At 42.3% G+C, this 71,934-nt stretch overlaps 5 protein-coding genes across 5 annotated transcripts; 1 reads left to right on the top strand and 4 right to left on the bottom strand.

The window, feature by feature from the left end:
• Positions 1–12,969: 12,969 nt before the first annotated feature.
• LOC121555078 (gamma-crystallin M3-like) lies at positions 12,970–13,935 on the bottom strand. The gene is made up of 3 exons (XM_041868868.1): positions 13,827–13,935; positions 13,436–13,678; positions 12,970–13,287 (listed from the first exon to the last, which is right to left on the bottom strand). Exons 1-3 carry the CDS (start codon positions 13,854–13,856, stop codon positions 13,012–13,014), a joined length of 549 nt encoding a protein of 182 aa, XP_041724802.1. The 5' UTR covers positions 13,857–13,935; the 3' UTR covers positions 12,970–13,011.
• A 2,309-nt stretch (positions 13,936–16,244) lies between these two features.
• Positions 16,245–17,248, bottom strand: LOC121555077 (gamma-crystallin M3-like). Its single transcript, XM_041868867.1, has 3 exons — positions 17,152–17,248; positions 16,692–16,934; positions 16,245–16,562 (listed from the first exon to the last, which is right to left on the bottom strand). Exons 1-3 carry the CDS (start codon positions 17,179–17,181, stop codon positions 16,287–16,289), a joined length of 549 nt encoding a protein of 182 aa, XP_041724801.1. The 5' UTR covers positions 17,182–17,248; the 3' UTR covers positions 16,245–16,286.
• A 4,408-nt stretch (positions 17,249–21,656) lies between these two features.
• LOC121555034 (gamma-crystallin M3-like) lies at positions 21,657–22,672 on the top strand. The gene is made up of 3 exons (XM_041868808.2): positions 21,657–21,728; positions 21,946–22,188; positions 22,312–22,672. Exons 1-3 carry the CDS (start codon positions 21,699–21,701, stop codon positions 22,615–22,617), a joined length of 579 nt encoding a protein of 192 aa, XP_041724742.1. The 5' UTR covers positions 21,657–21,698; the 3' UTR covers positions 22,618–22,672.
• A 20,683-nt stretch (positions 22,673–43,355) lies between these two features.
• LOC121555103 (gamma-crystallin M3-like) lies at positions 43,356–44,261 on the bottom strand. Its single transcript, XM_041868907.2, has 3 exons — positions 44,204–44,261; positions 43,817–44,059; positions 43,356–43,694 (listed from the first exon to the last, which is right to left on the bottom strand). The coding sequence occupies exons 1-3, from the start codon at positions 44,213–44,215 to the stop codon at positions 43,413–43,415; spliced, it is 537 nt and encodes a 178-aa protein (XP_041724841.1). The 5' UTR covers positions 44,216–44,261; the 3' UTR covers positions 43,356–43,412.
• A 25,493-nt stretch (positions 44,262–69,754) lies between these two features.
• Positions 69,755–70,801, bottom strand: LOC121555102 (gamma-crystallin M3-like). Its single transcript, XM_041868906.1, has 3 exons — positions 70,730–70,801; positions 70,292–70,534; positions 69,755–70,153 (listed from the first exon to the last, which is right to left on the bottom strand). Exons 1-3 carry the CDS (start codon positions 70,739–70,741, stop codon positions 69,848–69,850), a joined length of 561 nt encoding a protein of 186 aa, XP_041724840.1. The 5' UTR covers positions 70,742–70,801; the 3' UTR covers positions 69,755–69,847.
• Between the last annotated feature and the right edge of the window lie 1,133 nt (positions 70,802–71,934).

The raw sequence follows: 71,934 nt of genomic DNA, 5'->3' as shown, positions 1-71,934 counted from the left end.
GGTGTTCTTGGGGTTGTACTCATCCTTCTTCTTCCTCCAAACACGGCGAGTGGAGTTTAGACCAAAAAGCTCTATTTTTGTCTCATCAGACCACATGACCTTCTCCCATTCCTTCTCTGGATCATCCAGATGGTCATTGGCAAACTTCAGACCGGCCTGGACATGCGCTGGCTTGAGCAGGGGGACCTTGCGTGCGCTGCAGGATTTTAATCCATGACGGCGTAGTGTGTTACTAATGGTTTTCTTTGAGACTGTGGTCCCAGCTCTCTTCAGGTCATTGACCAGGTCCTGCCGTGTAGTTCTGGGCTGATCCCTCACCTTCCTCATGATCATTGATGCCACACGAGGTGAGATCTTGCATGGAGCCCCAGCAGTTGTTGCCTTCTCACCAAGCTGCTTGCCTATTGTCCTGTAGCCCATCCCAGCCTTGTGCAGGTCTACAATTTTATCCCTGATGTCCTTACACAGCTCTCTGGTCTTGGCCATTGTGGAGAGGTTGGAGTCTGTTTGATTGAGTGTGTGGACAGGTGTCTTTTATACAGGTAATGAGTTCAAACAGGTGCAGTTAATACAGGTAATGAGTGGAGAACAGGAGGGGTTCTTAAAGAAAAACTAACAGGTCTGTGAGAGCCGGAATTCTTACTGGTTGGTAGGTGATCAAATACTTATGTCATGCCATAAAATGCAAATTAATTACTTAAAAATCATACAATGTGATTTTCTGGATTTTTGTTTTAGATTCCGTCTCTCACAGTTGAAGTGTACCTATGATAAAAATTACAGACCTCTACATGCTTTGTAAGTAGGAAAACCTGCAAAATCGGCAGTGTATCAAATACTTGTTCTCCCCACTGTATATAATGATAAATAGACTTGAAACTTGTATCTCATTATGGTGTATGGTGAAATAAGTATAGCCAGTCATAATTGTAATGGCTTAGCTGATAATAACAAAAGAAGAACAATATTTACATTGCTCAAAGAGAAGGAATATAATATCTATTGTTTACAGGAAACTCATTCAACAATTCTAGATGAAGTTGCGTGGAAAAAGGAATGGGAGGGCGAAATATACTTTTCCCGTGGGCAAAGAAATTCAAAAGGGGTGATGATATTAATTAATAGTAATTTCGATCTAAATGTGCAAATTGTCCAAATAGATACGCAACGTAGATGGATTATTTTAAATATGTTATTGGACAATAAACAGATATGGCTCATTAACATTTATGGACCAAATAATGATGATCCACACTTCTTTGACAATATATATAATAAATTATCAACCCTGCAAGCAATTCAAGACAATATTATTATGGTGGGGGATTATAATACTGTTTTAAATAGCTCAATGGACCGTAAAGGAAATCACACCACAAACAATCACCCACATGCTCTTAAGGATATCGTGAATGTCATGGATACATCAGAACTAGTATATATGGAGGCTTAAATATCCTGATCTAGTGAGATATACATGGCGGAGACTCAATCAAGCTAGTCGTCTTGACCTCTTTCTTATCTCATTCTCGTTGGCACCAAAAGTTTAACAATTGTTGATAGGGGACAGAATGCGGTCGGACCATCATATAATTGGCATATACATTACTCTTACTGAATTTCCATGTGGGCGAGGATATTGGAAATTTAATCAAAGCCTATTGGATGATAATTTATTTTTTACTAGGACAAAGTAATTTATAACTGACTTTTTCTGACATAACATAGGTACAGCAAATCCCCTTATTGTATGGGACACCTTTAAATGTGCATTTAGAGGCCATGCAATTCAGTACTCATCTCGAAAACAAAAGCAATTTAGGTCAAAAGAGTTTATACTGATAGATGGCAATAAAAACTGTAACATAGAGGCTCAGAATAAATTAGAAAATAAAAAAGAAATGGAGAAACTTATTCAAGAAAGATCAAGTGAAATATATTATAAAAATAAAGCAAACTGGATGGAATATGGGGAAAAATGCACTAAATTCTTTTTTAATCTTCAACATAGGAATGCTACCAAAAATAATTTAATGAAACTGGTTACAATTGACGGAGTAACCCATGATTCACCAAATTATATTTTGAAGGAGGAAACAAAGTACTTTAAGCATATGTTTTCATTTCAGTCGCCTCCATCTCCTCTAACTGAAGCTAATTGTACAGATTTTTTTATATTGATCATGTAAAATTAACAGCCATACAGAAAGACTCATGTGAAGGTGAAATTACAGAGGAGGAACTTCTGGATGCAATTAAAGACTTTAAGTCCGGGAAAACTCCAGGGTTGGATGGCATACCAGTCGAGGTATACCAAACCTTTTTTGATATACTAAGAGGACCGTTATTAGCATGTTTTAACCACTCCTATGTAAATGGTAGATTATCTGACACTCAAGAAGAAGGTCTGATCTCATTATTACTGAAACAGGATACAAGTGGAAAATATAAAGATCCAGTCCATTAAAACAATTGGAGGCCCCTTACACTTCAGTGTTGTGATGCAAAAATTCTAGCAAAATATATAGCGCATAGAATTAAAAAGGTAAGCATTGGAAACAATAGAACACTATGGAACATCTGAGAAACCAGGCCTGCTATTCATAGCAGACTTCGAAAAGGCATTTGATAAAGTACGACTGGGGTTTATATATAAATGCCTGGAGCATTTCAATTTTGGAAAATCTCTTTAAAATGGGTCAAAATCATGTATAGTAACCCTAGGTGTAAAATAGTAAATAATGGCTATTTCTCCGAAAGTTTTAAACTGTCAAGAGGAGTGAAACAAGGTTGTCCACTATCGGCATATCTATTTATTGTGGCCATCGAGATGTTAGCTATTAAAATCAGATCCAACAATAATATCAGGGGATTAGAAATCCAGGGCTTAAAAACAAAGGTGTCATTGTACGCTGATGATTCATGTTTTCTTTTAAATCCACAACTAGAATCCCTTAAAAAAAGGTATAATCTTCGTAAATGATATCATCGGTAGGACTGGTGGAGTTATGTCGCACATGCAGCTAACAAAAACATATGGAAATGTCTGCTCTACCCAAAACTACAACCAAATAATTGCAGCCTTACCGCAAAAATGGAAGAGGAAAGTGGAAGGGGGAGAAAGTAAGGAACTTGTCTGTCGGCCTTGCATTAAAGAACATAATTGGTTAAGGAAAACTGTGATAAATAAAAAAGTATATCAGTTTAATTTAAGGACCAAAGGATTGACAGCCGTCCCATATAGATTGCAAAATAGTTGGGAAGAGATTTTTGACGTACCGATCCCATGGCATAGTGTTTATGAACTGATACGCAAAACGACACCGGATTCAAAATTTGAATCTTTCAATTTAAATTATTATATAAAATTATTGCTACCAATAGAATGTTATTTATATGGGGGATACAATCTTCCCAGCTCTGCAGATTTTGCTGCGAAGAGACAGAATCATTAGATCATATGTTTTGGTACTGTCCTTTTGTAGCTTGTTTTTGGACACAGGTCCAGGAATGGCTAAAGGATTGCAATATTTACCTGGAGCTAACCTTGCAGATAGCATTACTGGGTGATCTGTAAAGTCATAGTCAATCGATCAATAACATAATAAAACTTTTAGCAAAAATGTTTATTTTCAATTCACAATCTGTAGAAACAATGAGAATAGAAAGGTTCAGAACTTTTGTAAGACATCACAGTACAGTTGAAATATATATGTCAATGTCACGATCGTTTACGGATGAGACAGACCAAGGCGCAGCGTGATAAGCGTACATATTTATTAACGTACTGAACACGAACAAAACAACAAACAAACGATATGTGAAGTCCAAGGTAGACTAATAACATACCTATACGGAACAAGATCCCACACAGACTGGTGCCAAACGGCTGCCTAAGTATGGTCCCCAATCAGAGACAATGAGCTACAGCTGCCTCTGATTGGGAACCACCCTGGCCAACATAGATCTAAACGATCTAGAACCTAAACATAGAAAAACTTAACATAGAAACTACACACCCTGGCTCAACATTTAAGAGTCCCCAGAGCCAGGGCGTGACAGTACCCCCCCCCAAAGGTGCGGACTCCGACCGTGCCCCATAAACATAACAGGGTAGGGGCCGGGTGGGCATTCCGCCTCGGAGGCGGATCCGGCTCCGGGCGTAACCACCACTTTCTCTCCACCTCCCTGTTGCGCCCCTGGTCTGGTACCGCTGACTGGAGCTGGACCCGACGATGGTGGATCGAACTGAACAGGCTCCGGACTGGAGCCGCTGGCCGGAGCTGGACTGGGCACCGGTGGAGCGGATTGCTCTGGCTCCGGAGTGGATCCGCTGACTGGAGTTGGACCGGAACCCGGTGGAGCGGATTGCTCTGGCTCCGGAGTGGAGCAGCTGACCGGTGCCGGACCAGGCACCGGTGGAACAGGCACGGGCCGTGCCGGACTGGACACACGCACCACTGGCTTGGTGCGGGGAGCAGGAATGGGCCAGACTGGGCTGACGACGCGCACCACTGGCTTGGTGCGGAGAGCAGGAACGGGCCGGACCGGGGTGACGACACGCACCACTGGCTTGGTTCGGGGAGCAGGAACGGGCCGGACCGGGCTGACGATGCGCACCACTGGATTGGTGCGGGGAGCAGGAACGGGCTGGACCGGGCTGACGACGCGCACCACTGTCTTGGTGCGGGGAGCAGGAACGGGCCGGACCGGCTGACGACGCGCACCACTGGCTTGGTGCGAGGAAGAGGAACGGGCCGGACCGGGCTGGCGACGCGCACCACTGGCTTGGTGCGAGGGGCAGGAACGGGCCGGACCGGGCTGGCGACGCGCACCACTGGCTTGGTGCGGGGAGCAGGAACGGAACGGACCGGGCTGACGACGCGCACCACTGGCTTGGTGCGGGGAGCAGGAACGGCAAAGATGGCAAAGATGTTCAGCTTACAGGCAGACACTGGAATACAACTGCCCAGTGACGCGAGCCTACCAGACGAGCTAACTGCTTTCTATGCTCGCTTCGAGGCAAGCAACACTGAAGCATGCATGAGAGCACCAGCTGTTCCGGACGTGTGAACACGCTCTCCGTAGCCGACATGAGTAAGACTTTTAAACAGTTAACATTCAAAAGGCCGCAGGGCCAGACGGATTACCAAGACGCGTACTCAGATCATTCACTGACCAGATGGCAAGTGTCTTCACTAACATTTTCAAGCTCTACCTGACCAGTCTGTAATACCTACAGTACAAGCAGATCACCTTAGTCCCTGTGCCCAAAAATGACAAGTTAACCTGTCTAAATGACTATCACCCCGTAGCACTCACATCTGTAGCCATGAAATGCTTTAAAAGGCTGGTCAAGGCTCATATTAACACCCTCATCCAAGACACTCTGGACCCACTCCAATTCGCATACCGCCCCAACAGATCCACAGATGATGCAATCTCTATTGCACTCCACACTGCCATTTCCCACCTGGACAAAAGGAACACCTACGTGAGAATGCTGTTCATTGACTACAGCTCAGCGTTCAACACCATAGTGCCCTCCAAGCTCATCACCAAGCTAAGGACCCTGGGACTGAACAACTCCCTCTGCAACTGGATGCTGGACTTCCTGACGGGTCGCCCCCCAGGTGGTGGGGGTAGGCAACAACACATCCACCACGCTGACCCTCAACACAGTGGCCCTTCAGGGGTGCTTGCTTAGTCCCGTCCTGTACTCCCTGTTTCCCCACGACTGCGTGGCCAAGCAGGACTCCAACACCATCAATACGTTTGCAGACGACATGACAGTGGTACGCCTGATCACCGATGACGATGAGACAGCCTATAGGGAGGAGGTCAGAGACCTGGCAGTGTGGTGCCAGGACAACAACCTCTCCCTCAACGCCAGGATGACAAAGGAGCTGATTGTGGACTACAGGAAGAGGAGGGCCAAGCACGCCCCCATTCACATCGATGGGCTGTAGTGGAGCGGGTCGAGAGCTTCATGTTCCTCGGTGTCCACATCACTAAGGACCTACAGTGCCTTCAGAAAGTATTCATACCCCTTGACTTAATCCACATTTTGTTGTGTTACAGCCTGAATTCAAAATAGATTAAAAGTTTATTTTTTTCTCACCCATCTACACACAATACCCCATAATGACAAAGTGAAAACCTGTTATTAGAAATGTTTGTAAATGTATTGAATATTAAATACAGATATATAAAATGTACATACACTACCAGTCTAAAGTTTGGACACACCTACTCATTCAAGGTTTTTCTTTATATTTACTATTTTTTACATTGTAGAATAATAGTGAAGACATCAAAACTATGAAATAACACATATGGAATCATGTCGTAAACAAAAAAGTGTTAAACAAATCAAAGTATATTTTATATTTGAGATTCTTCAAATAGCAACCCTTTGCCTTGATGACAGCTTTGCACACTCTTGGCATTCGCTCAACCAGCTTCACCTGGAATGCTTTTCCAACAGTCTTGAAGGAGTTCCCACATATGCTGAGCACTTGTTGGCTGCTTTTCCTTCACTCTGCGGTCCGACTCATCCCAAACCATCTCAATTTGGTTGAGGTCAGGGGATTGTGGAGGCCAGGTCATCTGATGCAGCAGTCCATCACTCTCCTTCTTGGTAAAATAGCCCTTAAACAGCTTGGAGGTGTGCTGGGTCATTGTATTGTTGAAAAACAAATGATAGTCCCACTAAGCCCAAACCAGATGGGATGGCGTATTGCTGTAGAATGCTGTGGTAGCCATGCTGGTTAAGGTGTGCCTTGAATTCTAAATAAATCACAGACAGTGTCACCAGCAAAGCACCCCCACACCATAACACCTCATCCTCCATGCTTTACGGTGGGAAATACACATGCGGAGATCATCCGTTCACCCACACCACGTCTCACAAAGACAAAACGGTTGAAACCCCAAATCAACAAATGTAATGTCTCTTCTTCTTATTGGTGTCCTTTAGTAGTGGTTTCTTTGCAGCAATTCGACCATGAAGGCCTGATTCACACAGTCCCCTCTGAACAGTTGATGTTGAGATGTGTCTGTTACTTGAACTCTGTGAAGAAATTAATTGGGCTGCAATTTCTGAGGCTGGTAACTCTAATGAACTAATCCTCTGCATCAGAGGTAACTCTGGGTCTTCCATTGCTGTGGTGGTCCTCATGAGAGCCAGTTTCATCATAGCGCTTGTTGGTTTTTGCGACTGCACATGAAGAAACTTTCAAAGTTCTTGAAATGTTCCGTACTGACTAACCTTCATGTCTTAAAGTAATGATGGACTGTCGTTTCTCTTTGCTTATTTGAGCTGTTCTTGCCATAATATGAACTTGGTATTTTACCAAATAGGGCTATCTTCTGTATACCCCCCCCTACCTTGTCACAACACAATTGATTGACTCAACGCATTAAGAAGGAAAGAAATTCCACAAATTAACTTTTAAGAAGGCACACCTGGTAATTGAAATGCATTCCAGGTGGCTACCTCATGAAGTTGGTTGAGAGAATGCCAAGAGTGTGCAAAGCTGTCATCAAGGGAAAGGGTGGCTATTTGAAGAATCTCAAATATAAAATATATTTTAATTTGTTTAATACTTTTTTTGTTACGACATGATTCCATATGTGTTATTTCATAGTTTTTATGTTTTCACTATTATTCTACAATGTAGAACATTGTAAAAATAAAGAAAAACCCTGGAATGAGTAGGTGTGTCCAAACATCCATACAGTTCCGGAACAGAACCAAGCATGGTCCCGTGTAGCTCAGTTGGTAGAGCATGGCATTTGCAATGCAAGGGTTGTGGGTTCAATTCCCACGGAGGGCAAGTATGAAAATGTATGCACTCACTAACTGTAAGTCGCTCTGGATAAAAGCGTCTGCTAAAAATGATGTTTTTTTATTTTTTTTATGCAGTGTATCAAATACTTGTTCTCCCCACTGTAGCTGCACCATTGAGAGCATCTTGACTGGCTCCATCACTGCTTGATATGGTAACTGCTCTGACCGTAAGGCGCTACAGAGGGTAGTGCGTATGGCCCAGTACATCACTGGGGCTGAGCTTCCTGCCATCCAGGACCTCTATACCAAGCGGTGTCAGAGGAAGGCCCTAAAAATTGTCAAAGACTCCAGCTACCCAAGTCACAGACTGTTCTCTCTGCTACCGCATGGCAAACAGTACCGGAGCATCAAGTCTGGGACCAACACACACATACACACACACACACACACACACACACACACACACACACACACACACACACACACACACACACACACACACACACACACACACACACACACACACACACACCTACACATACACACATACACACACACACACACACACACACACACACACACACACACACACACACACACACACACACACACTCATACACAACACACACATACATATTGACGCCACACACACTCACACTCACACATAGACACACTTTCACACTCTTTCACACTCTTCACATTCGCTGCTGCTATTCTGTTTATTATCTAACTCTGCATTGTTGGAAAAGGGTTCGTAAGTACGCTGTTGTATTCGGCGCATGTGACATAAAATTAGATTTTTATTTAATATGGCTGTATGTCACGCCCTGGCTCTGGGGACACTGTTATGTTGAGCCAGGGTGTGTAGATCTATGTTCCCTATTTCTATGTTGGCCTGAGTGACTCCCAATCAGAGGCAACGAGTGTCAGCTGTTTGCTGGTTGTCTCTGATTGGGAGCCATGTTTAAACTGTCGGTTTTTCCTTTGTTTTTGTGGGTTCTTGTTTCTAGTCTGTTTATGGTAGACCGTGTACTGTCACGTATCGTTTGTTGTTTTGTTCGTGTTTCCTTCAGTGTTAATAAATATGTTTGCATTCAACGCTGCGCATTGGTCCTCTCTGTTAGACGATCTTGACAGAAGAACCCACCAAAACTGGACCAAGCAGCGTGAAGAGCAGAGAGGTTGGAATTACGAGAAGTGGAGAGAGAATTGGACGAGAACCATGGAGGCCTGGTCCACGGGGGAGAGACAAGCCCAGAAATTTTTTAGGGGGGGGGCTCATGACGTGGACGACGGGGCAGCAGGAGGCCGCGATGGAGCGGTCCAGCGGGTGTGCAGAGGAGGCCGCCAGGTTAAGGGGGCCACTGGTCACAGAGGAGAGGGAAAGTGTGGAGGCACGGCGAGAGGTACTGGGGTGTGTTACCAGTCCGGTCCGGCCCGTTCCTGATCCCTGCGTAGGGCCAGTGGTGTGTGTCCCCAGTATGGTCCGGCCTGTTCCTGTTCCTCGCATCGAGCCTGTGGTGCGTGTCGTCAGCCCGGCCCGGCCTGTTCCTGCTCCCCGCACCAAACCTATGGTGCGCGTCGCCAGCCCGGCCCGGCCTGTTCCTGTTCCCCGCACCAAGCCAATGGTGCGCGTCGCCAGCCCGGCCCGGCCTGTTCCTGCTCCCCGCACCAAACCTGTGGTGCGCGTCGCCAGCCCGGCCCGGCCTGTTCCTGCTCCCCGCACCAAGCCAATGGTGCGCGTCGCCAGCCCGGCCCGGCCTGTTCCTGCTCCCCGCACCAAACCTGTGGTGCGCGTCGCCAGCCCGGTCCGGCCTGTTCCTGCTCCCCGCACCAAGTCTGTGGTGCGTTTCGTCAGCCCTGTCCGGCCCGTTCCTGCTCTCCGCACCAAGTCTGTGGTGCACGTCGCCAGCCCAGTCCGGTCCATTCCTGCTCCACGCACCAAGCCAGGGGTGTGTATCGTCAGCCCGGTCCGGCCAGTTGCTACTCCACGCACCAAGCCAGGGGTGCGCATCGTCAGCCCGGTCCGGTCCGTTCCTGTTCCACGCACCAAGCCAGGGGTGCGTGTCGTCAGTCCGGCTCCGGCCAGCGGGGCCAGACCGGACCAGGGGTACTTTGGGGGGTTGGAGAGGGAATGGGGATCGGGCCCAGAGCCGGATCCGCCGCCAAGGCGGAGTGCCCACCCGGTCCCTCCCCTGTGGTATTTAGTTGGCTCGGTCGGAGTCCGCGCCTTTAGGGGGGGGTACTGTCACGCCCTGGCTCTGGGGACACTGTTATGTTGAGCCAGGGTGTGTAGATCTATGTTCCCTATTTCTATGTTGGCCTGAGTGACTCCCAATCAGAGGCAACGAGTGTCAGCTGTTTGCTGGTTGTCTCTGATTGGGAGCCATATTTAAACTGTCGGTTTTTCCTTTGTTTTTGTGGGTTCTTGTTTCTAGTCTGTTTATGGTAGACCGTGTACTGTCACGTATCGTTTGTTGTTTTGTTCGTGTTTCCTTCAGTGTTAATAAATATGTTTGCATTCAACGCTGCGCATTGGTCCTCTCTGTTAGACGATCTTGACACTGTAGAGGGTAATTTATCAAACTGGTTTTCAATAAAACAAACAAAAAACAGTATTTATTTTGTCTTGATTTGACTGTATTTTTCTCTGCTGATTGGTTTTAATGTCTGTGTAAAAAAGCTGTAGGTTTACCATATACACCTTCTTACTCTGTTTATTGACAATTACCTCTATAATTGTTGGAGCTGTATAATGAGGTAAAGCTTAAGTGAACTGTATTACCGTTTTTTTCAATTGCTTACACACTAAAATTAAAACTTTCCCACAATTAGCAAAACCTTACACTCAAGGAGCAAAACACCGGCCTAGATTTGCTCAACTGTAAGCACATTGTCAGCTTCACACTTTTTGCAAAACATTACACTCAGTGATTTGCAAAACATTAAACACACTTGTATGCATTTGACACATAAATGTATCATGATGTCATTTCCTTGCAATTTCAAAGCAAAGGCTTTCAAATGAACACACCCATGAACCAATTGGTTAAACCCAGCCACCAGGTGTGCACACACACTGGTGCTTAATTGTAGACATACCAATCAGGTTTAAGCACTATAAAAAGGCAACAGGTAAGTTCACCTGTCTTAAAAAAAATGGATGTGTCAGAGGAAGAGGAAGAGGAAGAGGGAGAGGGAGAGGGAGAGGGAGAGGAAGACCTGGAGGAGGGGTAGGACATGCACAAAGAAGAAGAAAACCAAATCTGTGTAACGAAATTCGTGCTACAATTGTGGACCATGTAATAAACCACAGACTAACACTGAGGGAGGCTGGACTGAGAGTACAGCCTAACCTAAGCAGGTACACGGTGGCATCAATAGTTCGGACATTTCGTCAAGAGCACAGGTGAGAAACGTATCTTCTGTCAACAGAAAATCCATAGCTTACTGCATGTACTATATCAACAGTTTTGGTATCTATTCCTGTATCATTTTACAGTAAGCTACATGTATTTTGTTTGGCCAACATAGGATTCAACGTCGAGAACACCAAGGAGGGAGGGGCCCCATATTGAATATGTGGTGGTACGTTTTGTTCACTGACTGTAGTATTGTGTACTGCACACATAACCTTTTTACTGTACATGTAATTTTACTGTATAGCAGACCTACAGTAAATTTATCTACACAATGTGATCTTTTGCTGTATTTCAGAGAGTTTTGCAAATGGATGCGGAGGAAGTCCCGCATGAGTTTATATACATTGATGAGGCTGGATTTAACCTAACAACAGTGAGAAGAAGGGGAAGAAACATCATTGGCCACAGGGCTATTGTCAATGTACCAGGGCAACGTGGGGGTAACATTACCCTTTGTGCTGCCATTACACAGAATGGGGTCCTCCACCGCCATGCCAACTTGGGTCCTTAGAACACTGACCTCATTCTTACATTTTTAGACAGATTACACAATATTATCACAGCAGCAAACCAAAGGGACCAGATGCAATACATTGTCGTCCGGGACAATGTAGCTTTCCATCGTTCTGCTCTGGTCCAAAACTGGTTTCATCAACACCCAAAATGTACAGTTCAATACCTTCCACCATACTCCCCCTTCCTAAACCCCATCGAGGAGTTCTTCTCAGCATGGCGGTGGAAGGTTTATGATCTCCGGCCCTATGTCCAGATGGCCCTCATTCAAGCTATGGTGGAAGCATGTGATCAAATTGAAGCAGCATCCATACAAGGGTGGATTCATCACTCCCAAAGATTCTTCCCACGTTGCCTTGTAAATGAAAATATAGCCTGTGATGTTGACGAGGCCCTGTGGCCAGATCCAGCTAGGCGGAGAGATGGTTAGGTTATTTTTATTTTTTATTCGGTACTGAACTGGATATGTAATTTATGTTACAGTATTACTGTAAGCTTACAGTACAATGGTATGTTCAGTAATACTGTATGAAAACTGGAAAATGTTTTGTTATGAATGTTTTGTTGAATTGTTCAGTATTGACTTACTTGAGTACATGAAAATAAATACATATTTTTATTAGTCTGCACAATTGGTGTCATGTGGTGTTGGTGAATTTATTTTTACACTTTCTCTGTGTAAATGCTAAAAGTATTTTAGGTTGAGCACAGGAGTGTTTAACTGATTCAAACAGAATCAGACCATATGATGGTTGGGTTTATGTTATGACAACAAAATAAGATTTTTATAAGACATTGTATAGTTTTGACAAAAGTGTTCCATTTTGCAAATGATCTGAGGTGTTGTGATACTTTGGTGTAGTGTTGTGCTAATTGTGTGAAGGGGTTTGAAAAACCGGGCCCTGTTTTCAAAATTGTGCTCAAGCAATTGAAAAAAACTGTAATACGTATTACTGTTTACTGGAGAGAGGTTGATGGGATGTGGAGTAGCGCAACGTGTATGATTAGCTAAGTTTGTTCGCTCTACAAGTTGACCAATGCATTAGTGTTAACATCAAAATCCCTCTTTATCATCTAAAGGACATTCATTTAAATGCATTATGGCAGTCAATAAGTCATGCCCATAAAAGCACTTAGTAGGCTTTATGGTGTAAGGTACAATTTAAATGTTACGCATATCTTTCTGGTAAAAATGTAAACACAAACCGTCAAAATATTGAAATGATGTAGCACACTCAATTGTTACGGATTACCAATCACTTTTATTTGATCAATATAAGATATCTAGCACATATCAGTAATACGCCTTATGCTCATGAACCTCATGCCACTCATACCCATATCTCTGAAGCTCCTGTACTCTCCAGGCCTCATGTACATCATCCTGCCTCTGAAATGGGGCTGCTCGTACATCAGCCAGTGGCCGTCCATCACGTTGCAGGACTGGCAGTCTGACATGCGGTAACGATCCATGATGGAGTCACAGTCGTCCATCATCTCGTGCATCTGACCTCCGAAGTTCTCCCTCTCGTAGATCCTCATCTTGTAGTTTCCACGGTGCTGTTAGGAGGAAATAAGAATATGTTTAATTATTTACTGAACGCACCAGACTGTTGAATAGCTCAAATATGATTTGCGTGATTAATTATGGACTTCACACAGGTACTTCTAGTGGGGCTATTACAGCAGCTTGAATATCATATTTTACCATGGGGATCATGCGGCAGGACCTGATTCCATCGCTCATTCCCATCATACTCTGGTAGTCAGAGTACTCTCCCCTCTTCATGAAGTACTGGTTTCCCATGTAGTTGGGGCGCTCATACACCATGAAGCATCCACTCTGAACCCTGCAGGATTGGCACCTGCTCATGTAGGAGGACATGTCAGGGCAGTCGGAGCTGCACTCATAAGAGCGGCCCTGGAAGTTTCTGTCCTCGTAGAAGGTGGCCTGAAAACACAATGTATTTATTCATAATTTCTCAATATGTAATTCAAAAAATGCAACAAATATAAGAAGCTTTTAGTTTTGCATGTAAAGATACAACGATAATATAGAGAAAAATGTATTTTAGGTAAAAAAATAAAATAATGCTTACTCTTCCCATGTTCATGCCGGTGGTGGTCATTGTTGGTCACTGAGTTGCTGCTGCTGCTGCTGCTACTGCTGCACTGATATTCTGTCTGTGGTAACCCTTACTTTTATACCTGACCTAACCCAAAGAATCTGTTGACCCTATTGTGTAAACCCCTGACCCAGCAACACAGTATAGAGGCCTGTAGAGTGCTGAAGTACCATAGTCATATTTCCACGTGACTGGGTCCCTAGAAGACATAAAAGCCTTTTTTCCACTGTGAAACAGGTAACACAAAACCTTTTAGAGGAACAATAGACTCTGGCAGTGACAACCATTGCATACATATATGCTAATGAGTGGGGTGGAGTCTACAAGTCAGTTACACAATTTGAATTCTATTTCAACCTATGATTCATATTCCCTCGTTATCTCTTTCATTCAGTGAAGTCAGTTAAACTTAACTCTTGTGTCAATGATAAAATTGAATCACCTGACTCCATAAATTAATTTTCTGTCAATATTATTTTTTTCTGGATCAGATATGAATCCCATGTCCCCCATGACAATATCAGCATTTATATTAGAAACTCCCTGTTAAATAATGGTTCAGAAAAGTAAAACATTGATTTGAAGAGAATGAAATGAACACAGAATCAAAAAACTTTTTTTGACAACAGTGTTTCAAAATGTTCCTGATTACTACTAACTGGGTTAGAAAACAGCACATTGTGTGGAATGAGGATTTGCTAAGTACATCACAACCACAATTCATGTCCATTCCCTGAGTGTATGGTAGCCCTAATTCTGCATGCTTTTAAAAGTTGAGTCATATTTCACTTATTGAGGAGATACACCATATATTATGCGTTTCCTGATTAGAATGAAGATTACAACACACATAACTAACCAGCTATATCAATTAGACAAATATATTCAAAAAATTTGCAGTCGCGCCAACAAGTCAAATGTAATTTGAAAACTTGGGACTGAGAATGTGCCATGTGGGATGCTGGCGAGTTGGATGTCAAAGACTAGTGTTTTTCTAACATCAAAAACCCTTATTAAAACACTAATTTTAGGATAGGGGTTTGCCATGTCAGTGACATAATCACTAAAGCAGCAGTTGTTAGTGATAGCATCCGCTGGCTGCTTTAGCTAACCAATGTCTTCACTCTAGAACTAGCTAGCTAACATTATAAGGATGGTTTTTACATCCAATTTCTAAGATGTAATTCAAAATACCTAGAGATGAATGTGGAGATTGTGTTATTTACTTAGCAAGAACTAATACAGGGCAAACTGGAATATCATAAATAGGTTCATCAAAAAAATGTATTCTTCATGAAGAAAATGCAACAATAATAGTTATTTGTGGAAACATTTGTACTTATATATTTTCAAACAGCAAATATAATGATTTGTAAAAAAATATATCAATATTTCCATCAAACAATAACAATTAATAATAATAATTTAATGAAAATATTATTCAATATTTTTCCCATTCAACAAAAAACTATGATTTGTAACATTTCAATAAACAATCTATGATTTCATATTTTTTCCATTCAACAATAGTACATATTTGTAAAAATCTTTAGTTTCATTTTATTTTTATTCATCAATAATGATTATTTGTAGCTCAGTGAGCAACTGTGTGGAATGGATTCCAAAGAGGGGCCAACCACGTGGCCTTTCATGTCCCTGGGAAAATCCTGATTTGATGCTAAAATCTTGTATACCAGTATGTATATTTCTGTACAAAACATTGTATGTTATGTATGCTTCATAAATGTGTTATGATGAAGTCCTTATGTAGGTACTCTTCAAAAAAAGTGTTACCCAAAAGTATTTGCAAGTCAATGAAGCTGTTCAGCTAGTCATATTGCTAATGAGCCACTAGATACTGTACTGTTTATTGTATCATGTTAGCATAATTGGTCTCAGCTATATGACAAGGGGTGCAAGTGTGTGAACAAGAAATTAGTAGGTACATTTGTTGTCACACTTAAAAAGGGAAACATTAAAAGGATAGTGTGAGACTTTGGCAATTAAGCCCCTTTCTACTCACCCAGAGTCAAATTAACTAATGGATAAAATGTTAATGTCTATGCTTGCAACTTGAAGGAAGTTGAAGGTAGTTGAACTAGCTTTAGCGCTATGACTGGAAGTCTACTTGAACAGCTAGCATGCTTCATTAGTCAGAGTTCATCTGACTCCGAGTAAGTAGAAAAAGGGCTTAAAATCACTTTAAAAATGTTTGTGAATTATTTTATTCAGTGGTTTATATATAGTAGCAAGCAATATATATAATGGTTTATATATTCAAGCAATATATAGTAGCAGGAGTCAATGACACGCCTCATGCTCATGAACCTCACTCCTGCTTATGCTGTGGCCACATACCAAAATATTGAAATAATGTAGCACACACAATTGTTACGGATGACTAATCACTTTTATTTGATCGATATAAGATATCTAGCACATATCAGTGATACGCCTCATGCTCATGAACCTCATGCCACTCATGCCCATCTCTCTGAAGCTCCTGTACTCTCCAGGCCTCATGTACATCATCCTGCCTCTGAAATGGGGTTGCTCGTACATAAGCCAATGGCCGTCCATCACGTTGCAGGACTGGCAGTCGGACATACGGTAACGCTCCTGGATGGAGTCACAGTCGTCCATCATCTCGTGCATCTGACCTCCGAAGCTCTCCCTCTCGTAGATCCTCATCCTGAAGTTTCCACGGTGCTGTTAGGAGAAAATAACATTATAAGGTTACTTTCTTGATCAGTGAAATTATATACAAACTAATTTTGTATGCGAATACCATCATCAAAATATACTTTATTTTCAAAGATGAATCTATGTTCAACCTACCATGGGGATCATGCGGCAGGACCTGAAACCATCGGTCATTCCCATCATACTCTGGTAGTCAGAGTACTCTCCCCTCTTCATGAAGTACTGGTTTCCCATGTAGTTAGGGCGCTCATACACCATGAAGCATCCACTCTGAACCCTGCAGGATTGGCACCTGCTCATGTAGGAGGAAATGTCGGGGCAGTCGGAGCTGCACTCATAAGAGCGGCCCTGGAAGTTTCTGTCCTCGTAGAAGGTGGCCTGAAAATAAAAATGAATAATTTCTAGGAATTAAACAATTGTTTGAAGCAAACATTTTACATACATTTGCGATTTTATTCAGTCACACTGGTAACCAGGTTATTGGGATAAGTACAACTATCATGTTGTAGGTTATGGTGCTAGAGCATTACAGCCCTTTTGTAGAACAATCTATGAAAATTAAAGCATATATTTAAAAAACCTTCCCAGTGCTTACCCTGCCCATGTTCATGCTGGTGTTGGACATGCTTGTTACTGTGCTGATGGTTGCTGCTCCTGAACTGACTTCCTACCTGGTTTAACCCGTTCTTTTATACCTGACCAAACCTAAAGAATCCCTAGCTCCATTGTTCAAACCCCTGACCCAGCACCATGCTATAGAGGCCTACTGAGGCCACTGAGGTGACGTCCACATTTTCAGGGACTGGATCCCTCAGGTCCTGTTTTAACCATCGACAGCCACTAGATTATCGCCAGTTGATCTCTTGGTAAACCATCAATACGCGCTAAAATCACCTGCACAGCTCATTTCAATTGCAACCATTATTGACCACCAAATTACTGCTCCCTAAAGCTGATGTCAGTATTAACATTTTAGTCCTGCTTGCTGTCAAAATCTTTGAAGACGTTTTTGGCCTCTACTTTATATACACTGAGTGTACAAAATATTAAGAACACCTGCTCTTCCAGGTGAATCCAGGTGAAACTTACGATCCCTTATTGATGTCACTTATTCAATCCACTTCAATCAGTCTAGATGAAGGAGAGGAGATTTTTAAGCCTTGAGACAATTGAGACATGGATTGTGTATGTGTGCCATTCAGAGGGTGAATGGGCAAGACAAAATATGTAATTGCCTTTGAACGGGTTATGGTAGTAGGTGCCAGGCGCACCAGTTTGTGTCAAGAACTGCAATGTTGCTGGGTATTTCATGCTCAACAGTTTCCCTTGTGTATCAAGAATGGTCCACCACTCAAAGATTTAATCTAATCCTGAACTATAAAGCATGTTGCTATGATAGCTAACATTAGATACTGTAGCTATCTGATTGAAAATGTTACCAGACTAGCTAGCTAGAAAACAACTTTGTTTGGCTTGTTATGAAGCACACTGAACACTGGAATATAGCTACAAGGTGTGTATTTTGGTCATCGTTAAATTAGAACATTTGGACAAACTGTTTGCCTCTGTATTTCCTGTGTTAGTTGCTGCCCATGACACTGGATAAACCGTGGGGAGGCAGGTAGCCTAGTGATTAAGAGTGTCGGGCCAGCAACCGAAAGGTACGATGTTCAAATCCTTGCTCTAACTAGGTGAAAAATCTGTTGATGTGCTCTTGAGCAATGCACTTAACCCCAATTGCTCCTGTAAGCTGCTCTGGATAAGAGCGCCTGCTAAATTATGTAAATGTAATACCGTCTAATGCTGTGCATTAGCTCTGGGGACACCTTGTGGCTCAGCTAACAAGTTGGTTCTGGGGCTGCCCACAGCTTCTCATTTCTCGGGGTTGTGATTGTTAACTATTGGGTTGTGCAGTGAGTCCCTCGGCAGTATAGTAAACCAGCAACATTTGTTCAGTGACTTGGCAGGTTGTGTATGCTTGCTTGTCCTTTCTTCCACATTGAAACAGCATAATTAAGTAGCAAACACAAAGTCACCTTAATAACTTCAATGATGCATTGTTGGTAATTCTGAAGATGTCTCGAAGCTCTGATGATTCTAGAAAGGTGAGTTTAAAAAGTCAAAAATACAAGTCTTTAAATAAAAGTTCCCAGGTATTAAATATAAGGTATACTTTTTGCACACTGTGTTGTAAGTTTCTTAAAAGAAAAAAAAGACATACATTTGAATATACAGTGCCTTCGGAAAGTATTCAGACCCCTTGAATTTTTACACATGTTGTAACGTTACAGCCTTATTCTAATGTGTATTTTATTTCTTTATCCACAGCAATCTACACACAATACTCCATAATGTCAAACAAAAACAGGTTTTTAGAAATGTTTGCTAATGTATTAAAAATAAAAACAGAAATACCCTATTTACATAAATATTCAGACCCTTTGCTATGAGGCTCGGAATTGAGTTCAGGTGCATCCCGTTTCCATTGATCATCCTTGAGATGTTTCTACAACTTGATTGGAGTCCACCTGTGGTAAATTCAATTGATTGGACATGATTTGGAAAGGCACACACCTGTCTATCTAAGGTACCACAGTTGACAGTGCATGTCAGAGCAAAAACCAAGCCATGAGGTCGAAGGAATTGTCCGCAGAGCTCCGAGACAGGATTATCTCGAGGCACATATCTGGGGAAGGGTACCAAAAAATGTCTGCAGCATTGAAGGTCCCCAAGATCACAGTGGCCTCCATCATTCTTAAATGGAAGAAGTTTGGAACCACCAAGACTTCCTAGAGCTGGCTGCCCGGCCAAACTGAGTAATCGGGGGAGAAGGGCCTTGGTCAGGGAGGTGACCAAGAACCTGATGGTCACTCTGACAGAGCTCTAGAGTTCCTCTGTGGAGATGGGAGAACCTTCCGGATGGACAACCATCTCTGCAGCACTACACCAATCAGGCCTTTATGGTAGAGTGACCAGACGTAAGCCACTCCTCAGTAAAAGGCACATGACAGCCCGCTTGGAGTTTGCAAAAGGCACCTAAAGACTCAGACCATGAGAAACAAGATTCTCTGGTCTGATGAAACCAAGATTGAACTCTTTGGCCTGAATGCCAAGCGTCACGTCTGGAGGAAACCTGGCACCATCCCTACGGTGAAGCATGCTGGTGGCAGCATCATGCTGTGGGGATGTTTTTCAGTGGCAGGGACTGGGAGACTTGTCAGAATCGAGGGAAAGATGAATGGAGCAAAGTATCCTTGATGAAAACCTCCTCCAGAGCGCTCAGGACCTCAGACTGGGGCAAATGTTCACAACAACCCTAAGCACACATCCAAGACAACGCAGGAGTGGCTTCGGGACAGGTCTCTGAATGTCCTTGAGTGGCCCAGCCAGAGCCCGGACTTGAACCCGATCGGACATCTCTGGGGAGACCTGAAAATAGCTGTGCAGCGACGCTCCCCATCCAACCTGACTAAGCTTGAGAGGATCTGCAGAGAAGAATGGGAGAAACTCCCCAAATACAGGTGTGCCAGGCTTGTAGCGTCATACCCAAGAAGACTCAATGCTGTATTCACTGCCAAAGGTGCTTCAACAAAGTACTGAGTAAAGGGTCTGAATACTTCTGTAAATGTGATATTTCCCCCAAAAATTATTTGTAACATATTTGCAACAATTTCTAGAAACCTGTTTTTGCTTTGGCATTATGAGGTATTATGTGTAGATTGATGAGGAAAAAAAACATTTAAATACATTTTAGAATAAGGCTGTAATGTAACAAAATGTGAAAGAAGTCAATGGGTTTGAATACTTTCCGAATACACTGTACATGTTATGAATTCCAGTTTTTACAATCTGTAACAAATTTGTAAGTGCTTAAAGGGGCAGTGCCAAAATCTTGATATTCCTGTGTTTTATATATTTTTCCAAACTATGAGATTATGATAATGCACTTTTAGTGTAAGAGCTATTGAAAAGATTGCCAGAAACTTCTGCTTGTTTGGCTGGGTGGGGTTTTTGGACCGGTTTTTGGACCGTATAAGTTAGTAGACCAATAACAAAGAGAGTTTTCATATTACACATCCCTTCCATTAGGCTTCTCCAATTAGGTCCCTCTCTCAGACCACTCCCAAAAAATCCTAGCTAAATTCTTGCTTGAGAAATTGCATTTTGCTAAGAAGCTATTTTTGTTTATTTTTGACCATTTTAATTGAAAACAATCACATGAAGTTACTTCATTGTTACCCAGAAATTATTTGATATTGAGATAAAAATGGCTGCATTCAATCTATTTAAGAGGAATTAACAAATGAATACATTATTGATGTATTTGATTTAAAAATACATAATACAATTAAAGGTTTTGTAACAATTTCTTTACTATCGTGGTTATCAACTACAAAGGTTAGTTAAGTAACAACTCAGTGTTGATTATGTATTCACTGGTTACGCAATAGGCACACACTGGTTACGCAATAGGCACACACTGGTTACGCAATAGGCACACACTGGTTACGCAATAGGCACACACTGGTTACGCAATAGGCACACACTGGTTACGCAATAGGCACACACTGGTTACGCAATAGGCACACACTGGTTGAATCAACTTTGTTTCCACGTCATTTAAATGAGTAGGAATGTTGGTCTATGTTAAGCCAGCACACTGTGAACAAAATATATATACCCATTGATTCTTAAAGGATATAACTTATAAATGCTTTCTGACCCATCAGAACCCAAAATATGAGCTTAAACAGTGTACATGTGGACAAACACTCAACTTTTTACCAAATCAGAGGCGGATATGTGTGATTTCTGCTAAATGTCTTAAATCGTGTGCAATCTTTTAAAAAGTATTGCTCAATGTATGGAGAACCTTCAGTTTCAAGGCTGTTACTAGCTACTCTCAAAAGGCTTTATGCTACTTTGTTTGAGAAACAGACTTTCTAAAGACAGTGAGGGATCCAGTCCCTGAAAATGTGGACGTCACCTCAGTGGCCTCAGTAGGCCTCTATAGCATGGTGCTGGGTCAGGGGTTTGAACAATGGAGCTAGGGATTCTTTAGGTTTGGTCAGGTATAAAAGAACGGGTTAAACCAGGTAGGAAGTCAGTTCAGGAGCAGCAACCATCAGCACAGTAACAAGCATGTCCAACACCAGCATGAACATGGGCAGGGTAAGCACTGGGAAGGTTTTTTTAATATATGCTTTAATTTTCATAGATTGTTCTACAAAAGGGCTGTAATGCTCTAGCACCATAACCTACAACATGATAGTTGTACTTATCCCAATAACCTGGTTACCAGTGTGACTGAATAAAATCGCAAATGTATGTAAAATGTTTGCTTCAAACAATTGTTTAATTCCTAGAAATTATTCATTTTTATTTTCAGGCCACCTTCTACGAGGACAGAAACTTCCAGGGCCGCTCTTATGAGTGCAGCTCCGACTGCCCCGACATTTCCTCCTACATGAGCAGGTGCCAATCCTGCAGGGTTCAGAGTGGATGCTTCATGATGTATGAGCGCCCTAACTACATGGGAAACCAGTACTTCATGAAGAGGGGAGAGTACTCTGACTACCAGAGTATGATGGGAATGACCGATGGTTTCAGGTCCTGCCGCATGATCCCCATGGTAGGTTGAAAATATTTCATCTTAAAATAGAATAATCTTGTCATTGAAAATAAAACTCTTATATTACACAAGTTTTATATATAATTTATCTGATCAATGAAACCTGTTCTTTCCTCCTAACAGCACCGTGGAAACTTCAGGATGAGGATCTACGAGAGGGAGAACTTCGGAGGTCAGATGCACGAGATGATGGACGACTGTGACTCCATCCAGGAGCGTTACCGTATGTCCGACTGCCAGTCCTGCAACGTGATGGAAGGCCACTGGCTGATGTACGAGCAGCCCCACTTCAGAGGCAGGCAGATGTACATGAGGCCTGGAGAGTACAGGAACTTCAGAGAGATGGGCATGGGAATGGGAGGCATGGGCAGCATGAGCGGCATGAGGTGCATGAGCATGAGGCGTATCATGGACAACATGTCTATGTAAATGCTCCAAATGTTGTATGAAAATTATTAATTAAATATTCTTTCACATTTTAAAACTGCTTAATTGTCTTCTCTGTGCTGCTTTTAGTCAGAGCACTTCATGTTTAAGCATTTCACTATTTCACTCCCTACATTTCAAAGTTTCTGTGTAGATATGATTGTGTAGATCTAATGTAAAGTAATATCCAGTGATCTCAGATCTTTAATTTAGAAAATATTGCTTGATCCTGCCATGCTATTTTGCAGTACACAATTTTAAGGATTTTCAAATAAACTAACTTTCAAAATCAAGATAACAGAGTTATCTAAAACAATAATTATAGGGTGAGAGGAAGGTGAGCCACAATTAATTAGCATTTGTTTACTAATTTCATATCTATAAAAGTAAGTATAAAAGTTGAAGTATTAAAGTTGTAAGTACTATGTAACAATGTGTACGTAAACGTTTACCTAAATGTGTACTGTACCTAAATGTGTACTTAAATGTGTACTGTACCTAAATACAGTTGAAGTCGGAAGTTTACATACACCTTAGCCAAATACATTTAAACTCAGTTTTTCACAATTCCTGACATTTAATCCTAGTAAAAATTCCCTGTTTTAGGTCAGTTAGGATCACCACTTTATTTTAAGAATGTGAAATGTCAGAATAATAGTAGAGAGAATTATTTATTTCAGCTTTAATTTTTTTCATCACATTCCGAGTGGGTCAGAAGTTTACATACACTCAATTAGTATTCGGTAGCATTGCCTTTAAATTGCTTAACTTGGGTCAAACATTTCGGGTAGCCTTCCACAAGCTTCCCACAATATGTTGGGTGAATTTCGACCCATTCCTCCTGACAGAGCTGGTGTAACTGAGTCAGGTTTGTAGGCCTCCTTGCTCGCACATGCTTTTTCAGTTCTGCCCACAAATGTTCTATAGGATTGAGGTCAGGGCTTTGTGACGGCCACTCCAATACCTTGACTTTGTTGTCCTTAAGCCATTTGCCACAACTTTGGAAGTATGCTTGGGGTCATTGTCCATTTGGAAGACCCATTTGCGACCAAGCTTTAACTTCCTGACTGATGTCTTGAGATGTTGCTTCAATATATCCACATAATCTTCCTTCCTCATGATGCCATCTATTTTGTGAAGTGCACCAGTCCGTCCTGCATCAAAGCACCCCCACAGCATGATGCTGCCACCCCCGTGCTTCACGATTGGGATGGTGTTCTTCGGCTTGCAATTCTCCCCCTTTTCCTCCAAACATAACGATGGTCATTATGGCCAAACAGTTCTATTTTTGTTTCACCAGACCAGAGGACATTTCTCCAAAAAGTACGATCTTTGAACCCATGTGCAGTTGCAAACCGTAGTCTGGCTTTTTTTATGGCGGTTTTGGAGCAGTGGCTTCGTCCATGCTGAGCGGCCTTTCAGTTTATGTCGATATAGGACTTGTTTTACTGTGGATATAGATACTTGTGTACCTGTTTCCTCCAGCATCTTCACAAGGTCCTTTGCTGTTGTTCTGGGATTGATTTGCACTTTTCGCACCAAAGTACGTTCATCTCTAGGAGACAGAACGCGTCTCCTTCCTGAGCGGTATGACAGCTGCGTGGTCCCATGGTGTTTATACTTGCGTGCTAATGTTTGTACAGATGAACGTGGTACCTTCAGTCGTTTGGAAATTGCTCCCAAGGATGAACCAGACTTGTGGAGGTGTACAATCTTTTTTCTGAGGTGTTGGCTGATTTCTTTAGATTTTCCAATGATGTCAAGCAAAGAGGCACTGAATTTGAAGGTAGGCCTTGAAATACATCCACAGGTACTCCTCCAATTGACTGAAATTATGTCAATTAGCCAATCAGAAGCTTATAAAGCCATGACATCATTTTCTGGAACTTTCCAAGCTGTTTAATGACACAGTCAACTTAGTGTATGTAAACTTCTGACCCACTGGAATTGTGATACAGTGAGTTATAAGTGAAATCTGTCTGTAAACAATTGTTGGAAAAATGACTTGTGTCATGCACAAAGAAGATGTCCTAACCGACTTGCCAAAACTATAGTCTGTTAACAAGACATTTGTGGAGTGGTTGAAAAATGAGTTTTACTGACTCCAACCTAAGTGTATGTAAACGTCTGACTTCAACTGTATGTACCTACATGTGTACTCTACCTAACTGTGTACCTAAATGTGTACTGTACCTAAATGTGTACCTACATGTGTACTGTTTATTTAAGTCAGGACTGAGACTGGACCACTCAGGAACACTCAACACTTATTAGAAAGCCATTCTGGTGTGTCTTTGACATAAAAATGTGTGTAATTGTCCCGCTGAAACATTTAACTATCCCAGGGTCAAGTATTCAGAAGACTGAAGTGGGTTTTCCTCCAACTTTTACCTGGTCTTTGGTCCTTTCATATTTCTTTTGATCCTGGCAAACTCCCCAGTCCCGGACGGTGACAAACATACACTTAACATGATGCTGCCACCACAGTGGTTGAAAATACAGAGGGTTTCACTCTGTGTTGTGTTTCATTGGATTTGATCCAAGCCTGTAGTTTTTTATTTATGCCCAAAAGTTATTTTCTTTGCCATGTTGTTTTGCAGTATTACATAATGGCCTTGTTGCAAATAGAATGGATGATTTGGAGTGGATTTTTTAAAACACAGGATTCCTCATTTTACTTTTGTCATAATGTGGAATGAATGCAATGTTGTTGACTTTCTGTATTTCCTACGTTTTGTGGTGGCAGCATCATGTTATGGGTATGGTTGTCACTGGCAGGGACTGGGGAATTTGTCAGGATCAAAATAAATAAATCCCAGATACCCTGCCTTAGTCTTCTGAATACCTAACCCAGGGATATAGTTACACCAATTATAATGCCAAAGACACACCAGAATGTCTTTCCAATAGGTTTTGAGTGTTTACTGAATGTTTCAGTCTCAGTCCTGAATATTGCTTTCCATCAATGATTCCCAAACAAATCTATTGAGCTGGAGCAATTTTGAGAAAAACAATGGATAGATGTTGCCCTTATTCAGAATTATTCACAGCTGTAATGGCTGTCAAAGGTGCTTCCACCAAGTATTAACTCTTGGGTATGAAGAAATGTGCAATCAAGACATCTTAGTTTTTTATTTTGAATTAATTAGGAAAATATTATATAATTTTTGTCTCACTTTGAACATGTGGAGTAGGTTGTGTACATCTGTAAAACAAACATCTAATATAATCAATTTTTAGATTTAATTTTAAGGCATCAACATTTGAAGGGTGTGTAGACTTTCACTAGGCACTGTAGGTACACATTGATACATAGTACTTACAACTTTTATACTTGTTTGCGGTATGTGTAATTACACTGTAGTATCTAAACAGTTTATGACTTTGCTGACATTTGCAAATGGTGTGTTAGAGGAAGTTGACTCAGCTTGCAGAAGCATCTGGAAAGCATTACTATAGGGGCCCCCTAAAACAGAGGAAGTCTGTTATGTGGAGGCCAGGGATTGGTTTATGGGAAAACCACCCATATCATGTTACATATTATAAATACCATGGTTGGAACAAAGGACAGGGAGAATATAACATATTAGAGATTGGGTCAGTTGTTCTCCAGATGTCTGCAGGAGTCTGTAAATTGACGCTGAAATCTTTGATGTAATAAACCATTATAATCAAGGACAGTGTCAGCGGATTTCTTGTCATCACAGCATAATTAGCATCGTTATTTCGATACCACAGAATGGCGACGAGGACCTTTGGGACGTGTTGCGTCTCTCCAGCGTTCCATTCATGAGCTACGAAGTGACTCCCGCTCAAGACGCCGGCACATAAGGTGAGATTTCTCACAATTTTGGGCGCTGGTCAGTTCGTTTGCTTATGTGGGTGTGTACGCTGAGGAGATGTACCGTTTAAAGACTTATGTGTGCACTTTGCTGTTATTTGCTGTGGGATAAGAATCCGTTCTAAATTTCTACATTTGTTTGCGTTGAAAACAACGCAAACAGGGGGAGTGTTTATAGGAATTGATAACACTGGGCACAGGGATATTTGGCTTGAATAAAATTGAAAAATAATAGAATGAAGGAATAAGGCCAGGAACTAAGGAAAAATGTATACTAATTAGGAAGTCGTTGATCTACGGAAGCCCTCAAACGAGGCGATCATTAGGATGGGCCGAAAATCCTGAAAACTCACTAGGTTGATTGTTAAGGTCAGTTCTGGGAACTGGAGTTTGTGGTAGATACATTCATTTGCATGTTACCCCTCGACATATAGTTGACGAGGTATATGTTCGAAGTAACCTCTCATTGAATATCTGCAAACTCGAGGTAGCAGAAATTTAGGAAGGAACTATGAGAAATAAGGAACGATGGTAGCATGCTTTAGAGGACCGTAGGAACGGATGCATTCCTCTTGAATTGTGTGTGTGTGTGCGAAAAAATAAAATAAAATAAAAAATAAAGACGTCTCTGTTGTGTTTCAGCTGTGTGTCGACTCATGTTATGATAAGATTTATGTTAGAGATATATACGTATATATGTTTTGGTTGAGAACAGGGGTTTTAGTTTTTTGTAAGGAAATATGTTAGTTAAGGTTAAAATCTTATGAGTCTCCATTAGCGAGAACGTTAATAATTGTTAAAAAACTATGAGCCCCCTGGGAGGAAGTTAAGGTTAAAATCTTATGAGTCTCTATAAAAAGAGAACGTTTAATAAATGTTAAAAGACTATGAGCCTACAGGGAGGATTTTAAGAGTGTATAGAGATGTTTTGTAATGGATAAGAAAATAACTATAAATCTGCAGATTAGGATAAGTAAAGATAAGAAACTTCTAAGTAGGATTTGTGTTCTATGTTCTGTGTTGGTTTGGGAGTTTTCTTAAGTGTTACTGTTTGTCTATGTTGGAAATAACGGAGGGACAGCTGGTCTGTCTACTTTCTGTTGTTTAGCTTGGAGAGAGTTGCTTGGGAGCTCTTCTCACTCTGAAATCGCACTGGTGAATGAACTGCGCATGTGTGGGATTTTATGAGTTTAGAGTTACGTAGAGCAAATATGCCACTCCCCTGCCTGCACTGAGGTGCTGTGACATGCAGACAGAGAAGGAGGGGGAGACTTACACACAAATAAAGTATTCTGTTTGTTAAATCGGCTGTTGCTTAGCGATGAAACTATTTGATTGAGATCTATTGAATTTATAAATGAGAGATATGTTGACGGATTAAAAATATTAAATAAATAAAATAAAATGTTATTGCGCTATTTATAATATTCCTGAGTTAAGCTGTTTGCTTATTTCTTAGCGCGATGTGAACATAGGTATGTCTAAAAGGGTATTGTATGGTTGAACTAACCCAGCGAGTGCATAAAAGACTAAATTCTTGTCTGTTCCTTTGTTCTTCTGTCATGTGAGAGACGAGAAGGAGGAGACAGAGAGAGAGAGGAGGTGCTGACCAGTGCGTCACGCGACAGTGTGTGCTGCTCCGGATCCAGTCCAATCAAGGCCAGTACTGCTCTGTTCACAAAACGTACTTTCCCATAGAGGATATTGTGTGTGCCTAGCATATTTCATGTTGTGACAATTTGACAGGGACTTGGCAACAGACTGATCAATTGATGTAATTAAGAATTGCACATTGGAGTTTTTTGTGCATGAGTTGGTTTGATTAGAGTTGTGTTGGAAATCCAGCACTGACATTATTCTGTAAAATTAAGGTAATTGGGTGCTTATTAAGCAATTGGTTTGTGAGTGCTGTAGTGTTGCTAGATTACAGGTCTTTCTTTTTTGGATTGCTCTGAAGTTGACTACTTTCATTTACTTTTCCTGATCGGATGTGGTAAGATTGCCACTAATCTATAATTTGGTAAAATATAATAAAATACAAATTAATTAAGAAATTAAGAAATTAAGAAAAGTAAATAGATATATTGATTAATTAATTAATTAATTTGAAGGGAAAAAAGGGAGGGAAACATAAGCTACATAGTCTAAAGTATTTTTTGGTTTACAAATTAATTGGTTTAAAATAATAATAATAATAATAAAATAATTCACAATAAAGGAATATAAAAGAGTTGTTACAATGGGGAAAAAGGACATAAAAACTATGAAAGTAATTACTCCTGTTGATGTAGTAGAAAATAGTAATCCTCTAGTTAATGGTATTGCAAGGTTATCTGGAAAATGGAATAAACGTTGGCCTGACATTGAACAACCATGGCCAGTGGAAGGGACTCTTAACCCTGACGTCATCAACATAATGAAAGTGCTTGTGTCAATTTATAAGGCAGATCAAAAGAAGGGGAAAAAAAGGGAACAACGTAAAGAAAAGAGACAAAGAGAGCTGGGTGTTCTGAAGCTGTTTGAAAATGAAGGACAAAAACTGATAAAAGATCCAAAGATAAAAGAAACAGAGGTATAGAGAAAATGGCAAAAGAGGTGAAGGTGACAGAAAAACTAATGGCAGAAGTCAATACACCTTTCTCACATACGGATTCAGCAAAAAGACCCCCACCTTACGAGAAAGAAGTAGAGTTTAAGGACGTCTATCCTCAGCTTCCAATGATCATTCAGGAGGGTGATTATTGCATCAGAGATGAAGATGAATCCAAACTCCAAAAGTAAGAAGAAAACGAGATGTCTGGAAACTAAGGGTGGAGTGAGGTTCAGGAGGATGGAACTTGAAGATGATGATGATGATGATCAGAGTGATTCAGAAGAGATCATGGGTGGATATGACCCTGTGATCAGACAGGGGTTGGCCAGAGCGGAAAGAAGGGGTGAGGGAAGTTGGAAGAAGAAGGATACAAGAGATCTGATCTCTGATGAAAGTGAAGATGGAGACAGCGATGAAGATTTGGAGATTAAAGGTGCTTCATATTCAAGAGGATTTTATCCTACAATGATTAGCACAGAAGAAATAGAAAGAGATATAGACCGATGCGTATCATGCCTGGATAAGGCCAATGTTTTAGAAGAAGTAAGAGAACTGGAAGAACAACTCAAGAAGCTGAAGATACAGAAGAAAAAACTGCTGAGAAAAGGATCCCAAGAATTGGAGAAGAGGTATACATTGAGGCCAAGAAAAGAGAGCACAAGTAAGAAGATGATGCCAGTGATAATTTGAGGACAGAACCTGGAGTGTAATCCTTTGAAGAATACCGATATGTCAGATATACTTGAGAAGCTGCCTACTCTTCAAGATGGAGCATATCCTTGGATTTCAAAATTGGAAGAAATTACAGTGGGAACACAGTCTGCCTTAGGAGACATTAAGAGACTTTTGGCTAATCTCCTTGGGATTCCAGATATGGAAGACATTTTTCAGAGAGCTGGACTTCATCGATATGTGGGGACTGCGGTGAATGATCCTGAATTGTTGGCTGCAAGTAGAAATCGGCTGCGGAGAGCACTGAAAGATACATTTCCAACAAATGTGCATCCTGACAACATTCTGATTGACCCACTAGGACAACAAGAAAATCCGAGAGCCTATGTGTCAAGAGTTCATCAAGTGTGGAGAAATATTACCGGAAATGATCCAGATGTGAGTCAAATTGATCAGTACATTTTGAGAGCTAAACTGCAGATGGGACTGCCATCACCAGTAAGGAGCAAACTGGCAGAGGTGGTTGGACTTGGAAGCATGACAAAAGGTGTTTATACAGATCATATAGCCCATCAAGTGGATCTGTACCGGAAAAAGGAACACAACCAGAAAGAACAGGACCAAGAAACTCTCAGAAAACTCAATCAAATACAACTGGTGGAGAATAAGAAGGAGAAGAAACAAGCTTTGGTTATGCAGAATCAGTGTGCACCAAATCAACAATCACTGCCACAGCTTCAACCGGACCAGTTCCAACCGCAATTGTACCAGCCACCAATAGCGGTACCAGTTGTTTCATATCATATCATATCATATCATATCATCATATCATATATCCACAGCCAGTTTCTGGACAGACACAGAATTGGAGAGGAAGAGGACGAGAAGGCTTAGGAAGAGGAAGAGGAGGAAGATTCAAGCCATACTTCCAGCAATCTTCAGAAGTGTGTTATAATTGTGGACAGGTTGGTCACTTTGCCCGTGAGTGTAATGGGCCAGGAGGAAACACCAGAGGGAATTTCAGAGGAAGATACAGGGGCCAGTCAAGATCATCTGGAGGACTGGTGAACCCTTATAGGGGCCCGGAGCAAGGATTCTAGGGGTGCCCAGAAGATCCGAAAGGGGGGTGTCAGCTGGTAGCATCAGGACCGGAAAAAGATCCAACAATTGAGGTGAAAGTAAACAACCGACCATTGGAAGTGATGGCGGATAGCGGAGCTTCTTTTACCTGTGTTCAGCCTGAAGATGCTACACATCTCCCTATGTCCAATCAACTAATTAGGACAATCGGATTTGAGGGAGTGAAACAGTTGATTCCTCTTACGGAACCAATTGAGCTCTGCTATGAAAATCAGAAAATTACAATACCCATACTGGTATCAGAACATACACCTATTGCATTGTTGGGAAGAGATGCATTGTGTAGATTGAATTGTACAATAAAATGTACACCAGACGGCTGTCTGGTAGAAGTGCCAAAGGAAAAGGTTTACCAATTGTTGATGATGACAGAGATGGATTCTTCTTCAGTATTCTGGATTGGAAATCTCAGTGAAGATTTTTTGAAGCAGGCTAAGATATGGGAGAAATTCATTGTGGCAAATATGCCAGATGCGAGGCTTCCGGAATATCAATTTCATTGTACGCTCAAGTATTTCAAGAAGGCTGCCCAATCGAACTCAGAGGAATGGTTGAGTCATCAACCAAAGATATTCAACTCAGCTCATGTTGCATAATTTTAGGACCACAAGGAGCAGCTATGAAGATAAACACAGACGATTATCTGGATAAAGAATTTGAGATTGAGAAGAGTGTGCCACATGTGACCTTGTTGGTTTCTGAAGGCTATGAGCAGAAGCAAATAGGAGAAATGATGACAGAAGCAGAGAAAGCTGTTTTTGTACCGATGAAAGAGAATTTGGGGATTTGGAGGAGTGAAGATCAGCGATTTGTCAAAATAATGATTTCGGCTCAAGGACAAGGAGAGCCACAAGCTGTACGGATGACACATCAATCTATTTGCAGTGTGAAGATGGATTCAGACCCTATGAAAGAGGAGATGTTGCAACAAGTTCCAGAATGTTTGTGGTCTCAACACAGTACCGATATTGGACTTGTGAAATCAGCCCAACCGGTGAAAGTTGAACTTCGACCAGGAGCCAGACCTCCTTGGAAGAATCAGTATACATTGAAAGATGAAGCAATCCAAGGGATTGAACCACAAATTGAAGGACTTTTGAAAGCAGGTGTTTTGAAGACAATAAAAAATCCTCAGAGTAACAATCCTTTGTTGTCTTTGGAGAAACCATGAGGGGTTGATAGTAGCGCCTCTAGACCTATTAGGTCTGATGATTCAGGAAGCACATGGGTTAGCTCATGTTGCAAGGGGGGAGGTTAGGAGAAAGATCACAAAGGAGTATGGTTTTTGGGCACCATATTTGCTTGAACAGGTTGACTATGTCATAGGCAGGTGCACAATCTGTCTGAAAAATAATGTTTGCAGGGGTGTGACTGTTATTCTTGGTTACATTCCTACACCAAGAGGTGCATAATATGTCCAACCAAGCGAAAAGATGCTCAATCGGTTGCCAAGTTCTTGTGTAAAGAAGTCATAAGCAGGTGGGGACTACCCGATCGAATATCCTCAGATAATGGGAAGGAATTTGTGGATAAATCAGTGAAATTGATGTTGCAAAAATTGGGAATTAAGCAACGTCTTGGAGCAGTTTATCACCCACAAAGTGAAGGGATTTGTGAAAAAATGAACGGTGTCTTGAAAAATCACATTGTCAAAATTTGTCAGCATACGGGTCTAAACTGGATAGCGGCGCTTCCATTAGCATTAATGGTGTGTCGCTCAAGTGAGTTGCGTGATCTACGTATGACACCCCATGAACTGGTAACAGGAAGAAGGATGCCTACGCCTTGTTTGCGAACAAGCGGAAAGGGTCCAAGTTTGGCTCTTTTGGAAGATGAAATGAGAGCGTACGTTACATATATGGCCAATTTTCATAAAAAGTTGTCCACATATGTTTCTGACAGGCAAAGAAAAGAAGAGGTGCAGGAGAAGCTTGATGAGCAAAAAAGGATTACAGTGCAACCTGGGGAAAAGGTGTTCGTGAAGGTATTTAGAAGGAAGTGGTATAACGAACGTTGTGAAGGACCATTTGAAGTTGTTCGTAGTACTGGAACAGCTGTCCAGGTTAAAGGGTCTCCAACGTGGTATCATTTGTCACATTGTGTTCAAGCGCCTGGAGAAGAGGTGCCACGTGCAGAGAGACAGGATGTTGAAGGCTCAAGAGAGCAGGATGAAGATAGGGGAGAACAGGCAGAAGGAGGGATGCATGACAATATCCAGAGTGAAAACCCAGAAGGAGAGATTGTCCATGTTGTGGACAACGTTGATGATAATGTTTACACTTCTGATGATGCCAGAGATGACTCTGCAATGGATGAAAAGGAGAGGATATTTGGGGACATTGATTTTCAATACGTCCCAGAAACAACAGGGAATATTTCAGTGGAATGTGAAGCAGCGGAGATCACCAAGGGCAACTCTGTTACAGGAGAAGCTGGTGATTCGGTTAGACAAAGTAGGCCCAGACCAGTTAGGGGAAAAGTCAGACCAAAATGTTACGAAAACTAGGGTTGAAGTAACTCTAGGAAAGTCAGCTCAGCTTCCATGTCAGTGCACGAGAGAGAACAGTGGTGAAGGGAAATGTAGAGTTCAGTGGGAAGATAGCTATGGCAGGAGTTTAGATCTGTTAGGAGCAGTTGAATTGAGAAAGTATGCGTTGCTGAATGATAAGAGAAGACTGAAGATTGAGGGTGATTGCAGTCTCTATGTGTACAATTCCCAGCAGGAGGATCAAGGTGATTATAAATGTATTTTTTACAATCCACAGTTTGAAAGTGAGGGATTAGAGTTGGGACTGAGAGTTAATGTAGTGACACTAGTGGTGATAGATGGAAATACAAGTAAAGAGCTCCAAGCTGTAGGGAAAATAGATGAATCAACAACAATGACATCAACACTTCAGCCTAATACAACAACAGTGAGAAACAATAAAACTCTTTCAACATTGACAGATATTAAAGCTATAAATGTATCACATTTGATTACAATGGCGCCTCAGCCAATCGCTCCAACACCAATTTTAGAAGAAAATACTGTCATTAGGGTTAGGATGGGTGGTACAGCTCATCTTCCTTGTAGATGTGAGTGTAACGATCCCGGCAGTCTGAGTCGGGTCCTGTCTGTGTACTAGTCTTTCTGCTCGGGATCTCCAGTTTCCCGAGGGTTCTGGAACGCTCCCTGCCTGGTTGCCGGGCAACGTTGCTAGGCGGGAGCTCTCTTGATTTCCGCACCTGCATCCCATCAGCAATCTGCACACCTGGTCCTGATCATCACCCTTCTTAGGCTCTGGCCTAACATCCATTCCCTGCCGGATCGTTAGCCATGAACAGTATGTTTATCAGCGGATCTAGTCTTAGAGCTTAGAGCATTAGTTTTTGTTGTTTTGCACCTTGTTTGCTTGTTGTATGCTTACCTCCGTTTTGTTCTCCCTGCAGTCACTCGTCCGGAACCTTCACCCCACCTCTGCCTGATGGTCGGCGGCTGCCGAGCCATCATTGGACCAACTACTGCACCCTCAACAACTCATCCACGCCGCCCGCTCTGTTCCCTGGATTATTCAGCTGCACTCGTGGATCAGTTAAATAAACACTCACCTTTGACACCACTTACCTTGTCCTGGTCTGCTTCTGGGTTCTGGCTTAGTAAACCGTGACAGAACGATCCGGCCAGTAATGAACCCAGCGGACCTGGACTCTGTTCGCCATGCCATTACCCATCAGGAGAAGATGTTGGGCCATCATAGCACGGTACTACAGGAGATCGCGTTGTCAGTGCGGAACCTGTCTACCGGTCTGACGGAGGTCCAGAACCAGCGCAAGTTTCCGGTGGAGGATCCACTACCGGTTTCACCCATCTCGCCTGCCGCGTCTGGAGCTGTGCCCTTCCGTGAGCCCAAGGTTCCGGCGCCGGATAAATATGAGGGGGAGCTGGGAAGATGCCGTTCCTTCCTTATGCAGTGTGGATTAGTGTTCGATCTACAGCCCTACTCTTATGCCACAGACAAAGCTAGGATAGCCTTTGTGATTGAGTTGCTGCGTGGTCGAGCGCTGGAGTGGGCTTCAGCCGTTTGGGAACGACAGGATCCCTGCATGGCTTCATACCAGGGGTTCACGGCCGAGATGAGGAAGCTCTTCGACCATTCCGTCCGAGGGAGGGACGCAGCTAGGCGCCTGTTTTCGCTTCGCCAAGGAACTCGCAGCGTGGCCGACTTCGTGATCGAGTTCAAGACGTTGGCTGTGGAGAGTGGGTGGAATGAGGAGTCTCTGCAAGCGGCCTTTTACCAGGGTCTGTCGGAGCAGCTCAAGGATGAGTTGATCTCCTATCCGGAGCCTAGTGACCTGGACAGCTTGGTAGCCTTGTCTATTCGGGTGGATAATCGAGTCCGAGAGCGAAGGAGGGAGAAGCAATGGGTCCCGTCCAACCGATCAGCTTCTCAGGTGCCAGTCGGGTCGGGGATTGGACCAGAATACGTCGATCATCGTCCACCACACAGGATTAGTGGAGAGGTCCTGTCTCCCGATTCTGAACCCATGCAAGTGGGGCGGCACGGGTTAACCAAGGAGGAGCGCCAACACAGACGTAGGACTAACTGTTGCCTCTACTGTGGTGGTTCGGGACATTACCTCGCCACTGGTTCCCGGCGGTCGTCAAACTGCGCGGCTCGCTAAAGTTGGGAGGACTTTTAGCGAGCCAGTTTCGACCTCTCAATACCTCTGTCAGACCCCGTTTCCCGGCTACCCTTATGAACAGGAATCAGAGCTTAGCGATTAACGCTTTATCGATTCCGGTGCCGATGGAAGCTTTCTTGATGCCGAGTTGGTGGAACAGCTGGGGCTTTCCAAGGAGCAATTGCCGGGAAGCCATTGAAGCTACCACTCTGGACGGCAGTAGTCTGGCACGTATCACGATGAGGACTGAACCGGTTAAGATGCTGTTGTCGGGGAATCATTCTGAGATGATTTCATTCTTCATTCTGCCGTCTTCCCATGTTCCTCTGGTCCTTGGATACCCCTGGCTGAAGGAACACAATCCCACGTTCGATTGGGTGACTGGCAAGGTAACGAGTTGGAGCCTTGATTGTCATGCTAACTGTCTCAAGACTGCCTGTCCCCATTCGGTTACCAGTCAGGTGATTGAGGCTAAACCCCCAGATTTGTCCCTGGTTCCCGAGACATATCACGATTTGGGGGAAGTGTTCAGTAAGCAGAAGGCTCTGTCACTCCCTCCCCACCGACCATATGATTGTGCCATCAACCTGTTCCCTGGAGCTGTCTACCCTAAGGGAAGGTTATACAGTATCTCCCGACCTGAACGTGAGGCTTTGGAGACCTACATCAAGGAGTCCCTAGCTGCTGGTCTCGTTCGTCCCTCGTCATCACCCCCTGGGGGCAGGATTCTTCTTTGTGGGTAAGAAGGATGGCTCTCTTCGACCGTGTATTGATTATCGGGGGTTGAATGACATCACGGTCAAGAACAAGTATCCCCTGCCCTTGATGAGTTCTGCCTTCGACTCCTTACAGGGTGCTACGGTGTTCACCAAGCTAGACCTACGCAATGCGTATCACATGGTCCGGATCAGAGAGGGGGACGAGTGGTTGACGGGTTTCAATACACCGATGGGTCACTCGAGTATCAGGTGATGCCGTTTGGACTGACCAATGCTCCAGCGGTATTCCAGAGTATGGTGAACGACGTCCTGAGAGATATGATCGGTCTCTTTGTGTTTGTTTACCTGGATGACATTCTGATCTTCTCGAAGGAACCTTCCGACCACGTCCAGCATGTCCGGCAGGTTCTGCAGCGATTGTTGGAGAATCGCCTGTTCGTGAAGGCCGAGAAGTGCGAGTTTCACGCCCACACGACATCCTTTCTCGGGTACATCATCTCCAGGGGAGAGATTAGGATGGACCAGGAGAAGGTTAGAGCGGTTCTGGAATGGGCCCAGCCCGGTACGAGATTGCAGCTCCAGAGATTTTTGGGGTTTGCGAATTTCTACCGCAGATTCATCCGGGATTACAGCCGTGTGGCCGCTCCGTTAACTGCCTTGACTTCCAGTATCAGGACCTTCAAGTGGAATCCGGAGGCGGATCGAGCGTTTCTGGATTTGAAGAGGCGATTCACCAACGCACCGATTCTCTCTCAACCGGACACGGCCCGTCAGTTCGTCGTTGAAGTGGACGCGTCTGATGTGGGAGTTGGCGCCATCCTGTCGCAGCGATGCTCCACGGACAGTAAACTCCATCCCTGCGCCTACTACTCTCGTCGCCTTTCGCCTGCGGAGAGGAATTACGATGTGGGTAACCGGGAGCTTCTCGCGGTGAAACTTGCCTTGGAGGAGTGGCGCCACTGGTTGGAGGGGGCGGAGCAACCGTTTATTGTCTGGACTGACCACAAGAATCTTGCTTACGTGCAATCGGCTAGACGTCTCAACTCCCGTCAGGCCAGGTGGGCGTTGTTTTTCGGACGATTCAAGTTTTCCCTGACGTTCCGACCTGGATCTAAGAACGGCAAGGCGGACGCCTTGTCCCGGATGTTCTCCAAGACGGAAGAGAGTGGGTCCAAGACCGAGACAATTCTCCCCCGGAACTGCGTCGTGGGAGCAGTTATGTGGAAGATTGAGGAGGAGGTGATGGCGGCCCTTCGGACGCAGCCCGGTCCCGTAACGGTCCACCCGGTCGGTTGTTTGTGCCTGAGTCGGTTCGTCCTGCTGTCCTCAAATGGTCCCACGCCAGCAAGATGGCTTGTCACCCTGGCGTGGCTCGGACGATGGCGTTTCTTCGCAGACGTTTTGGTGGCCTGCCATGGCCGAGGATACTCGGGGTTTTGTTGCTGCCTGTCCAGTGTGTGCGCAGAATAAGAGTACCAATCGGCCCAGCTCTGGACTACTTCACCCCCCTTCCTATTCCCCGGCGACCATGGTCGCATCTGGCCCTGGACTTTGTCACTGGGTTGCCCGCTTCTGAGGGGAACACGGTCGTTCTGACTATCGTGGACAGATTCAGCAAGTTCGCCCACTTTGTGCCTATTGCCAAGCTTCCCTCTGCCTCGGAGACGTCCGAGATCCTGGTTAGGGAGGTTTTCAGGGTCCACGGTTTGCCCAGTGATATCGTTTCCGACCGTGGCCCTCAGTTTACCTCTGCTGTCTGGAAGTCCTTCTGTTTGGCCATTGGAGCTACAGTCAGTCTCACATCTGGGTTTCACCCCCAATCTAATGGTCAGGCGGAGAGAGCCAACCAGAAGATGGAATCCACGCTACGCTGCCTGGTCTCTTCCAACCCCACCTCCTGGGTCTCTCAGTTGCCTTGGGTTGAGTATGCACACAATACTCTCCCTACATCTGCCACTGGGATGTCTCCCTTCCAGTGCCTGTATGGCTACCAACCTCCCTTGTTCCCTTCTCAGGAGAAGGAGCTCTCAGTGCCTTCTGTTCAGGCCCATATTCGTCGTTGCCACCGGACCTGGCATCGGGCCAGAAAGGCACTCCTTAGAGTTTCGGACCGGTATCAGCTCCAGGCGAATCGTCGCCGGATCCCCGCTCCCACCTATACCATCGGAGATAGGGTCTGGTTGGCCACACGGGATCTTCCTTTACGGACTGAGTCTAGGAAGTTGTTACCGAAGTTCATTGGTCCGTTTGTGGTGGAGAAGGTGATCAATCCGGTGGCAGTTCGACTCAAACTACCGAGGACGCTCAGAGTCCATCCCACCTTTCATGTCTCCTGCCTCAAGCCTGTTTTCCTCAGTCCTCTGTTGCCTCCTCCGCCTCCTCCTCCTCCTCCTCGGATGATCGGAGGTGGTCCTGCCTACACGGTGCGACGCATCATGGATTCCAGACGGCGGGGCCGGGGTTTCCAGTATCTCGTGGACTGGGAGGGGTATGGTCCTGAAGAGAGGAGTTGGATTCCGCGGCGACAGATCCTAGATGCTGACCTCATTCGTGACTTCTACCGCCTCCATCCTGGCGCTCCGGGGAGTCCGCCCGGTGGCGTTCGTCGGAGGGGGGGTACTGTAACGATCCCGGCAGTCTGAGTCGGGTCCTGTCTGTGTACTAGTCTTTCTGCTCGGGATCTCCAGTTTCCCGAGGGTTCTGGAACGCTCCCTGCCTGGTTGCCGGGCAACGTTGCTAGGCGGGAGCTCTCTTGATTTCCGCACCTGCATCCCATCAGCAATCTGCACACCTGGTCCTGATCATCACCCTTCTTAGGCTCTGGCCTAACATCCATTCCCTGCCGGATCGTTAGCCATGAACAGTATGTTTATCAGCGGATCTAGTCTTAGAGCTTAGAGCATTAGTTTTTGTTGTTTTGCACCTTGTTTGCTTGTTGTATGCTTACCTCCGTTTTGTTCTCCCTGCAGTCACTCGTCCGGAACCTTCACCCCACCTCTGCCTGATGGTCGGCGGCTGCCGAGCCATCATTGGACCAACTACTGCACCCTCAACAACTCATCCACGCCGCCCGCTCTGTTCCCTGGATTATTCAGCTGCACTCGTGGATCAGTTAAATAAACACTCACCTTTGACACCACTTACCTTGTCCTGGTCTGCTTCTGGGTTCTGGCTTAGTAAACCGTGACAGTGAGAGACGGAGTGGGGGTGGTGACATTCCTCCCACGTGGAGAGATAATTATGGAGAAGAAGTGTTGTTATCAGGACAAGAAGTAGAAGCTGTTTCATCTAGTCAAAGGAAGTATATTTTGTACAACGATATGAAGTGGAAGAGGGTTATGAGTGATTGCTCACTTATTTTGCGTAATGTTACATGGGAAGATCAGGGAGAATATATTTGTACTTATTTAGAGCCAGCGTTAAAATTTGTTCCGGTTAAGAATGATTGGTTAAAAGGCTGTGTAACTCGTAAGGTGATGCTTATGATGGAAGATTTAAAGTCTGTTGAAGTTTCCACAGTCACCAAAGGAGTTCAGGAGTAGTATATTACAGTAGCCACTCCAACAGTAAATAATACACAGAGGACATCTGTCACTTTCCCACTGGAAATAATTAAGAGTGTTAATACATCAACTAAAGCAACTATTTTAACAGTAACTTTGAAAGAGATTAATGTTATGACGGCAATAACACATTTCGGAAATGTGACACAGACACCAACAACAACTTTTCTGAAACTAAAGGATGTAGTAAGAGTGACTCAGAAGTTTATGATACGGATGGAGAGTGCTGTGAATGGTAGTAAGGATGGTGTTGAAATAGGAGAGCAGATGGTAGTAGAGAATGATGTAGATTCATCTGAAATAGTGCAGAATACTATCCTGGAGGTAAAGGATGAGTTCTTTAATTTTGATGGAACACCAGAAGATATATCTGATCAATACCGCTCGTTAGGGAAGAGAGAAATTAAATGGAAGGCATATGGATTTGATTCTTCTGTTTTGCAAATTAAAGATGGATGGGCAGGTAGGAATCTATGGTTCCAGCAGTTAACTCATTCTGTAAGATCAGTGAGGAATCTTGAGGGTCCATGTCTGTTGAGAATTCCAGCACCAGGCACATGGGGTTCAATCTTAGAGACGGTGGCTCAACCTCTATCAAGTACGTGTCAATCTTATGCTTTATCATGGCTGTTGTATCAGCAACAATCATTAACAGATATAATGATGTCATTGTCGAAGCATTTGTTTAGGCCTAGGTTTAAGTGTTCTTGGTTAAATGAATTACCCTATGTGAATTTGTTAGATCGGAAGGAAAATCAGTTAACAGCGATTCCTGAAGCATTGGAGGTGAGTCCTGTGAGGGCTAAAAGCTGTTTTTGTTCAAATAAAACATATGATGGACCGGGTATGTTTATGGGAATATCAGATTGTGATGATTATATGATGACTTTGGGTAAGCATAAACGTAAGGTTAGTAATGAGAAATATAATGTAACTTTTTATGTTCCATTTAGTAAGAAGAGCAGGACTTTGATGGTGAAAGATCAGCTTTTGCCTGGCAATGTGACTATTGGGAATTTTAGAGATATTTGGTGGGTTTGTGGTGATAAAGCATATATATTCTTACCCTATGGATGGACAGGATGTTGTTACATGTCGACGTTGAAGCTTCCATATGAGGTTTTTACCATTCAAAGAGGGGAAGCACCGGACACAGATAAATCTGATTCTAGGTCTGGAAATAGGGTGAAAAGGGAAATGGCGCAATTTCAGAGTCTGGAATCCTACCATTGGAGGATAAGTCTAGGAGAGAAGTGGGGACTTGGACTTTTTCCATGGTATGGTGTAACATTTTTGGCAGATCACATTGATAATATTACCTATACTTTGCAGGGTTTTGCAAATGAAACGATAAGAGGGTTTAACCTTCTGTCAAATACTCAAAGAAGTCACAGACTGACGCTGTTGAAACATGAAATGGCTCTTGACTATATTTTAGCAAAACAAGGTGGCTTATGTTTGGCTATGAACTTGACGGGGGATGATTGTTATACTTTGATCCCCGATAGTTCCGATAATATCACTAGTGTTATAGATGCATTGAAGAATATAAGGGATGCGTTTGGTAGATCTGAAGGAGCTGGATGGTCAGCGAAGGCTTGGTTGCAAGATCAGTTAGGCCCAGTGGGAGCAGTGATAGTTCAGATTTTAGTGGCCGCTCTTATAGCGCTGTGTGTGATGGTTTGCTTTTGTACTTTGTTATTGACTTTTGCAAAGGCTATGATATTGAGATGGGTTGGAGTTGTGATGCCTGGAGACAACACTCAGATGCAGTTGTTAACTGTTACTGATCTAGATGGAGATAAACAAGTTGGACTGGATGGAGTATTGATGGATAGATATCCATTTTGAATATCCGATCATTTTTCACATGTCTTTACATATTATTGTGATATTTAGTATTTTCTTATGAATCAAAGGGGGGAAATGGAATGTGATTCATTTTATATATCATTTTATATATCATTTTTATATTTTTGTTGATATTGATGTTTTAATTTGCATGTGTTGTTTTGCAAAAGATACTGGTTGGTGTTTTCTTTTCTTCCAGAAGCATATGGGGGAATGTGTAGAGGGGATTCAAATACTCAAACATGGACAATATGAATGGACTAGAGGAAGTGGAACAAGGAAGGTGTGGAAATGTTCAGATTCCATCATCGACGTTGCATTGAAAGGCGACACTGCTGAGTATATGATTCCAGTGTCTGCAATGATATATAGACATATTTGCATGTGTAATACATAATTTGTGTCATATTCTTTCTGTATTAATTTTTGTAGAATTATATTTTCTGTTGTTGGGTACATGTGGGGACCTCAGATGTTTTTGTTTTTTTGTGGATGCTTAGGGATATTGGGTTTAGGCAGGGACAGAGAGAATCCACAGGAGGGTCCGATGGGTCGACCAGCCTGAATGTGGAATTTTTTTATTGTATTTTGTTTTCTGAGGCTTTCAGGTGTATTCAATTGCATCGTAGTTTAAAATGCATTGATAAAGATTTATGAATTGATCTGGAGTACTTAGGTGGTCGCCTGGGGCAGAAGGGCCGTGAGAGAATTTTCCTGTCTTGATTGATTGATGGATATTTGGAAAGAAAGCTGCCAGACAGGTTTTTCACTCTCACACTCCATAAAGATTTGTTCATATTTCATAGAAATGTATTTACACTCCATAGAAAAATGTGTTTACTCTCCATACATTTTGGTTTATTGCTAAAGTTACTCAATAAGAAAAATTGTTATTTGTCATAATCCTATTCTTTTTGTTTTCGAGACTTAATTAGTCTCGAAGGGGGGAAATATGTAGTATCTAAACAGTTTATGACTTTGCTGACGTTTGTAAATGGTGTGTTAGAGGAAGTTGACTCAGCTTGCGGAAGCATCTGGAAAGCATTACTATAGGGGCCCCCTAAAACAGAGGAAATCTGTTATGTGGAGGCCAGGGATTGGTTTATGGGAAAACCACCCATATCATGTTACATATTATAAATACCATGGTTGGAACAAAGGACGGGGAGAATATAACATATTAGAGATTGGGTCAGTTGTTCTCCAGATGTCTGCAGGAGTCTGTAAATTGACGCTGAAATCTTTGATGTAATAAACCATTATAATCAAGGACAGTGTCAGCGGATTTCTTGTCATCACAGCATAATTAGCATTGTTATTTCGATACCACAACACTTTGACCAGTTTTATAGATATAAGATTTGTAAACAAATGCACATTTATTGTTGCTAACGTTCCTCACACCCTATAATTATTGTTTTAGATAACTCTGTTATCTTGGTTTTGAAAGTTAGTTTATTTGAAAATCCTTACAATTGTGCATTGCAAAATAGCATGGCAGGATCGAGTATCTTTTTATAAATTAAAGATCTGACATATCACTGGATATTATTTGACATCCAGCATATATCTATTGTACACAATCATATCTACAGTACACAGACACTTTGAAATGTTAAAGATGTAGGGAGTGAAATAGTGAAATGCTTAAACATGGAGTGCTCTGAGTGTAATAACCACAAAAGAAGACAATTAAGCAGTTTTAAAATTTGAAAACAATTTAATCAACAATTTTTATACAACATTTGAGGAATTTACATAGACATGTTGTCCATGATACGCCTCATGCTCATGAACCTCATTCCACTCATACCCATATCCCTGAAGTTCCTGTACTCTCCAGGCCTCATGTACATCTGCTTGCCTCTGAAGTGGGGCTGCTCATACATCAGCCAGTGGCCGTCCATCACATTGCAGGACTGGCAGTCGGACATACGGTAACGCTCCTGGATGGAGTCACAGTCGTCCATCATCTCGTGCATCTGACCTCCAAAGTTCTCCTTCTCGTAGATCCTCATCCTGAAGTTTCCACGGTGCTGTTAGGAGGAAAGAACATGATTCATTGATCAGATAAATTAAATATAAAACTTGTGTAATAGGAGAGTTTTATTTTCAATGACAAGATTCGTCTATTTAAGATGAAATATTTTCAACCTACCATGGGGATCATGCGGCAGGACCTGATGCAGTCGTTCATTCCCATCATGCGCTGGTAGTCGGAGTACTCTCCCCTCTTCATGAAGTACTGGTTTCCCATAAAGTTAGGGCGATCGTACACCATGAAGCATCCACTCTCAACCCTGCAGGAGTGGCACCTGCTCAGGTAGGAGGACATGTCAGGGCAGTCCTGGCTGGTCTCATAGGAACGACCCTGGAAGTTCTTGTCCTCGTAGAAGATGATCTGAAAACACAACAATAAAATATATGGAAATATTATTACCAAATAAATATATTGAAAGATAATGCGATTATAATTGACTAAACCAGCCATTATTCAAGCATTAAACGTACAACTTAAAATTATAGGATGAAGCACTCTGCCTACCTTGCCCATCATGGTTGTGGTTGTTTCTTTGAGCTGTGCTGCTGTTGCACTAGGGTCCTGCCTGTTTTAACCCTTACTTTTATACCTGACCTAACCCAAATAATATGTGGGTCCCATTGTGTAAACCCCTGACCCAGCAACACAGCATAGAGGCCTGTAGAGTGCTGAAGTGCTTTCACTACATTTCCATGTGACTGGGTCCCTAGAAGACTTTAGAATGGGTTTTTCCATTGAGAAGTCAATACAACTGAGCTTTTCAAAGCAGTATACAATGGTCTGTTTTACATGTTTCAAAACACACTAGGTATTTATTTAGTGAACATGTTCAGTAAAAGTGTTATTTTGTTTTAGTTTGTTTTAATACTATAGCCGTGACATAATCCATAAGTCTATACCAACAGCTTTCATTTTGGTTTCACGGGTCAGCTAATTACTGTGTATAGGTTGAAGTCCTTTGGTGCATAAATGCAAACAAATTAGTTAAGAAAATAGATAACAATCACCTAGTTTGATGGATATAATGTTAGTAGATACATATTACAGTGTCTATAAAGTCATTAAATAGTCACTCTTAATGGAAATGAAATTACCAGAAAATGAATAATTGATTATAAATGAATGAATTATATATTTACCTTATTCGACCATAAAAGTTGACCTATAATCTCCCCTACAGTACACTGCCTCATTTGCTCTTTATTAGAGGTCTAATATAGCTTGAATTCCCCATATTTATCACTGCCATCCTCATGATGCTCCTCTTCAATACCTATTTTCAATTTACTCACAGGATCACTGCAGTGTTCATATTAATTAAAACATGATATTTGCTATTAAGCAGACGCTTATGTCCAAAGCGACTTACATCAGTGAAATAATGCATTTTCACATTGGTGGCCCCAGCAGCAATTGAACCCAAGACCCTGACATTGCTATCGACATGCTTTTACCAACTGAGCCACGCTTCTACTAAGCTAACATGAAATTGTTTTAAGTTGGTCATACCATGGATCATTTAGCCATTTGATTTGGAATTTTAGGACACCTTTAGGTATAAATTTGGCCTTTACTACTGTAGCCCATGAAAACGCATTGAATAACACATTCATAAATGGCAAAAGAGACAGTCAAAAAATAAATCATAAGGAATAAGGTTTTGAAGTGTTTGTCCTATATCTAGGAGATATAAGGAAGATCAGGAGATATTTACATTCTTTTGGACACATATTTGACCCCTTATTTTTGTTGGCACAAAACTACCTCCATTCATTTGTTTGGGTTACCTTCAGATGAGTCCTGTGACACTTGTGGGGGTCGTAGAGCAAAACAGAGAACACCATTGTGTTCGTGAGAGTCTCCCATTTCCACAGTGGGTCATATTCGGACGCTACAGACGTTTTTGTGAGAAGACCGATTTTCGGGAAGTCTCATGGTCTGACAAACATCGCTGTAGCTAGGCCACCTTCCACCGCAGATGCAGAAGGCCGACAGTCGGATGCGGTGGATTGAAACTGATAGATTTTGATGGGCAATTGTTTTTAAATGTTACACACGGTGCGTCAATAGACTGTTAAGGAGGCCCAATGCAGCCATTTCTATCTCAATATCAAGTCATTTCTGGGTAACAATTAAGTGATTGCATTCAATTAAAACGGTCAAAAAGAAACAAAAATGGCTTCTTAGCAAAAAGCAATTTCTCAAGCACAAATTTTGTTAGGACTGTCTGGGAGTGGTCTGAGTGGGGAGGGCAAAACTGAAAGCTGTTATTGGCAGAGAGGTTTGGAACTCTTTCTTATTGGTCTATTAACTAATTTACCGCCTGGTGATGTCACCAGGCAGGCCAAAAAAGGCTGAAATTTCGTGCTGTCTTTTCAAGCAGCTCTTACACTAAAAGGGCATTATCATAATTTTCACAATTTCACAGTATTATTCCAACCATATAGTGTAGAAATATATACACAGGAAAATCAATTTGTTGACTGCACTGGGCATTTAAGCACATACTGACCTGTTAAGTCACCCTGATATAGTATGAAAGCTGAGACTCTCACGAACATGAATATGTCTGCGGTTTTGCTCTACAACCCCCACAAGCTTCAGGAGACTTGTCTGAAGGTAATCCAATACTGGGCGGTAAAAATGAATAGAAGTGAATAGGAGTTAAAATGTGGCAAAAAATAAAGCTGTTCAATTTGGGTCTAAAATAAAGGGATTAAATATGGGTACTTTTCCTGAGCTTTCCTACATCTCTCAGATATAGGATAGACACTTCAAAACATACTTCCTTTTGATAAATGTTTTGCCAATCTGTTTTGCCAAAGCCAACACCTCCTTTGGTCGCCATTCCTTACAGTTCTCTGCTGCAAATGACTGGAACAAACTGCAAAAATCTCTGAAGCTGGAGACACTTACAGTGGGGAGAACAAGTATTTGATTTTGCAGGTTTTCCTACTTACAAAGCATGTAGAGGTCTGTAATTGTTATCATAGGTACACTTCAACTGTGAGAGACGGAATCTAAAACAAAAATCCAGAAAATCACATTGTATTATTTTTAAGTAATTAATTTGCATTTTATTGCATGACCTAAGTATTTGAGCACCTACCAACCAGTAAGAATTCCGGCTCTCACAGACCTGTTAGTTTTTCTTTAAGAAGCCCTCCTGTTCTACCTGTATTAACTGCACCTGTTTGAACTCGTTACCTGTATAAAAGACACCTGTCCACACACTCAATCAAGCGGACTCCAACCTCTCCACAATGGCCAAGACCAGAGAGCTGTGTAAGGACATCAGGGATAAAATTGTAGACCTGCACAAGGCTGGGATGGGCTACAGGACAATAGGCAAGCAGCTTGCTGAGAACGCAACAACTGTTGGCGCAATTATTAGAAAATGGAAGAAGTTCAAGATGACGGTCAATCACCCTCGGTCTGAGGCTCCATGCAAGATCTCACCTCGTGGGGCATCAATGATCATGAGGAAGGTGAGGGATCAGCCCAGAACTACACGGCAGGACCTGGTCAATGACCTGAAGAGAGCTGGGACCACAGACTCAAAGAAAACCATTAGTAACACACTACGCTGTCATGGATTTAAATCCTGCAGCGCACGCAAGGTCCCCCTGCTCAAGCTAGCGCATGTCCAGGCCCATCTGAAGTTTGCCAATGACCATCTGGATGATCCAGAGGAGGAATGGGAGAAGGTCATGTGGTCTGATGAGACAAAAATTGAACTTTTTGGTCTAAACTCCACTCGCCGTGTTTGGAGGAAGAAGAAGGATGAGTACAACCCCAAGAACACCATCCCAACCATGAAGCATGGAGGTGGAAACATCATTCTTTGGGGATGCTTTTCTGCAAAGGGGACAGGACGACTGCACCGTATTGAGGGGAGGATGGATGGGGCCATGTATCGCGAGATCTTGGCCAACAACCTCCTTCCCTCAGTAAGAGCATTGAAGATGGGTCGTGGCTGGGTCTTCCAGCATGACAACGACCCGAAACACACAGCCAGGGCAACTAAGGAGTGGCTCCGTAAGAAGCATCTCAAGGTCCTGGAGTGGCATAGCCAGTCTCCAGACCTGAACCCAATAGAAAATCTTTGGAGGGAGCTGAAAGTCCGTATTGCCCAGCGACAGCCCCGAAACCTGAAGGATCTGGAGAAGGTCTGTATGGAGGAGTGGGCCAAAATCCCTGCTGCAGTGTGTGCAAACCTGGTCAAGACTACAGGAAACATATGATCTCTGTAATTGCAAACAAAGGTTTCTGTACCAAATATTAAGTTCTGCTTTTCTGATGTATCAAATACTTACAGTGGGGGAAAAAAGTATTTAGTCAGCCACCAATTGTGCAAGTTCTCCCACTTAAAAAGATGAGAGAGGCCTGTAATTTTCATCATAGGTACACGTCAACTATGACAGACAAAATGAGACATTTTTTCTCCAGAAAATCACATTGTAGGATTTTTTATGAATTTATTTGCAAATTATGGTGGAAAATAAGTATTTGGTCAATAACAAAAGTTTCTCAATACTTTGTTATACAGTGGGGAAAAAAGTATTTAGTCAGCCACCAATTGTGCATGTTCTCCCACTTAAAAAGATGAGAGAGGCCTGTCATTTTCATCATAGGTGCACGTCAACTATGACAGACAAATTGAGAAAAAAATTTATCCAGAAAATCACATTGTAGGATTTGTAATGAATTTATTTGCAAATTATGGTGGAAAATAAGTATTTGGTCACCTACAAACAAGCAAGATTTCTGGCTCTCACAGACCTGTAACTGTTTCTTTAAGAGGCTCCTCTGTCCTCCACTCGTTACCTGCATTAATGGCACCTGTTTGAACTTGTTATCAGTATAAAAGACACCTGTCCACAACCTCAAACAGTCACACTCCAAACTCCACTATGGCCAAGACCAAAGAGCTGTCAAAGGACACCAGAAACAAAATTGTAGACCTGCACCAGGCTGGGAAGACTGAATCTGCAATAGGTAAGCAGCTTGGTTTGAAGAAATCAACTGTGGGAGCAATTAGTAGGAAATGGAAGACAAACAAGACCACTGATAATCTCCCTCGATCTGGGGCTCCACGCAAGATCTCACCCCGTGGGGTCAAAATGATCACAAGAACGGTGAGCAAAAATCCCAGAACCACACGGGGGGACCTAATGAATGACCTGCAGAGAGCTGGGACCAAAGTAACAAAGCCTACCATCAATAACACACTACGCCGCCAGGGACTCAAATCCTGCAGTGCCAGACGTGTCCCCCTGCTTAAGCCAGTACATGTCCAGGCCCGTCTGAAGTTTGCTAGAGTGCATTTGGATGATCCATAAGAGGATTGGGAGAATGTCATATGGTCAGATGAAACCAAAATATAACTTTTTGGTAAAAAGTCAACTCGTCGTGTTTGGAGGACAAAGAATGCTGAGTTGCATCCAAAGAACACCATACCTACTGTGAAGCATGGGGGTGGAAACATCATGCTTTGGGGCAGTTTTTCTGCAAAGGGACCAGGACGACTGATCCGTGTAAAGGAAAGAATGAATGGGGCCATGTATCGTGAGATTTTGAGTGAAAACCTCCTTCCATCAGCAAGGGCATTGAAGATGAAACGTGGCTGGGTCTTTCAGCATGACAATGATCCCAAACACACCGCACGGAGCCACTCCTTAGCCCCAGATCGAGGGAGATTATCAGTGGTCTTGTATTTCTTCCATTTCCTAATAATTGCTCCCACAGTTGATTTCTTCAAACCAAGCTGCTTACCTATTGCAGATTCAGTCTTCCCAGCCTAGTGCAGGTCTACAATTTTGTTTCTGGTGTCCTTTGACAGCTCTTTGGTCTTGGCCATTGTGGAGTTTGGAGTGTGACTGTTTGAGGTTGTGGACAGGTGTCTTTTATACAGATAACAAGTTCAAACAGGTGCCATTAATACAGGTAACGGTTGGAGGACAGAGGAGCCTCTTAAAGAAGAAGTTACAGGTCTGTGAGAGCCAGAAATCTTGCTTGTTTGTAGGTGACCAAATACTTATTTTCCACCATAATTTGCAAATAGATTCATTAAAAATCCTACAATGTGATTTTCTGGAAAAAAAAATCTCATTTTGTATCTCATTTTGTATGTCATACCAACCAACTTACTGGTTGGTAGGTGATCAAATACTTATGTCATGCAATAAAATGCAAATGAATTACTTAAAAATCATACAATGTGATTTTCTGGATTTTTGTTTTAGATTCCATCTCTCACAGTTAAAGTGTACCTATGATAAAAATTACAGACCTCTACATGTTTTGTAAGTAGGAAAACCTGCAAAATCGGCAGTGTATCAAATACTTGTTCTCCCCACTGTATAACTATTATTCACTTACACACATACAGTGAGGGAAAAAAGTATTTGATCCCCTGCTGATTTTGTACGTTTGCCCACTGACAAAGAAATGATCAGTCTATAATTTTAATGGTAGGTATATTTGAACAGTGAGAGATAGAATAACAACAAAAAAATCCAGAAGAACGCATGTCAAAAATGTTATAAATTGATTTGCATTTTAATGAGGGAAATAAGTATTTGATCCCTCTGCAAAACATGACTTAGTACTTGGTGGCAAAACCCTTGTTGGCAATCACAGAGGTCAGACGTTTCTTGTAGTTGGCCACCAGGTTTGCACACATCTCAGGAAAGATTTTGTCTCACTCCTCTTTGCAGATCTTCTCCAAGTCATTAGGGTTTCGAGGCTGACGTTTGGCAACTCGAACCTTCAGCTCCCTCCACAGATTTTCTGTGTATATATATATATATATATATATACAGCTGTGGAAAAAATTAAGAGACCACTGCAAATTTGTCTTAAATCAGCATCTCTACATGTATGACAGCCATTCCATTCCAGTGTCTGTTGAATTCCAACACAGGTACACCTCATTCTACTGAATTAGGTACTGATTAAGTGATCACATGAACAAAATCTTATTTAACGAGGAAAAGTATAAAACCACTGCTGTGGTCATCACTATCATCTTGCAATAGGACCAGCTGGATGGCAAAAACAGTGCTAATAGTAGCTCAAAAGTAATATTAATCAAAAAATTAATATTGACCATGCCAAAAGAGTTGAAAAGCAAAGTTGTGAGTGAGGGATACAGTGAGCGTCAGGTTGCTTCCATCCTTAAAATGTCAAAGACGGCGGTTCATAAGAACAAGGTTAATCAGCAGACATTGGGGACAGCAAAGTTACAGACCGGCAGAGGGTGAAAACGACCGCCAACTCATTCAAATGTCACTCAACAACCGTAGGATGACATCAAGTGACCTACAAAAAGAATGGCAAACGGCAGCTGTGGTGAAGTGCATGACGAGGACGGTTCGAAACAGGCTCCTAGGGGCAGGGCTGAAGTCGTGCAAAGCTAGAAAAAAGCCCTTCATCAATGAGAAGCAAAGAAGAGCCAGGCTGAGGTTTGCAAAAGACCATAAGGATTGGACCGTAGAGGACTGGAGTAAGGTCATCTTCTCTGATGAGTCCAATTTTCAGCTTTGCCCAACACCTGGTCGTCTAATGGTTAGACGGAGACCTGGAGAGGCATACAAGCCACAGTGTCTCGCACTGATGATCTGGGGGTGCTTCAGCAAGGCTGGAATCGGGCAGATTTGTCTTTGTGAAGGACGCATGAATCAAGCCACGTACAAGGTTGTCCTGGAAGAAAACTTGCTTCCTTTTGCTCTGACATTGTTCCCCAACTCTGAGGATTGATTTTTCCAGCAGGACAATGCGCCATGCCACACAGCCAGGTCAATCAAGGTGTGGATGGAGGACCACCAGATCAAGACCATGTTATGGCCAGCACAATCTCCAAACCTGAACCCCATTGAAACTTCTGGAATGTGATCAAGAGGAAGATGGATGGTCACAAGCCATCAAACAAGGCCGAGCTGCTTGAATTTTTGCGCCAGGAGTGGCATAAATCACCCAACATCAATGTGAAAGAGTGGTGGAGAGCATGTTGAAATGTTGTCAGTGGTTTATAGCATAAAACAAAAATGTTATTTTTACCCAAACAAATACCTATAAATAGTAAAACCAGAGAAACTGATAATTTTGCAGTGGTCTCTTAATTTTTTCCACAGCTGTATATACAGCTGAAGTCGGAAGTTTACATACACCTTAGCCAAATATATTTAAACTCAGTTTATCACAATTCCTGACATTTAATCCTAGTAAAAATTCCCTGTGTTAGGGCAGTTAGGATTACCACTTTATTTTAAGAATGTGAAATGTCAGAATAATAATAGAGAGTGATTTATTATTTCATCACATTCCCAGTGTGTCAGAAGTTTACATACACTCAATTAGTATTTGGTAGCATGGACTTTAAATTGTTTAACTTGGGTCAAACTAGTGTAGCTGCAACTGAATGGCTACTTGCTATTAGTCACCGTTAGCGTCTTCACCATTGTCCGTGGCCTACACTATCCACCAGCCAGCTCTAGCTCTAGCCTGGACAATTCGTCGGCCAGTCTGCACAGCGTGCTATCGACCCAGAGCTTATCGGACTTTCTGCCGGAATCACTGGACCCTAGCGCCGGATCATCGCAACCAGCTAGCTAGCTGCAACCTGTTGTTGGCTAATTACCATTGCCCCATAGCAAGCACCAGTTAGCCTTGAGCTAGCCTCAGGCCCATCTCCCGGCCATCTACCTCTCTGTCAACCGGACGGGACCTCCTAGTGTTGACACTGAGCCCCGCCGATCCAACACGACTGGTTTGCCGACGAAATCGTCTGATGTGGTTTCAACAGGCTTCCCGTTGCGACGACCACGAAGATCCATCTGCTAGCCCCGGCCCGCTAGCACATGCAAACTACAACTGTGCTCCCTGCTAGCTGTGCTGAAGCACCAATTTGAACTGCTCTCGGACTCACATATTGCTGTTCACTGGACCTTATGATCACTCAGCTGCACAGCTGATGCCTGCTGGACTGTTCCTTTACACGGTACCCTGTCCTGTTTAATCTGTTTAGCCTCAGCCCAAACTTTATCGCTATTACCAGTTGTTGTCTTAGCTCTCTCTAATAACACCTGTGATTGCTTTATGCCTCTCTCCCTTGTCAATATGCCTTGCCTATTGCTGTTTGGGTTAGTTCGTATTATACAATTTCACTGTAGAACCCCTAGTCCCTCTCAAACTGCCTCAAATAGTTCCTTTGTTCCACCCCCCATACACGCCGAGACCGGCTCAATCGGTGCCTCCAGTGATGCTATCTCTTTCATTGTTACCCAACGCTTAGGTTTACCTCAACTGTACTCATATCCTTCCATATCCTTTTATGTACATAATGCCCTGAATCTTTTCTACAACGCCCGGAGAACTGCCCCCTTTATTCTATGTACCCAATGCACTAGAAGACCAGTTTTTAAAGCCTTTAGTCGTATCCTTATTCTAGTCCTCCTCTGTTCCTCTGGTGATGTAGAGGCTAACCCAGGCCCTGCAGCCCCCAGTATCACTCCTACTCCCCAGGAGCTATCATTTGTTGACTTCTGTAACCGTAAAAGCCTTGGTTTTCTGCACGTAAATATCAGAAGCCTCCTTCCTAAGTTTGAGTTATTCACTGCGTTAGCACACTCCGCCAACCCTGATGTTCTAGCAGTGTCTGAATCCTGGCTTAGGAAGGCCACCAAAAATTCTGAAATGTCCATCCCCAACTATAACATTTTCCGTCTAGATAGAACTGCCAAAGGGGGTGGAGTTGCAATCTACTGTAGAGATAGCCTGCAGAGCTCTATCATACTATCCAGGTCTGTGCCCAAACAGTTTGAGCTTCTACTTCTAAAAATCCACCTTTCCAGAAATAAATCTCTCACTGTTGCCGCTTGCTACAGACCCCCCTCAGCCCCCAGCTGTGCCCTGGACACCATATGTGAATTGATTGCCTTCCATCTATCCTCAGAGTTCGTACTGCTTGGTGACCTAAATTGGGATATGCTTAACACCCCGGCCATCCTACAATCTAAACTAGATGCCCTCAATCTCACACAAATTATCAACGAACCTACCAGGTACAACCCTAAATCCGTAAACATGGGTACCTTCATAGATATCATCCTGACTAACTTACCCTCTAAATACACCTCCGCTGTCTTCAACCAGGATCTCAGCGATCACTGCCTTATTGCCTGCGTCCGTAACGGGTCCGCGGTCAAACGACCACCCCTCATCACTGTCAAACGCTCCCAAAAACATTTCAGCGAGCAGGCCTTCCTAATTGACCTGGCCCAGGGATCCTGGATGGATATAGATCTCATTCCGTCAGTAGAGGATGCCTGGTTGTTCTTTAAAAGTAATTTCCTCTCAATCTTAAATAAACATGCCCCATTCAAAAAATACAGAAATAAGAACAGATATAGCCCCTGGTTCTCCTCAGACTTGACTGCCCTTGACCAGCACAAAAACATCCTGTGGCGTACTGCATTAGCATCAAATAGCCCCCGCGATATGCAACTTTTCAGGGAAGTTAGGAACCAATATACACAAGCAGTTAGGAAAGTAAAGGCTAACTTTTTCAAACAGAAATTTGCATCCTGTAGCACTAACTCCAAAAAGTTTTGGGACACTGTAAAGTCCATGGAGAATAAGAGCACTTCCTCCCAGCTGCCCACTGCACTGAGGCTAGGAAACACTATCACCACCGATAAATCTACAATAATCGAGAATTTCAACAAGCATTTTGCTACGGCTGGCCATGCTTTCCACCTGGCTACCACTACCCGGCCACCAGCTCTGCACCCTCCGCTGCAACTTGCCCATGCCCCCCCCGCTTCTCCTTCACACAAATCCAGACAGCTGTTCTGAAAGAGCTGCAAAATCTGGACCCCTACAAATCATCTGGGCTAGACAATCTGGACCCTTTCTTTCTAAAACTAGCCGCCAAATTGTCGCAACCCCTATTACTAGCCTGTTCAACCTCTCTTCGTAACGTCTGAGATCCCCAGAGATTGAAAGCTGCCGCGGTCATCCCCCTCTTCAAAGGGGGGTGACACTCTAGATCCAAACTGTTACAGACCCATATCCATCCTGCCCTGCTTTTCAAAAGTTTTTGAAAGCCAAGTTAACAAACAGATCACCGACCATTTCGAATCCCACCGTACCTTCTCCGCTATGCAATCCGGTTTCCGAGCTGGTCATGGGTGCACTTCAGCTACGCTCAAGGTCCTAAACGATATTATAACCACGATCGATAATAGACAGTACTGTGCAGCCGTTTTCATTGACCTGGCCAAGGCTTTCGACTCTGTCAACCACCGCATTCTTATTGGCAGACTAAATAGCCTTGGTTTCTCAAATGACTGCCTCGCCTGGTTCACCAACTACTTCTCAGATAGAGTTAAATGTGTCAAATCGGAGGGCCTGTTGTCTGGACCTATGGCAGTCTCTATGGGGGTGCCACAGGGTTCAATTCTTGGGCCGACTCTTTTCTCTGTGTATATCAATGATGTCACTCTTGCTGCTGGTGACTCTCAGATCCACCTCTACGCAGACGACACCATTTTGTATACATCTGGCCCTTCATTGGACACTGTGTTAACAAACCTCCAAACGAGCTTCAATGCCATACAACACTCCTTCAGTAGCCTCCAACTGCTCTTAAACACTAGTAAAACTAAATGCATGCTCTTCAACCGAACGCTGCTTGCACCCGCCCACCCGACTAGAATCACTACTCTCGACGGGTCTGACCTAGAGTATGTGGACAACTACAAATACCTAGGTGTCTGGTTAGACTGTAAACTCTCCTTCCAGACTCACATTAAGAATCTCCAATCCAAAGTTAAATCTAGAATCGGTTTCCTATTTCGCAACAAAGCCTCCTTCACTCATGCTGCCAAACATGCCCTCGTAAAACTGACTATCCTACCGATCCTTGACTTCGGCGATGTCATTTACAAAATAGCCTCCAACACTCTACTCAGCAAATTGGATGTAGTCTATCACAGTGCCATCCGTTTTGTCTCCAAAGCCCCATATACTACCCACCACTGTGACCTGTACGCTCTTGTTGGCTGGTCCTCACTACATATTCGTCACCAAACCCACTGGCTCCAGGCCATCTATAAATCACTGCTAGGCAAATCCCCGCCTTATCTTAGCTCATTGGTCACCATAGCAACACCCACCCGTAGTATGCGCTCCAGCAGGTATATCTCACTGGTCATCCCCAAAGCCAACACCTCCTTTGGCCGCCATTCCTTCCAGTTCTCTGCTGCCAATGACTGGAACAAATTGCAAAAATCTCTGAACCTGGAGACACTTATCTCCCTCACTAACTTTAAGCATCAGTTGTCAGAGCACCTTACCGATCACTGCACCTGTACACAGCCCATCTGAAATTAGCACGCCCAACTACCTCATCCCTATATTGTTATTTATTTTGCTCGTTTGTACCCCAGTATCTCTATTTGCACATCATCTCTTGCACATCTATCATTCCAGTGTTAATACTAATTGTAATTATTTTGCACTATAGCCTATTTATTGCCTTATCTCCATAACTTGCTACATTTGCACACACTGTATATATATATTTTTTTTCTGTTGTATTTTTTACTTTGTTTTGTTTTACCCCATATGTAACTCTGTGTTGTTGTTTTTATCGCACTGCTTTGCTTTATCTTGGCCAGGTCGCAGTTGTAAATGAGAACTTGTTCTCAACTGGCTTACCTGGTTAAATAAAGGTGAAATAAAAAAATTATTAAATTTTTTTTAAAGAAACATTTCGGGTAGCATTCCACAAGCTTCCCACAATAGGTTGGGTGAATTTTGGCCCATTCCTCTTGAAAGAGCTGGTGTAACTGAGTCAGGTTTGTAGGCCTCCTTGCTCGCACATGCTTTTTCAGTTCTGCCTCATATTTTCTATAGGATTGAGGTCAGGGCTTTGTGATGGCCACTCCAATACCTTGACTTTGTTGTCCTTAAGCCATTTTGCCACAACTTTGGAAATATGCTTGGGGTCATTGTCCATTTGGAAGACCCATTTGCGACCAAGCTTTAACTTCCTGACTGATGTCTTGAGATGTTGCTTCAATATATCCACATAATTTTCCTTCCTCATGATGCCATCTATTTTGTGAAGTGCACCAGTCCCTCCTGCAGCAAAGCACCCCCACAGCATGATGCTGCCACCCCCATGCTTCACGGTTGGGATGGTGTTCTTCTGCTTTAAAGGGACCCCCTTTTTCCTCCAAACATAACGATGGTCATTATGGCCAAACAGTTCTATTTTTGTTTCATCAGACCAGATGAACGTGGTACCTTCAGGCATTTGGAAATTGCTCCCAAGTATGAACCAGACTTGTGGAGGTCTACAATTTATTTTCAGAGGTCTTAGCTGATTTTTTTTATTATTTTTTTAATACTTTGTTTATTGAATTTTCAGTACCAGCATTTAGTAAATAATTGCACTTGAAAGTTATTTGGTATGAATATGGAACAACAATTTGAAGACAACGATACAGCAAAACATAGAGAGACAGACATGAAAGAAAAAATAGACATTAAATACATAAATAAGATAAAACACAAAACAAAAAAAACAAAAAAAAGGGAAAAATATCTGTTTTGATCCAGTTGTTATAGGTCAGCTAGCACAGTTATTACCGTCCTTAACATCCGAGATGTCGTATATGCACATACCAGGCTTCTTACATCACCAATATATAAATATACATCACTCTGGAACTGCAGGGAAATGTATTCTTTTAACATAAGAAAAGAAGGGAGCCCACTTTGCATAGAATTTGTCTACAGACCCATTGAGTGTCTGTTTTATTTTCTCCAACTTTATGCAATTCAAAATAGATTTAATCCAAAGAGCATGAGAAGGGGCTGCAGAGGATTTCCATCTAAGTAAAATTAATCGTCTCGCTAACAACGTGACAAAGGCAATTACATCCTTATTCATTTTGGTCAATTGTATTGTGGGTAAGGAAACTCCAAATAATGCAATGAGAGGGTCTGGCTCGATCTGTGTGCCGCTTAATTCTGAGAGTGTGTTAAAGATGTCTTTCCAGAAACCAACAAGAGATGGGCAGCACCAAAACATGTGCACATGATTAGCAGGGGACTGGTTACATCGAACACAATTAGGGTTCACATCCTTGTAAATTTTTGATAGTCTTGCTTTGGTCCAGTGGGCCCTATGAATGAGTTTGCATTGGATGAGGCCGTGTCGAGCGCAAATAGAAGAGCTATGTACCCTTTTGAGTGCCCCTTCCCATAGTTCATCAGATATTTCCTCACCCAGTTCCTCCTCCCAAGAGGATTTGATATTGTTTAATGAGATGGCTTGTAGTGAGCAAATTTGACTATAGATTATTGACAATGTGCCTTTCTGATTAGGAAGTGGGGTGAGAAATGTGTCGAACTGTGTTCCACCAGAAAGGTTGGGGAATCCTGGATCTATGCTGCGGACATAACTTCGGACTTGTAGGAACCTAAAAAAATGATGTCTGGGGAGACCAAATTTAGCTGATAATTGTTGAAACGTACTAAATGTATTGTTAGTATACAGATCTCTGAATCTTTTAATACCGAGATTAGACCATGTTGAGAAAGCACCATCAATCATAGATGGGGGAAAAGCTGGGTTTGAGGCTACCGGAGCCAAGGAAGAGGTTGTTTGAAACCCAAAGTGGCGTCTAAATTGATTCCAGATCTTCAATGTTGTTTTGACACATATATTATTGGTGAAGGAGGAGTAAGGGCCTGTAATAGAGGAGTGAGCGAGGGAAGACAATGATGCCGGTGTAGACGAGGCAGCCTCCATCTCCAGCCAAGTTGGGGGTGGGAATATCACTCTGCTCTGCAACCAGTACTGAATGATCCTAAGGTTAGCGGCCCAATAATAGAATCTGAAATCTGGTAGAGCTAGACCGCCGTCTGGTTTGGGCCTCTGCAAGAGCTGTTTTCGCATCCTAGGAGGCTTTTTGTCCCATATAAAGGGTAGAATTAGGCCGTCGATCTTTTTTGAAAAAATGTATTGGGTAGAAATATTGGAAGGCACTGATAGAGGTATAAGAATTTAGGGAGAGTATTCATTTTAATAGAGTTAATTCTAGCAACTAAGGAGAGGTGTAGCAAAGACCACCGTTCCAAATCGTCCTTAGTACGGGTTAAGAGAGGAGCAAAGTTGGCTTGAAAAAGGTTTTCAAACCTAATTGTGACATGTACCCCGAGATAAATAAAACTACTGTGAGCTATTTTAAATGGCAAGTTATGTAAAGGGGATTTTTTTGCAGCCATGTTAAGTGGCATCAATTCACTTTTACTGAGATTTAGTTTATACCCTGATAAGTGACCGAAGGATGCGAAAGTGGCAAGGGCAGCAGGGACAGAGACAGAAAGATTGGATGTGTATATTAATAAATCATCTGCATATAAAGACAGTTTGTGTTCGTGCCCGTATCTGACTATGCCTTTGATGAGGGGGTTGGAGCGAAGTGCTATTGCAAGTGGCTCTATGGCGAGGGCAAACAGTAAGGGACTTAAAGGGCAACCCTGACGTGTCGACCTTTGCAAAGGGAAGCGATCTGATTGAGTGTTATTAGTCCTGACAGAGGCTTGGGGGGATGAGTACAGAAGTTTTATCCAGGTCATGAATTTGGAGCCAAAGCCAAATTTATTTAGAGTGTAAAAAGGTATTTCCATTCCACCCGATCAAACGCTTTCTCCGCGTCCAGGGATATAATGGCTTCAGAGGTATTGTCGATAGAAGGATTGTATATAATATTAAATAATCTTCGGAGATTGAAGAATGAGTGTCTATTTTTTATAAATCCTGTTTGATCCGGAGAGATAATTGATGGGAGGACTGTTTCTAGCCGCGTTGCCAGAATTTTGGCTAGAATTTTATAGTCCACATTTAGCAAGCTAATTGGACGGTATGATGCACAGTCAAGAGGGTCTTTGTTTTTTTTAAGAATAACACAAATGGTTGCTTGAGTGAGAGTATGTGGGAGAGCACCATTTACAAATGCATCATTGTACATTTCAATTAGAATAGGGGCTATTTTGGTGATAAACTTTTTATAAAACTCTGTCGGGTAGCCATCAGGCCCTGGGCTTCTCCCAGATTGAAGGGATTTGACAGCGTTAGACAGTTCTTCAACAGTGATCGGCTGCTCTAATTTTTTAACCAAATCCCGGCCGACCGAAGGCACAGAAAGTGAGTGGAAGAAATCATCCAATTCCAGTGTATCCGCTTTACTTTCAGAGGTATATAGAGACTGGTAAAATCTCTTGAACTCCTCATTGATCCCCCAGGATCTAATGATATCCCAGATGATGTACGAATTTTTGTAATCTGAGATGATGATGATAGTTGACGTAACTTGTGAGCTAATAATTTACTGGCTTTATCTCCTTGTTCATAGTAAGTGCTCCTAGACTTGACAAGCATTTCAGTAACCTGGTCTGTTAATAGTGTGTCAAATTCTGCTTGCAGAGTTAAACGTTCCTTATAAATATCCGGGGGATGGTGAAACGGCATAAATGTCATCTAATTGGGCAATACAGCGTGTTAACATAGATAACCTATTCCTTTTCAATTTGTTCTCATGTGCGGTGTAGGAGATAATTTCACCTCTGATATAAGCTTTCAAAGTTTCCCAGAGAGTAGACGCAGAGATGTTTGGGGTTCTATTTGTAATCATGAAAAAGTCGATTTGACTCAAAACAAAATTGACAAAGTGTTCATTACTGAGCAGTTGAGTTTTTAGTCGCCAAGGCGGTCGCTGATTGTCAACATTTTGAAAAGCTACTTCCATAGTAACAGGGGCGTGGTCAGATACAACAATTGGGTTATATGAACATGAAGATATGGAGTGGAGGAGCCGGTCATCAACAAGGAAGTAGTCTATGCGCGTAAAAGTGTGGTGAACCGATGAGAAAAAAAGAGTATGCTTTCCCAGCTGGATTAACCATTCTCCAAGGATCTGAGATTGCGAATTCAGACATAAAGGTTCGAACAACTCTAGCTGAGGTTGATAAGGTGGTAGGTTTAGTGGAGGATCGATCCAATTGTGGGTCTAACCAACAGTTAAAGTCACCTCCTAAAATCAACATATGGGTGGACATATCTGGGAGTGTAGAGAAAACCGATTTGAAAAAATCACCATTGTCCCAATTAGGAGCATAGATATTAACAAGAAGAACCTTTGTATTGAGCAGCCTACCACTGACAATTATATATCTACCATGGGGATCTGCGATCACCTTAGAACATGTAAAAGGTACCGATCTGTGAAGTAAAATAGCCACCCCTCTCGCCTTACTCTGAAATGAGGAATGGAACACCTGACCCACCCATCTGCACCTAAGACTTGAGTGTTGTGATACCTTCAGATGAGTTTCTTGGAGAAAGATGATGTGAGCTTTCAAATGATGAAGATGGTGTAGCACCTTACTACGTTTAACTGGGTTATTTATGCCCCTGCAGTTCCAAGTAAGAAAATTAAAGCCATTCCCTCCAGCAGTATGGGCTACACTAGGCTGAGTCATATCTTAAGAGAGAGAGGATGTGTAAAGGACAAGGTACAATGTAAACTGAAGATCTTAGTTGAACCTAAAAGCGCAAATGTAAAAAACAAAAACAAGCGAAGAGGCACAAAAAACATATACAAACTATATACAAATAGAGAGTGAACAAACCCTTCCCTCACACCCGCCCTTGCCGAAGCATCTCCCCAAATGAGATGCAAGCAAAACCCTAAATACAAAGAAAGTTTAGAGCTAAGCATGATAACTCTTACTCTGTGCTACCTAAGATTAGTGACCATTTAACTAGAGTAAGCCAAACATGGATAGAATGGTCCCCAACAGAGTCTAAGGAAAACTATCCTCGATTAAGAGAGGTTTAACCTCGACGCAGATGGTAAATGATCAAACTGAAACAGCCATGCAGACCCCCAGATATTGGCATTAGAGGCGGCAAACCTGGGCTGGAAATAAAGAGATAAAAAAGAGAATGACATTCATATGTCGATGAACCCAGCAAAGATGGCTTCGTTAGTCACCCATTCGGCCTGCTAACTAGCCTGCTAGGAAGACCAGCCAGCCAACCATTTGTTACAAACCATGCGGTACAACAGCCGCTTTCACGTTCTTGTTGATGAAATCTGCCGCTATAGCCGGGTCCTCGAATCTGTGCATGGAGCCGTCCGGTAAAGTCAGTCTCAAAACCGCAGGGTAGATGAGGCCGAACTTCACGCCCGGGCAGGCGTGTAGTTGGCGTTTCACAGCTCCAAAGCTAGCCCGCCTCTTAGCCACAGCTGTTGTGTAGTCCGCAAATATCGAGACTCTTTTACCCTTATGTAGAAGAGGGGATGCTTCTCCCGATCTTCTCAGTATGTCGTTGCGGACGTGAAAGAAATGCACCCTGATGACAAATGGTCGTGGGGGTTCTCTATCCCTGGGTCGGCTACGCAGAGTGCGGTGAGCCCGGTCTAGCAATGGCTTCTCCTCTAGCCCGAGCAGCTCCTGAAGTAGCTGGGCCATGTACTCCGTGGGCCTTGGGCCCTCCACTCCCTCCGGTATTCCCAGTAGACGAATGTTGTTCCTCCGCATTCTACTTTCCATATCTTCGCATCTATTATCGAGGAATGCCACCCTAGTTGTCAATGAGCCGACGTTAGCCTCTAGCTCGCTAATGCGAGTGCTGTGGTCTGTAGCACCTCGCTCCAAATCCGATAAAGTCACCCCCATGTGCGTCGAGCTTATTCTGTATACTCTCGATAGATTTTTTAAGCTCGTCTTTGATCGTTGATATCTCTGACCTGAGATTGGTAGAGAGACAGTCAATTTTTCCGAAAATGTCGGTTTTGAGGGTGCCTATCACGGATTGCAGCATCTCCACAGTCAGTGTTTCCGTGGGGCCGGCATTGGCAGCGTTCGGTGGCGGGGGTGAGTCGGGAGAAGTTGCAGGCTTGTTGCGGCCTGCTCTTGCAGACTCAACTTTTGGCCGGGTTGATGTCATTACGAATTTAAATTTATTAAACTTGAACTGAGTTGTTTATGGGTCTCTTCAGACGCCTGGGCAAACAGAAATGTATGCAATTTTGCAAAGTTAAATATATAAATTTGGTCACTAACTCAGGAGCGATAGGGAGACGCGTGCTACATCCTTGGCTTCCAACAGCGCCCCCGTCTTAGCTGATTTATTTGATTTTCCCATGATGTCAAGCAAAGAGGCACTGAGTTTGAAGGTAGGCCTTCAAATACATCCACAGGTACACATCCAATTGACTCAAATTATGTCAATTAGCCTATCAGAAGCTTCTAAAGCCAAAACATTATTTTCTGGAATTTTCCAAGCTGTTTAAAGGCACAGTCAACTTAGTGTATGTAAACATCTGACCCACTGAAATTGTGATACAGTGAATTATAAGTGAAATAATCTGTCTGTAAACAATTGATGGAAAAATGACTTTTGTCATGCACAAACTAAATGTCCTAACCGACTTGCCAAAACTATAGTTTGTTAACAAGAAATTTGTAGAGTGGTTGAAAAACGAGTTTTAATGACTCCAACCTAATGTATGTAAACTTCTGACTTCAACTCTACATATATATACAGTACCAGTCAAAAGTTTGGACACACCTACTCATTCCAGGTTTTTCTTTATTTTTTTTACTTTTATCTACATTGTAGAATAACAGTGAAGACATCAAAACTATGAAATAACACATATGGAGTAACCAAAAAAGTGTTAAACAAATCAAAATATATTTTATATTTGAGATTCTTCAAATAGCCACCCTTTGCCTTGAAGACAGCTTTGCACACTCTTTGCATTCTCTCAACCAGCTTAATGAGGTAGTCACCTGGAATGCATTTCAATTAACAGGTGTGCCTTCTTAAAAGTTAATTTGTGGAATTTCTTTCCTTCTTACAGTGTTTCTCAATTGTTTACACACAAATACTGGTACTTGAGACACAATGACCACAACATGTAACTCATGCACCAACCCCCTGAACCAATTCTGCTAAACTACAAGCACAATTCCTGCTTTACACTCAAATTGCAGTTCTACAACACACTTTTTTCAAAACACTACACACAAATCTTTGCATTTGGCACAATTTTCATGCAGAAAATCTCTTGTTTTCACAATGAACACACTGCCATTCAAATATGCACACTGACACATCACATGGGCAAACACCCGTCACACAGTTTTACAATGAGCAATCAGAGCTTTATCATAAAAGGGCAACAGGTGAGCTCTTCTGTTTTGGAGCAATGGATGCCAACATTGGAAACAGAGGCAGAGCCAGAGGAGTGAGAGTAAGAGGAGGAGGACGGGGAGGACAAGGACGAGGACGAGGACGAGGAAGGCCAAGGACCGTAATCTCTGTTGAGATCCGAGCCACTTTGGTTGATCATGTGGTCAACCATGGTCTAACAATGAGGGAGGCTGGGCAAAGAGTACAGCCAAATTTGAGCAGGTACACTGTAGCATCCATCATCCGGACATTCCGAAATGAGAATAGGTAAGAAATCTACTTTCACTAGAAAATTGCAGTACTGCATATCAATACAGTACTCAATGAGTACAGTAGTACAGTATTGCCTGTGGACTGTTCTGTAGGACTGTAAAAATAAAGTATGTTTCAAGTATTTGGGAAATGTATTTCTACTTTGTATTTACAGCATTTTACTATTTGTTTGGCAGAACTGAAAGATTACCAACACAAGGTGGTCGGGAACGTGTTCTGTCTCCTGAACAGGAAACTGAAATCATGAACATGGTCCTAGAAAATTACGCCATAACATTACGGCAAATAGAAAGAAAAATAATAGAAAACAATGAGATATTTCAAAATATTGATAGGGTAAGCTTATCAACACTGGACAGTGTCTTGCGTAGAAATAATCTCAGGATGAAGCAGGTCTACATGGTGCCATTTGAACGCAATTCAGAAAGAGTCAAAGAATTGCGATATAACTATATGCAAGTGAGTCCTATACAATCCCACAATTGAAGCATACTCTCAACACTGTATAAATTATACATATTTCAGTATTGTAATCATAATGATTGTGCTTCACAATAGTGACCACTCCATGTCTATTTCTGATATTGTCATGTGTGTTTCAGAGAGTCCTTGAGCTAAAGGTGGCTGCAGTGGAGCACCAGTTCATCTTCATTGATGAGGTTGGATTCAACCTCACAAAAAGACGAAAGAGGGGAAGGAATATCATCGGCCAGCGTGCCATTGTTCAAGTCCCTGGCCAGGGCGGAGGGAACATCACAATGTGTGCAGCGATTACCCACCACGGCGTCATCCATCACCATGCTACCCTTGGCCCCTACAACACCGCCCATCTGATCACATTCTTGGACACCCTACACAACACACTCATTCCACCAGATCAGGTAGATGGCCCAGAGCAGCTCAGGTACGTTGTCATTTGGGACAACGTAAGTTTCCACAGGGCTGCTCTGGTTCGTAACTGGTTCACTGCCCACCCTCGCTTTTTAGTTGTTTATCTCCCTCCATATTCTCCATTCCTCAATCCTATTGAGGAATTTTCTCTGCCTGGAGATGGAAAGTGTATGACCGAAATCCACAAACGCGTATACCTCTTCTCCAAGCTATGGAAGACGCATGTGGAGATATAGCAGCTGATGCTTTTCATGGCTGGAATCGCCATGCTAGGCGATATTTCCCCGCTGCTTGGCCAGGGAAAACATTGCTTGTGATGTGGATGAGGTGCAGTGGCCAGACCGCAACAGAAGAGAGGATGCAGCATTTTTTTTATTTTTATTTTTTTCATTTTTTTTTTACTGTAACTGTATACATTAAATTATTCTGTTTTGTATGTAGACCACTGTATGTGCAACTTTGTGTTGGTTGGGAATGGGATGTACACTGTGTACATTGTTTTTGTGGGAAAAATGAAATATATTTGTTACCGTGTATTTGTGTGTTCTGAGTATAAAAACAATATTCTCAAATATTTTACAACACACTTATGTATGTACTGTCTGTAGTAATGGCAACACTGAACCAAAAAAAGGCCTAAGTCATTATGATGAATGGAAAAGAAGTGTTTCCATTCATCATAGTGTTTTACATTGAGCACATCAGTGTTCAACTGGTTCTTATAAATGTCTATTCATATGATGGTTTGTGTGTGTCATTTGAAAACAAAATTCCATTTTGATAAGATGGGTTTTGCCCATTGTGTGTGTGTTTTTTGATTTGTGTGTGGAGTTCTGAGAATATGAGGCATGCTTTCAGAAAATGTGTGTAAACAATCGAGAAAAACTGTAATGTGTTTGAGCCAATCACTTGTGTTGTGACAAGGTAGGGGGGGTGTACAGAAGATAGCCTATTTGTTAAAATACAAAGTCCATATTATGGCAAGAACAGCTCAAATAAGCAAAGAGAAATGACAATCCATCATTACTTTAAGACATGAAGGTCAGTCAATACGGAACATTTCAAGAACTTTCAAAGTTTCTTCAAGTTCAGTCGCAAAAACCATCAAGCGCTATGATGAAACTGGCTCTCATGAGGACCGCGACAGGAATGGAAGAACCAGAGTTAACTCTGCTGCAGAGGATAAGTTTGTTAGAGTTACCAGCCTCAGAAATTGCAGCCCAAATAAATGCTTCACAGAGTTCAAGTAACAGACACATCTCAACATCAACTGTTCAGAGGGGACTGTGTGAATCAGGCCTTCATGGTGGAATTGCTGCAAAGGAACCGCTGCTAAAGGACACCAATAATAAGAAGAGACCTGCTTGAGCCAAGAAACACGAGCTGGTGGTGGAAATGTGTCCTTTGGTCTGGAGTCCAAATTGGAGATTTTGGGTTCCAACCGCCGTGTCTTTGTGAGACGCGGTGTGGGTGAATGGATGATCTCTGCGTGTGTATTTCCCACCGTAAAGCATGGAGGAGGTGGTGTTATTGTGTGGGGGTGCTTTGCTGGTGACACTGTCTGTGATTTATTTAGAATTCACACTTAACCAGCATGTCTACCACAGCATTCTACAGCGATACGCCATCTCATCTGGTTTGGGCTTAATGGGACTATCCTTTGTTTTTCAACAGGACAATGACCCAACAAACCTCCAGGCTGTGTAAGGGCTATTTTACCAAGAAGGAGAGTAATGGAGTGCTGCCTCAGATGACCTGGCCTCCACAATCCCCGACCTCAACCCAATTGAGATGGTTTGGGATGAGTCGGACCACAGAGTGATGGAAAAGCAGCCAACAAGTGCTCAGCATATGTCGGAACTCCTTCAAGACTGTTGGAAAAGAATTCCAGGTGAAGCTGGTTGAGAGAATGCCAAGAGTGTGCAAAGCTGTCATCAAGACAAAGGGTGGCTATTTTGAAGATTCTCAAATATAAAATATATTTTGATTTGTTTAACACTTTTTTGCGGGTATTAGGTAATAAGATATTTATATAGAGGGGTTATTTTGAGATATTTTTTAAATTCAGCTCAACTTCAGTCAAGCAAAATGCAGCAGAGGTGCTGCCTAAAGGTAGGTACTGAATGCGTACAAAAAGGCACAACACACAGGAAAAATGGCTAGATTAAAAAGAAAGACAATCATGAAAAAGTATTGGTAGTACTTTATTTTACAGACTTATTTCATCTGGTACTGTTACTGGTATTTGATAGCAAATTAAATTGTAAAATTGATACTTTCATTAATAATTCACATATTACTAACTACCTTTTAATAAGGTAGGCTAGGGGTGCTGGTTTCAACAAATATGTTATTGCCTGGTAGTTTTATTAACCAAACTTGATTTCCTGAATTAACATACGTTAAGATTTCAAGGCAGCAGGGTAACTAAAATATAAGTGCACCAAAGCCTTTGAATGTTAAGTTGTGTCAATTCAAGTCGAGTTAACAAAATTAGGCAATACAGTATTTGTTACTTTGTAATATACAAGTTCATACAACTTTACATTTTATGTCAGTGGGGTAAACCCATCTTTTTCAGTTGAAACACAACACTTTGTTATTTTTTTATTTCTTTACAGTGAATTTAATATATTTTTTTGTCTTCATTTAATATGACTTATGTTCTATGGGTTATTATAAACTGGGGGGTTCGAGCACTGAATGCTGATTGGCTGACAGCCGTGGTATATCAGACTGTATACCACGGGTATGACAAAACAATTATTTTTACTGCTCTAATTATGTTGGTCACCAGTTTATAATAGCAACAAGGCACCTTGGGGGTTTGAGGTATATGGCCGCATACCACACCCCCTCGTGCATTATTGCTTAAATATATCACACACCACTGGCTTGCAGCAATGCACATTTTCACCTACTTTTCAAGTTATTTTTGGTATTTCTGGAATTTTATTTGGGTCCCCATTAGCTGTTGCGAAAGCTACTCTTCCTGGGGTCCACACAAAACATAAAACATGACATAATACAGAACATTAATAAACAAGAACAGCTCAAGGACAGAACTACATAAATTCTTCCATCTGTACTGCATACAAAAACATCTCAGCTCATCTGCACCATTTCTTCAGGAGACCATACAACATTCAGGAACCTCAAAAATAAAGATGAGTACTAATGCACATACTTTCTGTTTTCCGATACTGATTCAGTCAGTTACATTTTCACATGCAAAGTCGTCTCTAGATAATTGATGTACTGTACATAAGTAATGAATATTTATACACTTGACGGTGTTGGAATATTGCATGTATTGTCTGAATTGAGGATTAATAATGGTATATTTTGGGAGGGGAGGCTTCAACCTGAAGCTACTGTACATAACTGCTCCGTTATTGGCAATTGTACTTTTTTTTTGCATCAGCTATTTGAACAACTTTTCTTAACATAACGGCAGCAGGGTAACTTGAGAATATAGATATGAAATACCCTGCTTTGTAAAAATTTTGTCAAAAGTTATGTCAAATCAGGAAATCAAGTTGAGATTGGGAAAAAAATGCAACTTAATATTTTATGTAAGTCTGGTAACTCATCTTTTAAAGTTAAAGTTGAAAAGGTTAATATTTTTATGGTGAGATTGTTTGACAGCATCTCATCAGCCAGTAACAACCAATAACATAGATTTTCACTTTGGGATCTCCCACTCCCACATGCCCCCTCCCAATTTCACCACTGCTGGTAAAACCACTGAGAGTTTAACACAGAACATGCAAATGGTTTTTGTGACTGATGTTCTGATCAAAATAAGGAAACTGTGTTAAACTCTTCAGGATTCATTAAATGTCTAATTATTTGCCTTCATTAAAGGTCCAATGCAGCCATTTTTATCTCAATATCAAATCATTTCTGGGTAACAATTAACTAACTTCATTTGATTGTTTTCAATTAAAATGGTCAAAAAGAAACAAAAATAGTTTCTTAGCAAAGAACAATTTCTGCAATATGTAACTTGTTAGGCCACCCGACCAATAAACATAGAAATGTGACTTATAGATCTTTAATTTTCATTGAAAGCAAGTCTAAGAAGTGGTAGATCTGTGTGTGCTTAAGGTTTGTTTTTGCGTCTTTTACTTTCGGTTTTGTACACCAGCTTCAAACAGCTGAAAATCAAATTATTTTGGTTATAAAAAATATGTAAGTAACTATTGTATGGTGATGAAACTAGCTAGCTTGTAATATTAATTTATGTTGAATTTATGTTAAAATCATACAACAATTGTTATAGATGTAATTCTGTCGAAGTGAATACAATTCAACTACATTTTTGCTGTAAATGTAGGTTAAGCAACCATATCTCAGATACTTAAATAAGTATTTTTTTAGAAAAATGTTGTTCCTTTTAAAAAGCACAAAAATGCTCCTTTTTAATTATTTATATTATTATCTTATAATTTGTATGTATTTTATTTATTTTATAGCTTTTTTGTATAACAATATATTTTGTATTAGTATGTAGTAGATGGCTGTGATTTTTAAAAACATTTTATGTGGTATTTAAATTAAAGTATATTTACTATGTCACTCATAACAAATCACTCAAACTCAGATTTTTGGGTTAAAAGGTTTTTATTTTTTAACCTTCCATGAATCGTCCCACAGAGACCAACCAGGAAGACATTTTTCATTTAACATTGGAGCATTTACATAGACATGTTGTCCATGATACGCCTCATGCTCATGCACCTCATGCCGCTCATGCTGCCCATGCCTCCCATTCCCATGCCCATCTCTCTGAAGTTCCTGTACTCTCCAGGCCTCATGTACATCTGCCTGCCTCTGAAGTGGGGCTGCTCGTACATCAGCCAGTGGCCGTCCATCACGTTGCAGGACTGGCAGTCGGACATACGGTAACGCTCCTGGATGGAGTCACAGTCGTCCATCATCTCGTGCATCTGACCTCCGAAGTTCTCCTTTTCGTAGATCCTCATCCTGAAGTTTCCACGGTGCTGTTAGGAGAAAATAACATTATAAGGTTACTTTATTGATCAGTGAAATTATAAACAAACTCATTTTGTATGAGAATACCACCATCAAAACATCAAAACTTTATTTGCAAAGAATAGATTTACCAACATTCAACCTACCATGGGGATCATGCGGCAGGACCTGATGCACTCCCTCATTCCCATCATACTCATGTAGTCAGAATAATCTCCCCTCCTCATGAAGTACTGGTTTCCCATGAAGTTGGGGCGATCGTACACCATGAAGTTGCCGCTCTCAACCCTGCAGGAGTGGCACCTGCTCAGGTAGGAGGTCAACTCAGGGCAGTCGGAGCTGGTCTCATAGGAGCGACCCTGGAAGTTCTTGTCCTCGTAGAAGATGATCTGAGGATGACATACGTTTTGTCAGTAATACTGTCATGAAGATAGAAGCTACAATAGATAATGAAGCAAATCGACATTGAACTTGAACTACATTTACCCCAAAACTATTTCTGACATTATGAAATGGTTGTCGATGTCAAATAGTCTATCACATATAGATAGAAGAAAGAGGGAAAACGATGCTCAGGTTCCTACCTTGCCCATCATGATGCCGTTTGTTCTTCAGGACTGCGCTGTGACTGCACTGAATTCCTGTCTGTGTTAACCCTAACTTTTATACCTGACCAAAACCCAAAGAATCTGTGGCCTCTCATTGTGTAAAGTCCTGACTCAGCAACACAGCATAGGGGCCTACTGCTCAGTGTGGACTTCAAAGGGTTATTATCTGTCTCTGTATGCTTTTCTGTTGCAGGTGCACGTGTGTCCATATTGTGTTCTACACATAGGGAGTAAAACAGAAGATTCTAAACATGCATGACAACGTATTATACATATAGTGTATATTATTGACTCTACGTATTCAAAAACATATGATCATTACATCAGGTATTATAACAATATGGCGATTGAACTTGACATTCGTGTCTGTCTTTATTCATTATTATAGGACAGCATTCTGAAACATATTCCTCAGAAATATGTTATTAAATACTTAACACTTTATCAAAATTCTAGCCTAATGATATCAACAAAGGGCATACGTTCTTTGGAATATATTGATATTGTTGAGATCAAAGTCTACAAATAGGAATTGTGTATAATTTAGGCCTGTGTTTTATTTTATGTCACACGCTTTAATCACAATAATAGTTTTTGCTCTAATTGAAGCAAAAAACCTGCTTAATTGATTCTTGTCAATACAAAAATGATATGCAAAAATCTTCAGTACATGTATTCAAACATCAGATGGCCACTATGTAACTATTAACTACGAATATTTTTTATTTCACTTTCATCACCTGTCCGCTAATGGCCCGCAATCATTTTGTAATTTAATAATAATAATAATAATATGCCATTTAGCAGACACTTTTATCCAAAGCGACTTACAGTCATGCGTGCATACATTTTTGTGTATGGGTGGTCCCGGGGATCGAACCCACTACCTTGGCGTTACAAGTGCCGTGCTCTACCAGCTGAGCTACAGAGGACCACACTGTAGATACTGTATATGCAGGTATAATTGAAATGTAGATACACAATATTTACTTACAGTGCCTTCAGAAAGTATTCATACCCCTTGACTTATTCCACATTTTGTTGTGTTACAGCCTGAATTCAAAATTGATTAAATTGTCCTGCTGAAATGTGAATTCATGGTGAAATCCCTGAGCAGTTTCCTTACTCTCCGGCAACTGAGTTAGGAAGGACGCCTGTACCTTTGTAGTGACCAGGTGTGT

Source organism: Coregonus clupeaformis, chromosome 40, assembly GCF_020615455.1.
Source record: "Coregonus clupeaformis isolate EN_2021a chromosome 40, ASM2061545v1, whole genome shotgun sequence".
In the NCBI taxonomy this organism is placed as follows: domain Eukaryota; kingdom Metazoa; phylum Chordata; class Actinopteri; order Salmoniformes; family Salmonidae; genus Coregonus; species Coregonus clupeaformis.
This window is presented reverse-complemented; position numbering and strand designations above follow the sequence as displayed.

Bases quoted from the DNA above. Each gene is read 5' to 3' on its own strand.
- LOC121555078 (XM_041868868.1), bottom strand. From the start codon at position 13,856: ATGACCACCACCGGCATGAACATGGGAAGA. The intron at 13,679-13,826 runs GTAAGCATTATT...TTGTGTTTTCAG, and splicing joins CCGGCATGAACATGGGAAGA to GCCACCTTCTACGAGGACAG. The intron at 13,288-13,435 runs GTAAAATATGAT...TCCTCCTAACAG, and splicing joins CCTGCCGCATGATCCCCATG to CACCGTGGAAACTACAAGAT.
- LOC121555077 (XM_041868867.1), bottom strand. From the start codon at position 17,181: ATGTCCAACACCAGCATGAACATGGGCAGG. The intron at 16,935-17,151 runs GTAAGCACTGGG...TTTTATTTTCAG, and splicing joins CCAGCATGAACATGGGCAGG to GCCACCTTCTACGAGGACAG. The intron at 16,563-16,691 runs GTAGGTTGAACA...TTCTCCTAACAG, and splicing joins CCTGCCGCATGATCCCCATG to CACCGTGGAAACTTCAGGAT.
- LOC121555034 (XM_041868808.2), top strand. From the start codon at position 21,699: ATGTCCAACACCAGCATGAACATGGGCAGG. The intron at 21,729-21,945 runs GTAAGCACTGGG...TTTTATTTTCAG, and splicing joins CCAGCATGAACATGGGCAGG to GCCACCTTCTACGAGGACAG. The intron at 22,189-22,311 runs GTAGGTTGAAAA...TCCTCCTAACAG, and splicing joins CCTGCCGCATGATCCCCATG to CACCGTGGAAACTTCAGGAT.
- LOC121555103 (XM_041868907.2), bottom strand. The intron at 43,695-43,816 runs GTAGGTTGAAAA...TCCTCCTAACAG, and splicing joins CCTGCCGCATGATCCCCATG to CACCGTGGAAACTTCAGGAT.
- LOC121555102 (XM_041868906.1), bottom strand. The intron at 70,154-70,291 runs GTAGGTTGAATG...TTCTCCTAACAG, and splicing joins CCTGCCGCATGATCCCCATG to CACCGTGGAAACTTCAGGAT.